The sequence below is a fragment of the Schistocerca cancellata genome, chromosome 2 (genome assembly GCF_023864275.1).
Source record: "Schistocerca cancellata isolate TAMUIC-IGC-003103 chromosome 2, iqSchCanc2.1, whole genome shotgun sequence".
Taxonomy (NCBI): domain Eukaryota; kingdom Metazoa; phylum Arthropoda; class Insecta; order Orthoptera; family Acrididae; genus Schistocerca; species Schistocerca cancellata.
Genome location: NC_064627.1, coordinates 453,661,718 through 453,733,806, shown reverse-complemented (window position 1 = coordinate 453,733,806; position 72,089 = coordinate 453,661,718).

Here is a 72,089-nt window from a genome sequence, read left to right as displayed (position 1 = left end):
CTGCATAGTGATCTGAGGTCCACATACGAGGACGCTCAGAAGGTGAGGTATTTCATAGAATATGAACTAAATGTATGCAAATGTGAATTAATTCTCGCCATCTAGAATAGTTAGCAAACTTTAGATAAAAATTACAAATTCTAAGTCTAATATTAAGGCGTAATAATTATCTATAAATCATTCTAGTTTGTAGAAACAGACATTTCCATCATAAGACCAATTCTGAATTAACACACGAACTATTCTCTGCAAGACGCTGCGTTCTGGAGTTAAAACTAAGAAACTGAAGGTCCACACTTGTGGACGCTCGTTATATAAGCGGAAAAATACGCTTAATTTTGGAGAAAAAAGTAATGAACGAAGGTGGACCGACGGAACGAAGAGGACAATCATTTTCGGAAAGGACAGCCAACGTGTGGTGCCTGTGGCGTAGAGATTAGAGTACTCCATGTTTTAAATGAATGTATTTTATATTCAGACCAGACGGCAGAGGGTACTCTACTGACTGCTATGTCCCCTATTTTAGCGGACAATAAGAGGAATGTGGTATGGTAGGTATGGTATTTATGATTTTTTGAGATGCCAGGTATACTCACTTAACTATAAGGAAGAAGAATCATCTCTTTATAGTTGCAACCTCCTGTTGACCTTTCTCCCGTGATTACGAGTTAAACTTGGATTTTTAAAATTTAGGTTTGGCAAAACACAGTGTATTTCTTATATCTGTTTCGCCGGACATTTTTAGACACCTATATGTCATCCTCTGTGGACCTCGATTTATTTCTGTAAAAGTATTACAGAAAGTTAGTTGCCATTTTTCTATTTTGTGTACGAAAACAATAATATGTTTATATTTATTTTGTTTTAATCGCTTATCTGAAATTACAGTAATTATAAAAGTGAAGTGGTACAGGTCGGCTTGTATTTTCGCATTTTTATTGTTTTACAGTAGGTCATCTGAAAAGTAATCAGAATAATTTTCTTAGACATTTATTAATTTTGGGAAACAATTTTCAGAGAGAGGTGGTGGTCTGTCGTGTGCTTACGTTTTCCATCCAATGGTGTCTTTCTTTCTCTGATTGTAATTACATACACTTTTTTATCTGTCTGTAATGATCTCGATGCCGACGGGACGTTAACCTCAATCTTCCCTCCTTCCTTCTTTCCTCATCTAGTTTTTAGACTATAACTAGGTATTCTGAGCGCCTCCGAGGTTTTACACAACCATAATACACTCCTGGAAATTGAAATAAGAACACCGTGAATTCATTGTCCCAGGAAGGGGAAACTTTATTGACACATTCCTGGGGTCAGATACATCACATGATCACACTGACAGAACCACAGGCACATAGACACAGGCAACAGAGCATGCACAATGTCGGCACTAGTACAGTGTATATCCACCTTTCGCAGCAATGCAGGCTGCTATTCTCCCATGGAGACGATCCTAGAGATGCTGGATGTAGTCCTGTGGAACGGCTTGCCATGCCATTTCCACCTGGCGCCTCAGTTGGACCAGCGTTCGTGCTGGACGTGCAGACCGCGTGAGACGACGCTTCATCCAGTCCCAAACATGCTCAATGGGGGACAGATCCGGAGATCTTGCTGGCCAGGGTAGTTGACTTACACCTTCTAGAGCACGTTGGGTGGCACGGGATACATGCGGCCGTGCATTGTCCTGTTGGAACAGCAAGTTCCCTTGCCGGTCTAGGAATGGTAGAACGATGGGTTCGATGACGGTTTGGATGCACCGTGCACTATTCAGTGTCCCCTCGACGATCACCAGTGGTGTACGGCCAGTGTAGGAGATCGCTCCCCACACCATGATGCCGGGTGTTGGCCCTGTGTGCCTCGGTCGTATGCAGTCCTGATTGTGGCGCTCACCTGCACGGCGCCAAACACGCATACGACCATCATTGGCACCAAGGCAGAAGCGACTCTCATCGCTGAAGACGACACGTCTCCATTCGTCCCTCCATTCACGCCTGTCGCGACACCACTGGAGGCGGGCTGCACGATGTTGGGGCGTGAGCGGAAGACGGCCTAACGGTGTGCGGGACCGTAGCCCAGCTTCATGGAGACGGTTGCGAATGGTCCTCGCCGATACCCCAGGAGCAAACAGTGTCCCTAATTTGCTGGGGAGTGGCGGTGCGGTCCCCTACGGCACTGCGTAGGATCCTACGGTCTTGGCGTGCATCCGTACGTCGCTGCGGTCCGGTCCCAGGTCGACGGGCACGTGCACCTTCCGCCGACCACTGGCGACAACATCGATGTACTGTGGAGACCTCACGCCCCACGTGTTGAGCAATTCGGCGGTACGTCCACCCGGCCTCCCGCATGCCCACTATACGCCCTCGCTCAAAGTCCGTCAACTGCACATACGGTTCACGTCCACGCTGTCGCGGCATGCTACCAGTGTTAAAGACTGCGATGGAGCTCCGTATGCCACGGCAAACTGGCTGACACTGACGACGGCGGTGGACAAATGCTGCGCAGCTAGCGCCATTCGACGGCCAACACCGCGGTTCCTGGTGTGTCCGCTGTGCCGTGCGTGTGATCATTGCTTGTACAGCCCTCTCGCAGTGTCCGGAGCAAGTATGGTGGGTCTGACACACCGGTGTCAATGTGTTCTTTTTTCCATTTCCAGGAGTGTATTAGTACACAGTTAGGTCACCAAAGAAATTGCCGTAGGCTACCAACGTTTAACAGAAATTATACTGAACTATGGCAAATGAAATCACTTTTTGATAGATATAAACAAATTTTTGATGGTTAAAGTAGTACATAAAGATTCCAGACGAAAGCAAGATGTTAGAGGTGTAGAGTGATAATAGCTGCTTTGTCACTGTCCATGCTTCACATCCGTACAGAAGCACGAATTTTATATTTCTTTCAGATACCCACAGTTTGCTCCTCAATGTTATTTCCTTCGATCTCCAGGCAGAAAGGAGAGTTGTAAAAGCGCCTTTGGCTTTGTTGGTGTGGCTGTTAATGTCCTCTGTTCAAAATGGTTCAGATGGCTCTAAGCACTATGGGACTTAACATCTGAGGTCATCAGTCCCGTAGGCTTAGAACTGCTTAAACCTAACCAACCTAAGGACATCACACACATCCATGCTCGAGGCAGGATTCGAACCTGCGACCGTAGCAGCTACGTCGTTCCGGACGGAAGCGCCTAGAACCGCTCGGCCACAGCGGCCAGCTGTCCTCTGTTGCACCACTTGGTACAATCATGCTTCCAAGGTAGCAAAATTTATCTGCCTTTTCGATTACCTGGCTTCCAAGGTTACGCATTGCGGAGTTCTTATCATTTGCCCACATGCCTGGTTTTTTAAGGCAAAAATTTTCAAACCAGCTTTCTTCGCCGCAGATTTCAGATCTTCTAGTTTCTCTTTCATGTCGTTAAGGTTGTTGGACAGAAGGCGAAGGTCATCTGAAAAATCTAGGTCCTTTAGATGACCTAGATTTTGCAGATGACCTTTGCTCCATTTCATTCCTCTCACTTTATTCATTGCTTGCGCCATTACAAGACTCAGTACTATGTTAAACAGTATCGGTGAGAGCTGCAGCTTTGCTTAACCCCTGTTTTCACTGTTTGATGTTGAACCTGGTATGTGTAGTTTTCATACATGCACTTGACAAGAGTAATGTTGACACCTAACGTTCAACGTTTTAAGCATATATTCAGATGAATCATAGAACTCCCGCTGAATAGCAACAAGAACTCAGCGACATTTAATTATTAACTGCACGGAATGTACTCTACTACATTCGTTTGAAGACAACTACATTCCGTGCAGTAAACTATTAAATATCGCCGAGTTCTTGTTGCTATCTAGCGAGAGCTAGATGATCCTTCTGAATATATACTTAAATCGTTGGACGTGAGATGCCAACATTGGGCAGTGAGTGTGGCAGTGCTCCAAGAGAGGTACGTACGTTCGTCACCGTTGCTCTAGTGTGCAGCATGGTACGGATAAGCTGATGTGGAAGGTACAGTTGTGTCAGAAAAAAAACGCAGAGTAAATCGGGACTAGAGCTGCTCACACAGTGCAAGTTCAACATCCAAAGGCCAATTTGTTGCTGGGATCGAAGTATGGGTGTCACTTGCCAGATTTTATCGACTTGCAACCATGTGTAGTGAAAGATGTACTGGAGGGTTGAATTGTGCAGACTTGTGTTTGGTGCTTACAATGAAAATCGGTTAGATGACAGTGATGGTTGTCTGCGAGGGCTGCACCGAGCGGGAGAGCGGGAACTGCCGGAGTGCTGCGACATAAACCGCCAACTTCAGGCGTCTTGCTTTGGAGAGCCGTTTGTTACGACTTAAACGCCTCCAGCGTTTGTTCAGGAAATACTGGCAATGCAGGGTCGGCAGTTGCTAATCATCACAAAGAGCTGCTTTTCCAGCAGAACAACGCCTGTAAAAAAACTGCTCGCATACGAGTAAATCAACGGCTCTTCAAGCGCTTCATCAAATCCGTTAGTAGACCTGCTTTCAGTCAGGCATGAGCCTACCGCTATGGGGATGCTTTGCTTTCGATATTCGTTGACTAATTACGACAAGAAGTTTCAGCAATGTAAATCACCAGTCTGGTTGATGATATACGAAACCCATATGGCAGTACTGAATCTTAGCAAGGAGAAACTTCACGAAATTCTGAAATAGGTGTCCGAGGCAGACTGTTGATAGGTATTTGTTAGCATTTAATGATTAAGTATACAATATGTAACAGTTTGACACTACTTAAGGATGTTTATTTTTATTTTATACTACTACAGTTTTGGAGAAATGATCTCAGTTCTTGAAATCGTAGATTAATACATTTCCGAAACGATAGTCTCAAGCTGAAATACTTTTTCTACGAGGTGGATTTTCAGGTTAATGATTTCTTTCTCCGTAACGTTTTTATTCAACAGTGTTCTGCGGGTTCTCCAGTGATCTCTTCAAACAGGCTTCACACAGTGTAATAAGGAGAATGTGATTTTCAACAGCCTGTCAACGGTGAGGTTTTCGGAGATGGATCATGTACTCGGAATTGGAAGTATGAGAGAAGGAATCGATCGTACCCTTTCAAGAGAGCCATCCCGATATCTAACTCAAACGATTTATGGAAATTACTGATAACCTAAATCTGGATGTCCGTCCTCCCGAAATCCAAACAGTGAGTTACTAAAATGAATTTTTCACACTGCAGTGGTGTGTGCGTCGATATGAAACATGTTGCCAGGTTAAAACAGTGTGCCAAACCCATACTCAGACTCGGGACCTTCACATTTCGTGGGCATGTGCTTAGGTGCCTCAGACGATAGAGCAATTGCTCGCGATACGCAAAGGTCCTGAGTTCAAGTTCGAGTCTCGGTATGGCACACAGTTTTAATTAGGCATGAAGTTTCAACGTGTTACCACCCCACTCAGCTCTTTCCACCCATTGCAGGGAACAGAACAAATTGCAATGCAAACGAATGACAAAAACTAAAATTTTCAGCAATTTCGGCTAATCACATATGTCGTAGAAGATTCGATATGTAGAGACTTTCAATTTTTGAACTGCTCCGGACAATCACTTGACAAACGCATTGAGGGTGAGCAAAATTAACTGTGAACTAACTAAGTATCGGAAATAGTTCGTGTGTAATAAGATTTAACGTAACAACCACAATTTCACTGAAATCAGGAATCTGTAAGAAAGATGACTCAGTACATTATTTCAGATACACCGAGGTGAGAAAAGTCATCGCATATCTCTTAACATCGTACCGGACCTACTTTTTTCCAGAGTAACGCTGCAGCTCGACGTGGAATGGGCTCAACAAGTCGTTGGAAGACGCCGCAGAAATATTGAGCCGTGCTGACGTCCATAATAGCGAAAGTGTTGCCGATGCAGAATTTTGTGCACGAACAGACCTTTGTATTTTGTTTGATAAATGTTCGATAGGGTTGACATCGGGTGGTCTCCGTGGCCAAATCACTCGCTCGAAGTGTCCAGAAAGTTGTTCAAACCAACCGCGGGCAACTTTGACCCGGCGACATGCTGCAGTGATATCCATAACTGAACTCCGTGGATGGCTGCAAATGGTCTCCAAACAGGCGAACGTAAGCATTTTCAGTCAGTGATCGGTTCACCAGGACCAGATGACCCAGTGTAAACACAGCACACACCATTATGGAGCCACTACCAGCTTGCACAGTGCCTTGTCGACAACCTGGTTCCACGGCATCGTGGGGTCTGCTCCCACACTCGAATCCTACCATCAGCTCTTATCAATTGAAATCGGGACTCATCTGACCAGCATGGTTTTCCAGTCGTCTAGCGACCAACAGATATGGTGACGAGCCCATGACCGGCGCTGCAGGCGTTGCGTGCTGTTAGTAAGGATAGTCGCATCGGTCGTCTGGTGCCATAGCCCATTAACGCCAAATTTCGCCGCACTAGCCTCACGGATACGATAGTCGGACGTCTCACAATGATTTCTGCAGTTATTTCGTAGAGTGTTGCTTGTCTATTAGCGCTGACAACTCTATGTAAACACGGCTGCTCTCGGTCGTTAAGTGTAAGCCGTCGACCACAGCGTTGTCTGTGGTGAGACATAACGCCTGAAACTTGGTATTCTCGGCGCGCTGTTGACACTGTGGATCTCGGCGTATTGAATTCACTGAAGATTTCCGAAATTGCATGTCTCATGCGTCTAGCCCCACCTACCATTCAGTGTTTAGTCTGTTGATTCCCGTTGTGCGGCCACAATTATGTCGGAAACCGTTTCCCATCAACCAAATGAGTAGAAATGACAGCTTCACCAATGTCCTACCCCTTTATACCTTGTGCACGCGATACTAGCGCCATCCGTATATCTGCATATCCGTCTCCCATGACTTTAATCACGTCAGTGAAGAGGTCTTCAATGTTATGTGGCAAATGATTGTGCAGAACAAAAATCTCCGCTATGTCTTATGCACATAAATGTTCAGACATACCAGCATTGTAATGAAACTTCCTGGCAGATTAAAACTGTCTGCCGGACCAAGATTCGAAATCAGGACTGTTGCGTTCCGCGGGCAAGTGCTCTGCCGACCTTCTTTTAGCGATTTTTCGTTGTATTTGGTAGTTGTGGACGTCATGTGACATCCGTTGAAGTTCGTTGCTGATTCCTTCACACAGTTTGCCGACTGAGCTACTTAAGCACGACTCACGACCTTAACTCACAGATTAGCTTCCGCAAAAGTTTGGAAGGTAGGAGACAAGGTACTGGCGGAAGTAATGCTGTGAGGAGTGGTCGTGCGTCGTGCTGGAGTAGCTCATTCGGTAGGGCACTTGCCAGCGAAAGGCAAAGGTCCTGTGTTCGGGTCTCGGTTCGGGATACAGTTTTAATCTGCCAGGAAGTTTCTTTACAGCGCACACTCCGCTGCAGAGCGAAAGATTTATTCTGGAAACCAGCGTTTTCCACGAAGTACCTCTCACGCAGCTTCAGTGCACGATCTTCACATCAGCTCTCATATAACAGACCGTGCAGTTTGATTTTAACGTCTACCATTTTGTCACTAGTCTTTACACAACTAAAGAGCGAAGTGCCTGTTGTGTGGCGGATAATGAAGCGATGGACGCTAATTAGCAACATTATACAACGTAACACTTCAGCCAGTGGTACTTTGTCTATAGCTCCTGCTTTAGTGGCGCACAGAATATACACATTCATGTTGGTGTACGTGTAGTGTGATTATTTAGCCCCTGCTCATTATAGGTGACATAAAGCTAAGTAGTACTACGTTAGCAAGCGATGGTTTTCGTTTTCCGAGTACATAATGTTTCTAGAGACAGTCAGGAGAAGGAAGCAGTTTCCACAACTGGAGCACACCCCAGCGCTGCCAGATGTGAGTTAAAGAAAGAGACTACACAGAAGCGCCAAAGAAACTGGTATAGGCATGTGTATTCAAATACAGAGATATGTAAGCAGGCAGAATACGGCGCTGCGGTCGTCAACTATATATAAGACAACAAGTATCTGGCGCAGTAGTTGGACTTGCCCCTGCTGCTACAATAGCACGTTATCAAGATTTAAGCGAATTTGAGCGTGGTGTTATAGACGGCTGGGACTCAGCATCTCATAGGTAGCGATGAAGTGGGGATTACCCATAGACTATTTCACGGGTCTGCCGTGAGTATCAGGAATCCGCTAAAACATGAAATCTCCGACATCACTGCAGCCAGAGAAAGATCCTGCAAGCACCGGTCCAACGACGACTGAAGAGAATCTTTCAACGTGAGAGAAGTGAAACCCTTCCACAAATTGCTGCATATTTCAATGCTGGGCCAACAACAAGTGTCAGCGTGTGAACCATTCAATGAAACATCGATGTGGGCTTTCGGAGAGGATGTCCCACTCGTGTAGCCTTGATGACTGCACGACACGAAGCTGCCGGCCGCGGTGGTCTAGCGGTTCTAGGCGCGCAGTCCGGAACCGCGCGGCTGCTACGGTCGCATGTTCGAATCCTGCCTCGGGCATGGATGTGTGTGATGCCCTTAGGTTAGTTAGGTTTAAGTAGTTCTAAGTTCTAGGGGACTGATGACCACAGTAGTTAAGTCCCATAGCGCTCAGAGACATTTTTTTGACACGAAGCTTTACGCCTCGTCTGGGCCCGTAATCATCGTCATTGGGCTGCTGATGACTGGAAACATGTTGCCTGGTCGGACGATTCTCGTTTCAAATTGTATCGAGCGGTTGGACGTGTACGGGTATGGAGAGAACTTCATGAATCCATGGACCCTGCTTGTCAGCAGGGGACCGTTCAAGGGGGTGGAGGATCTGTAATGGTGTGGAGCGTGTGCAGTTGGAGTGATATGGGACCCCTGATACGTCTAGATACGATTCTGACAGGTGACACATGCGTAAGCATTCTACCTGATCACCTGTATCCATTCATGTCCGCTGTACATACCGACGTACTTGGGCAATTCCAGTAGGACAATGCGACACCCCACACGCCCAGAATTGCTACAGAGTCACTCCAGGAACACTCTTCTGAGTATAAACTCTTCCGATGGTCGCCAAACACCCCAGATATGAATATATCTGGGATGCCTTACAACGCGCTGTTCAGGAGGGATCTCCACCCCACTGTGCTCTTACGGATTTACTGACATCCCTGCAAGGATTCGTGGTGTCAGTTCCTTTCAGCACTTCTTTAGACATTAGTCGAGTCCATGCCACGTCGTGTTGCGGCACTTTTGCGTGCTCGCATGGGCCCTACACGATGTTAGGTTGGTGTACCAGTTTCTTTGGTTCTTCAGTGTATACAGGCGGCGCCGCGAAGTATTCTCCGCTTCACTCAACGTAGAAAGCATTATTCATCCGTCTTCTTCGCACATGGTCAACAATCGACCGGTACAATATTGTGATAAAGAATTTTGCCCGGTGATATGTCGTTAAACTGAATGTGATATAAAAACAACGAAGCACCCAAGTGAATGAAAACAAAAGTCCGTTGAAAATAGGGGAGATATAACTGTCAAAGTCAAGTAAATTAAGCCAGATCGTGTTGCAATATTGGTCTGCCATGACTTCACGTGGCACCTGGGGCGCTGGGACGTGCAGTGTAAAGGTCTTCAGAGGAGAACCGAGCAGCGTAGGCCGTTAGGGAGCTTCAGAAGCAAGCAGGTCGTGACGGGACAGCTCGCGATTGTGCGGCTGTCAGTTCCCGCGGCGCACTTGCTGCAGACAGTGAGTAATGGGCAAGTGGCACGCAGCAGCTAGCCGTCCCAGGGGTACGACCTGTTTCTCCTACATTCTGCCTGCAAACCACGTCCCATAAGTCACAAGCAACTATCCGTTATGTGTAAATTTGCTTTCATTTTTCGCCAGTGTTTCTACCTCCGCAAGAAATGAGATAATTAATAACTACTGATAGAAAACGCAACCAGCTACAAATATTTATTTTTGTGCTATTACCAGATTCGGTTATAATGTATGTCATCAGATGGATAACTTTTATCTTGTTTTCCTACTTATGTGCGAGTATTTCTGCTAGGACACAGACATGTGCCACGCAGACAACTGTGGCCCGTAAACTCTTCACGAAATTCCCCATGTCTGTTGCAGCTTTAGATATGTGCTTTAATAAAGCTGCACCAGAAATACTGAAACTAACAAGGGGACAATACGGACTGAACTCCCCTCTTTGAATTCCTTCATACTTTCAGCATTTGAAACACAGTGTCCCTACATCAATTTCCTATAGCAGTACAGTACAGCTTTGTTTGGAAAAAAAGAGCTTGAAAGAATCATTTTTGATTATTAGCAGATGCTTGACAGTATTAAGTATAAAATACTTCTAGGATATTAATAATATCCTCGGTAGGCATGTGCAATGAGAAGTACTGTAAAGGTGAAGTTGCTGCTTCAAATCTCTCTCGTACCCATTTGTCTTTTATTTAAAGTCCATATTGATTACTAAATGCAAATTTTAATTAACCAATACATGATTATAATTTCTTGATAGAAATAACACCTCTTACTTTTAATTAGTACTCACATGAATATTCGAGTAATAGCATTAAACGTCGGCCGCGGTGGTCTCGCGGTTCTAGGCGCTCAGTCCGGAACCGCGCGACTGCTACGGTCGCAGGTTCGAATCCTGCCTCGGGCATGGATGTGTGTGATGTCCTTAGGTTAGTTAGGTTTAAGTAGTTCTAAGTTCTAGGGGACTGATGACCACAGATGTTAAGTCCCATAAGGCTCAGAGCCATTTGAACCATTTTTGAATTGCATTAAATTAAAATCTGGCCCAAAAATCACAAACATTAAACAGAAAATGAAATACTTTTTGATTTCCACAGATTCAACAGTATTATTGGTGAATATGCTGTGTCGTCCGGACAAGATACAGCCAGGTCAAAAGCACCACAAGTGCAAAGATGCGAGCTGGTGGCAGTGTCATAGACACTCACAACTTTCGCGAGTTCCACCAGCGGCACGAGCGCCGCTCAGGATGAAGATATCGACTTCGCCTCGGCCAATAACGCGGCCGAGTACAATCCACCAATGACCAGAAGACAACGGACAGAAGCGTACTCGGAAGATAGAAGAACAGAACTAGCCCACTTGGTTATAGATCATCGTCCGGGGCTGACTTAGGCAGGGAAAGTCGCTTAGTGAACTCTTAGAAGTGAACAGACAGTTGTTGTAAATTGCATTTGCTATGTACTGTGAAGTCTACCTTCGAGTATTTGCACCTAGTCATTGAGGGCCTTTTTGTGTTATATAACTCACAAAGATAAGTAGACTTTTGTTACTTATATGTTGGAGTGTAGTAGAACCTTCGTTCTCCTATCCTGTTACCTGACCCAGAGGCACTGCTATGGAATAGTGTCAGGGAGAAATTGTCTTAACGGTGCAGTGCACCAGAAGCTGTTTCATGAACTCACAGACTCGGCCTGCAGTAACAACAGTGGCAACTTGGCCTCCACAGCAGTAGCAGTGGCAATTTTTACGTTTGGAGATAAGTGTGGATGTCAGTAGTTAAAGCAGGCACAAATCTGCGTGGCCACTAGACACAAGTAACGAGCAGCCTGGTGGTGACGTCTAGTCACTGAAAAGAAACCTGCTAAGACGATCTCACATTTTCATGGAAGTCAAAGGGGGTAAATGCACTTGTATCTCTTAGCTGTCAAGTAACTGCAACAGCTCTTCGTTTTCCTGTCTGAATCAATAAAAGAAGCTGCATGTTTCAAAATGATTGTGGCGGTTCTTCATGATTTATTGTTATTATTTCATTTCCTAGGCAATACGTTAATCTTACAGATGTTTCTAAACTGTATAAGATAAGTGCATATCTCTAGAAAATGTCTGAACTCTACAAAAAGCTTTGTATAGAAAATATTTACCACCTATTAAAGAGAGTTACTGCAAATGTTTTTCAATACATACACCTTGTAGTGATACTTGTATGGCCGGCCACTGTGGCCGAGCGGTTCTAGGCGCTTCCGTCCGGAACCACGCAGCTGCTACGGTCACAGGTTCGAATTCTGCCTCGGGCATGGATGTGTGTGATGTCCTTAGGTTAGTTAGGTCTAAGTATTTATTAGTCTAGGGGACTGATGACCTCAGATGTTAAGTCCCATAGTGCTCAGAGTCATTTGAACCTGTTTTATTTCATACTTGTATGACGTGTGGCTGGTTGGAGAATTTAATACTTCACGGAGACCCAAAAAATGTTCAGATACCTACTCTTGAAAAGGAATTTGAATTGCGAAAGGCACAGGCAGCTAGAGACGCAAACGACAGGGCAAAATAGTGTTCGAAATACGGCAGTTCGCAAATAGCAATATGTTTTCACCTACAGAAGACACTCAGTACACCTGTGTATTTTTGCAGTAGAGCGTACTATGCGAGACAGCTGTAGATCTACTAGTTCTGTAAACATGATTTAGCCTCCGGAGTTGCAACAATGTACGTTTGATATAAGAGCCAAGCTGGTCGTGGATGCCAGTAAATTGCTTCCTGTTTTTTATGCTATGTAAGTAGATTGACCATGTCAGTTACGCGCATCACAGCTTTCAGTGACAGAGCTGGGGGACAAAATAAAAGTAAATACACTCCTGGAAATTGAAATAAGAACACCGTGAATTCATTGTCCCAGGAAGGGGAAACTTTATTGACACATTCCTGGGGTCAGATACATCACATGATCACACTGACAGAACCACAGGCACATAGACACAGGCAACAGAGCATGCACAATGTCGGCACTAGTACAGTGTATATCCACCTTTCGCAGCAATGCAGGCTGCTATTCTCCCATGGAGACGATCGTAGAGATGCTGCATGTAGTCCTGTGGAACGGCTTGCCATGCCATTTCCACCTGGCGCCTCAGTTGGACCAGCGTTCGTGCTGGACGTGCAGACCGCGTGAGACGACGCTTCATCCAGTCCCAAACATGCTCAATGGGGAACAGATCCGGAGATCTTGCTGGCCAGGGTAGTTGACTTACACCTTCTAGAGCACGTTGGGTGGCACGGGATACATGCGGACGTGCATTGTCCTGTTGGAACAGCAAGTTCCCTTGCCGGTCTAGGAATGGTAGAACGATGGGTTCGATGACGGTTTGGATGTACCGTGCACTATTCAGTGTCCCCTCGACGATCACCAGTGGTGTACGGCCAGTGTAGGAGATCGCTCCCCACACCATGATGCCGGGTGTTGGCCCTGTGTGCCTCGGTCGTATGCAGTCCTGATTGTGGCGCTCACCTGCACGGCGCCAAACACGCATACGACCATCATTGGCACCAAGGCAGAAGCGACTCTCATCGCTGAAGACGACACGTCTCCATTCGTCCCTCCATTCACGCCTGTCGCGACACCACTGGAGGCGGGCTGCACGATGTTGGGGCGTGAGCGGAAGACGGCCTAACGGTGTGCGGGACCGTAGCCCAGCTTCATGGAGACGGTTGCGAATGGTCCTCGCCGATACCCCAGGAGCAACAGTGTCCCTAATTTGCTGGGAAGTGGCGGTGCGGTCCCCTACGGCACTGCGTAGGATCCTACGGTCTTGGCGTGCATCCGTGCGTCGCTGCGGTCCGGTCCCAGGTCGACGGGCACGTGCACCTTCCGCCGACCACTGGCGACAACATCGATGTACTGTGGAGACCTCACGCCCCACGTGTTGAGCAATTCAGCGGTACGTCCACCCGGCCTCCCGCATGCCCACTATACGCCCTCGCTCAAAGTCCGTCAACTGCACATATGGTTCACGTCCACGCTGTCGCGGCATGCTACCAGTGTTAAAGACTGCGATGGAGCTCCGTATGCCACGGCAAACTGGCTGACACTGACGGCGGCGGTGCACAAATGCTGCGCAGCTAGCGCCATTCGACGGCCAACACCGCGGTTCCTGGTGTGTCCGCTGTGCCGTGCGTGTGATCATTGCTTGTACAGCCCTCTCGCAGTGTCCGGAGCAAGTATGGTGGGTCTGACACACCGGTGTCAATGTGTTCTTTTTTCCATTTCCAGGAGTGTACATTGTAAAATTCCCAGAATACCCAGAGCACACACATTGAAACAATAGATCACAAGTTCATGATTTCTGGTCATTTCTATATGGAATGCGAGCAAGATTTTGTAACTGTCGAGGTTTGCAGGAAAAATCCTTGGATTTTTGTAGCTAATGAGTGGGCATTGCTCATTCCAAGGCCAGCAAGAAATTTAGGGTAGTCCAGATGACCGACAATCATTTCATCACGCTAAGTGAACTCTATGATATTCTCAAGGATTCAGTGAAAGGCTTCAGAAAAAATGCAGTGATTGCATTCTCAAAAGAAGTTACCCTCCATCTTGTTTTACAAATAATATCCCAATGTAGAGCTGGAAGACTGAAAAATGTTAATAATAAGGAAGCATATCGTTGTGGCAGAAATGTCAGTTTTTCCTGCTCTAGAAATATATGATGAAAAACGCAAGTCAAAATATCTGAAGTACAGAGACCTACAGACTGTACTTCCCATTGTGCCACAATTACATGATGAATTTTATACTGAGTTCCACACCACTAAGCTGCAAGGACACTGAATCCAGTTAATCAAAATCATGAAGAATTCAGAAAATGAACTTGACAGGATATTAGAAGCAGAGTCTGAGGAGACTCATAGTCATGTTCACTTCAAGTAACAAGTTACTGCCTGCGATTAAAGTGTTCCTGTTAATGTCACTGCCATTCACGATTCTTAATTAGTAATAAAAATTATTAGCTGACAAAATTCAGCATTGATTGTCTGGATGAGGCCGGGAATATGGCTTCAAAAGTGTGCAAATAGTAATTTTTTCTGAAGTTGTTCATGGTATTTTCTTGAGTGTCTCTACTTTGAACTCTTTCACTCAAAACTAACGTTTTGTTACTTACACCCCTTGGCTTCTAAGGGTCTCATCTGTCTTAACATTTCCATTTTATAATAAATATATAATTTAAATAAAAGTGAAAATAACTTCTTAGTAAATTAAAATCATTCTAGCAACTTCACGATTAGACGAGTTTTATGCCAGACGAGTTTTATGCTAATTGTCTTTAAATGTTTTGTAAACGCGTTTGGAAATCCTCTTATCTTCAAAATCGATTTTTTCATTGTTATTAAATTTTAAAATAATCAATTTTTGTTGCTAGAGAATCCGTTATCGAGTTAAAAAGCGATTTGTGATTAAGTGTGTCGAAAAACCATTCACAGCAAAAAAAAAAAAAAATTTAGATCACGGCAAGCATGGCAGGATGTAGTATCAACGAGGACCTAACAGCCATTGTGGAAATTACGAACGTCTTCAAACATGATATCGGACCAGCCTGCTAAAACTTCTGCGCAAAAGCGGTCGGAAAGCGTATCGAGAGAGTAGGGCAGCGGATGACAGAAGCTGCCGAAGAGGCCCTCAGGTTCACAACGGCCACGAAGGAGATGAGAAGGACCTCCTTTTGGATCTGGAAGCATTGCTGTCTCATTCAGGGATCGCTGACTAGAGGAATGTTTAACTACAAAAAATGTAACCTAAAGCTTCAGAGACGTTTCTCTGGTTCAAATGGCTCTGAGCACTATGGGAATTAACTTCTGAGGTCATCAGTCCCTAACTAACCTAAGGACATCACACACATCCATGCCCGAGGCAGGATTCGAACCTGCGACCGTAGCGGTCGCGCGGTTCCAGATCGTAGCGCCTAGAACCGCTCGGCCACTTCGGCCGGCGTTCTTCTGGAATCAGTGTCTTTTTCATATTCGCAGGAAACATAACTTGAGAACAGTACACACAATTTTGGTAGGTATGTTATGCCGGAATTCTAAATTGAATTCTCTATCGGTGTACGTAGCCGTTTTACGAGATCTTCAGAAGTCTATTTTCGGCGCACGTTTTGGTCTCGATTTTGGGGCAAAGAACAAATCATTTGTGATCTGAGGGAAACCCGGACTTCAGCCGCGATCGGGCATTGAAGTAGATCCGATGGCGAGGAGTGGATATTTGGAACAGACAACGGCTCAAACGCGGATTTCCCACTTCACAGGAGCGGTCGCCTTCACCGCTTTCACTGTCTGAGCATGCTTTCCGTCCAGCCAAAACCCTCAACTTGTTTCAAACAACACATCTAGTGTGTTATGTCTATTGCTCGCAGCTTCGCCTGAATCCCGCAAGAGTTCGGACGTGTTATACATCCGTTATTCATCTATTTCGAACACCATTTTCGATTAAGTTGCCGTTTCCATACGTGACAAAAGAGAAACTCAGATCTCAGGTACGGTCGCGTATTGAAATAAATCAGATCTCGATAAATGAGTATTTGTCCTGAATAATGACATCTTCATAGCGGATGCACGCTACATCCGTTCTCTTGTGGGGTCGGGTGAAGCTACGAGCTGTGAGGATAGTGGTCATTGGACGCTACACGTGTAGTGTGCGATAAGTTGAGAATTTGCGTTGGCTGGAGAGCATGCTCGGTTAGCGAAATCCGTTAAGACGGACGCTCGCGTGAAGCGGGAAATCCGGGTTCGAGTGCCAGTCCGGCACAAATTTTCGGTCGTCGCCATTGGATTTATTTCAGTGACTAGTTGTGTCTGACGTCTGGGTTTTACTTATGTCATGTATACAGACGCCCACTGAATAAAAATGGTGTCTGTTCTTTTGGACATTTAAAAAATTACATTTGTTTCAAGACGTCAACGTTTTGTCAGAACTTAATATTCGCAATCATTCAATGTATGCTGATAGAAAGTACATTACAAATTTGTTAAGGTTTCAAAAGGAGGGCTTTGGGAATTCCAGCAGATGAGACTCCTCAGAGTCATGTTCATTTTCTTAATAACAATGACGTCTTCATGATTTTGATTAACTGGATTCAATGTCCTTGCAGGCTGCAAGGGCTCCTTCGCCGGGCCGCTGTGACCGAGCGGTTCTAGGCGCTTCAGTCCGGAACCGTGTGGCTGCTACAGTCGCAGGTTCGAATCCTGCCTCGGGCAGTGTGATGTCCTTAGGTTAGTTAGGTTTAAGTAGTTCTACGTCTGGAGAACTGATGACCTCAGATATTGAGTCCCATAGTGCTTAGAGCCATATGAACCATTTGAAGGGCTCCTTCCACCTGGTGCAGTGGTTACAGGGAGATCCCGATGTCGACACAAAAATAATTTCTTAAAGACAGGTCTGTAAGGAATGATACTGTGTCATCAGATTTAGCGTTACTTTCTATACTACTGGCTATTAAAATTGCTACACCAAGAATAAATGCAGGTGATAAACGGATATTCATTGGACAAATATATTATACTAGAACTGACATTACATTTTCACGCAATTTCGGTGCATACATCCTGAGAAATCAGTACCCAGAACAACCACCTCTGGCCGTAATAACGGCATTGATACGCCTGGGCATTGAGTCAGACTCCAGAAAGGCCCGTACAGGACCTGCAACATGCGCTCATGCATTATCCTGCTGAAACGTAGGGTTTCGCAGTGATCGAATGAAGGATAGCGCCACGGGTCGTAACTCATTTGAAACGTAGCGTCCACTGTTCAAAGTGCCGTCAATGCGAACAAGAGGTGACCGAGACGTGTAACCAATGGCACCCCATACCATCACGCTGGGTGATAAGCCAGTATGGCGATGACGAATACACGCTTCCAATGTGCGTTCACCGCGATGTCGCCAAACACGGATGCGACCATCATGATACTGTAATCAGAACCTGGATTCATAAGAAAAAATGACATTTTGCCATTCGTTGAGTACACCAACGCAGGCGCTCCTGTCTGTGATGCAGCGCCAAGGGTAACCGCAGCCATGGTCTCCGAGCTGATAGTCCATGGTGCTGCAAACGTCGTCGAATTGTTCGTACAGATGGTTGTTGTCTTGCAAATGTCCCCATCTGTTGACTCAGGGATCGAGACGTGGCTGCACGATCCGTTACAGCCATGCGGATAAGATGCCTGTCATCTCGACTGCTGGTGATACGAGGCCGTTGTGATCCAGCACGACGCTCCGTATTACCCTCCTGAACCCTCCGATTCCATATTCTGCTAACAGTCATTGGATCTCGACCAACGCGTAATGTCGCTGTACGATAAAACGCAATCTGGATAGGTACAATCCGACCTTTTAGAAGTCGGAAACGTGATGGTATGAATTTCTCCTCCTTACAGGAGGCATCACAACAACGTTTCACCAGGCAATGCCGGTCAACTGCTGTTTTTGTATGAGAAATCGGTAGGAAACTTTCCTCACGTCAGCACGTTATAGGTGTCGCCATCGGCGTCAATCTTGTGTGAATGCTCTGAAAAGCTAATCATTTGCGTATCACAGTATCTTCTTCCTGTCAGTTAAATTTCGCTTCTTTAGCACGTCATCTTCGTGGTGTAGCAATTTTAATGGCCAGTAGTGTATTTTACTTGAAAACGTCACGAAAATCATCCATTTCTCATGTATTCAAAGAGTGCTACCCTGTCAATCACTGACCTGCAAATCCTGTAAATATGAAAAAAAAAATCGATGAAGCCCTGTCCGCAAGGTCTCATTGTCGGTTTCAGAATTCGTCACAGCCGGCAAAGAGAACGCTGGGCAGAGCGAGGACCATAGCAGCTGGCGGGGAGGCAGCGGAGGCAGATAGCAGGTAAGCGATTCTCAAAGCCTATTTCCTCGGTGCGAGGAGAAAAATAGTCTTGAGGGAAAATGCGGCGCTGGAGGCAGCGCCGGGCTTAATCAGAGCGAACGAGAATGGAATGAAAAAACGACAAGGGGAAAGGAGGCGGCGAGAGAGACAGCCGGCAGCCGCCGTGGTAATTAGAGTCCGGGGCGGGCGGGACGCCGCACAGGGAGCCGGCCGTGGTCTGCAGCAGCAGCCCGCTGCGCTCCGCACAGGCGCCAATGCTGGTCAACCGAACGGTCTAAAAGTCCTCCAGACTCTAATGTCAGTGTGCAGATCCCGAAAATGCCACGCACTAAAAAACAACTCCTACATCCCACTGCGAGGCAAGACATAATTACGTACTTCGTCCAGAAAATTTTTGTGATACAGAAACGCCCTTCATTAGGAAGCATGTGGCCCAGATACCTCCGTAACTACAACAATAAATTCCCTGTTTCAGCACGCTCATCACCCAAAGATCTACAACAGCGCGCACAATTCGTCTACCTCATGGCTGTGTTTTCTGACGGTGAGAATCATGTGAGTATGAACGGGACACGATTCTTGGTGTTGAAAGCTCAAGGGAATGTTACTACGATTAAATGTCACCAATACTATTGTTGGTGAAGTTGTTATGCAGCTCAAAGCTAAGAGAAGCTCTAATCCCACATACACACATCAACAAAAGTTTTGCATCACTCCTTGATTTCGAAATGCCAGGCACAGAAAACAAACACTGGCTCTGTGGCACGCGTATATATTCGTTTCCATAGTTTCCAGATCACCAAATGTAGAAAACAAACGTTGTGTAACGACAAACTCGTCCGTTTCATATGGGAGGAGGGGCAGAGGGAGTTCACAATACTACTAAGTAACCTCAATATGTGATGGAACATCTCCTTGCTCGTATGCAAGTTTCAGACCGTCGTGCCATACTATCGATGAGCTCGTCAAGCCACCAACCATAGCCCACATTCTCCTATTCTTCACTGGTGATTCTGTGTACTCGTTGTTGATGTCCGTTAGAAGCTCCTTTGAATCGGTTCCACGCATGTTCGATTGATTTCATGTCTGGGGAACAGACAGGTCACTACAGTTTGGTGATACTAGCGTGCTCAAGGAGCATGTTCACGAGAATAGCAAGGGCTGGCCGCGAATTTTCATCCAACAAGATGGAATTCTCACCAAGATGTTGCCGATACAGATCCACTATTGGTTGCCAAATTTCGTCCCTCCGATTGACCTCAACAACTAGAAAATGTGTACAGTGGCCCCACGTCATGCCAACCCAGAGCTTCACTCCACCACCTCCTTGTTGCACATATGGGACACGGTGTTGGAGGCGTTCGATATTGCTGGTTGTCACTAAGCAGGTTGTGTGCAATTATCAGGGTACAAAGAGATCCGAGTTTCGTCCGTAAACAACATCTGACGCCAATCCTGGAGCTTCCATTCTGCACCATTACTTTACCATCTGTGACGGAGACCACGGCGTGTGATGTATGACGCCTTGCTCACCATTGCCGCCGTAATCGAGATTCGCATCATGTAATCGTCTCCAGATAGTTTGATGCGATGCATGACCTGTAGCTTCATTGAACGCCATATTATGGAGCTCTCAGCCTACAGTTCATTTGAATTCAAATGTTCAAATGTGTGTGAAATCTTATGGGACTTAACTGCTAAGGTCATCAGTCCCTAAGCATACACACTACTTAACCTAAATTATCCTAAGGACAAACCCATGCCCGCAGGAGGACTCGCACCTCCGCCAGGACCAGCCTCACAGTCCATGACTGTAGCGCCCTAGACCGCTCAGCTAATCCCGCGTGCCTCATTTGAATCAAAAGTCTTAGATAGCGATCATCCTGAGCACTTACCGAACGTGAACAGCTTGTGCATTGTAAGTCCTTAACACCAGCTGTCAACTGGAACGGATATCGTGTCCACACCCCATCAATGACTTTTCTGCACACATCGAGCAACTCTTGTAGTTGAGAACTCCTCTGCACTTAACATGATGGTGCAAACTCGATCTCTGGTCGCGATTGTCTCCAGTATCCTGGTCCGACAATTTGGACAGCCCGCCAGAAGACATGGACGTAGACGACAGGTGCTAGGTGGCGCCCCTATAACCTGCGATCACAACTATGGCCGCTGCAGACCTGTGCGTTGGACAGGCCTACCACACCAGTTTTGGCACTCACGGGGCCATATGAAGCCAGCAGCTCAGGTTTCAGAAGTCCATTCTGTGGGCTGGAGTCCCACACCATCCAAATAGGAAGATTCTGCCGCCTGGGCTACTGTCCGGTCGAAATCGAAGTTTAGGAAGACCCCTCCCACCCCCTTCGCCGTCGGCTGCTGCTGCTTTCTGCTGCTGCCGTCCGTCCGCCTCCCAGTGCTCGCCGCCGCCACCACCACTACCGCCCATTGCTCGCTGACACCACTGCCGCGCCGCCGCCGCCCCCGCCCCCTGTATTTGTTCTCTTTCCCCACTTTGCCGACACCTGTCACCAGTAGAAAGCACAGTCCACCATGGACACCCCCGAGTACCACTATCATATACAACACCCTTCCTCTGCACCTACCGTTACCTCCTGGAGTGCCTTCTCTGGGCTTCCTCCATCTACTCCACCTCCCCTCCTCACAGTCTCCAAAACCTTCTCTCTCCTCTCCACCCCTGTATCACCACCTGTACGCTGCTCTTGTGACTGCTCATGCTCACGCTTATTCTCCTCCTCCTCCTCCTCCTCCCCCTACTCCTCCTACTGCTCCTGCCCTGCTCCCCCTCCCTCCACTATCACCCATCAGGAAGACTTTCCCCCACCCCCACTTGCCCTGCTACGACTGCTCCTGCTTCCCCTACCAGAAGCACTGCCTTCCACACCACAGTCGCCAACACAGTGCACCCACCCTCCATTCAAAGTGCCTCTGCCTCCCACCATCTCCAAATCCAACCAGTCTCTCACCCCTCCTACTAAGCCACACACATTGAAATCTCTGCAAGCACCCAAGTGGCGACCTCGCCTGCACCTCTTCCTCCAAAAAATCCACTGCATGCCCCTTCTCCTTATGATAGCCCCATACACAACAGCCCTCCTCACACATCACCAGCCCCCACCTTGTACAGGGCTATTACAAATGATTGAAGCGATTTCATAAATTCACTGTATCTCCATTCATTGACATATGGTCACGACACACTACAGATACGTAGAAAAACTCATAAAGTTCTGTTCGGCTGATGCCGCACTTCAGGTTTCTGTAGCCAGAGCGCTCGAGAGCGCAGTGAGACAAAATGGCGACAGGAGCCGAGAAAGCGTATGTCGTGCTTGAAATGCAACACATCAGTCAGTCATAACAGTACAACGACACTTCAGGACGAAGTTCAACAAAGATCCACCAACTGCTAAGTCCATTCGGCGATGGTATGCGCAGTTTAAAGCTTCTGTATGCCGCTGTAAGGGGAAATCAACGGGTCGGCCTGCAGTGAGCGAAGAAACGGTTGAACGCGTGCGGGCAAGTTTCACGCGTACCCCGCGGAAGTCGACGAATAAAGCAAGCAGGGAGCTAAACGTACCACAGCCGACGGTTTGGAAAATCTTACGGAAAAGGCTAAAGCAGAAGCCTTACCGTTTACAATTGCTACAAGCCCTGACACCAGATGACAAAGTCAAACGCTTTGAATTTTCGGCGCGGTTGCAGCAGCTCATGGAAGGGGATGCGTTCAGTGCGAAACTTGTTTTCAGTGATGAAGCAACATTTTTTTCTTAATGGTGAAGTGAACAGACACAATGTGCGAATCTGGGCGGTAGAGAATCCTCACGCATTCGTGCAGCAAATTCGCAATTCACCAAAAGTTAACGTGTTTTGTGCAATCTCACGGTTTAAAGTTTACGGCCCCTTTTTCTTCTGCGAAAAAAAACGTTACAGGACACGTGTATCTGGACATGCTGGAAAATTGGCTCATGCTACAACTGGAGACCGACAGCGCCGACTTCATCTTTCAACAGGATGGTGCTCCACCGCACTTCCATCATGATGTTCGGCATTTCTTAAACAGGAGATTGGAAAACCGATGGATCGGTCGTGGTGGAGATCATGATCAGCAATTCATGTCATGGCCTCCACGCTCTCCCGACTTAACCCCATGCGATTTCTTCCTGTGGGGTAATGTGAAAGATTCAGTGTTTAAACCTCCTCTACCAAGAAACGTGCCAGAACTGCGAGCTCGCATCAACGATGCTTTCGAACTCATTGATGGGAACATGCTGCGCCGAGTGTGGGAGGAACTTGATTATCGGCTTGATGTCTGCCGAATCACTAAAGGGGCACATATCGAACATTTGTGAATGCCTAAAAAAACTTTTTGAGTTTTTGTACGTGTGTGCAAATCATTGTGAAAATATCTCAAATAATAAAGTTATTGTAGAGCTGTGAAATCGCTTCAATCATTTGTAATAACCCTGTATACCTTCATCCTTTCCAACCATGATCCTAGGATCATTGATGGCTGCACTCTCACCCTCGAAATCCATAAGTATATCTCAAGTGCTCCCACTGCTCAGCTTATCCCCCACAGAGACTCTGTCCTCATCAAATCCCCCTCTCCCTCTTTCCACACTGTTCTCCTCCAGAAACTTTCCAGCATCACCTTTGTCCCACATGTGTCCATCACACCCTTCCTTACCTTCTCCTCTCCCCGTCAGCCCCAAGCCCCTCTTCATCTGCCAGCCCTCACCACTGTGATCACAAAAATCAACCCTGTGGTCATGGAGGTAGAGGTATTGGCGGAACTTAATGCCCACTCTGCCCTGGAAATCTGCTCGGCCCAATGTATCAACAACTCTGGCCCTGCTTTCCTGATGCATGTGTTCACTGAGCCCACCTCCTCCATAGGGAGGACTCCCTCACTCAGGGAGTCCTGATTTCCTACCATCACCACCCTGTTGACCCCTCCCATTCCCCTCCTCAATCCTACTGCTGCCAATGCTGTCTCCTCTACAATGACCACCACACCCAAATTGCAATGCCCCTCACCTGCCCCCACTGTGAAGTCTCCCACTTCCACAAACAGCGTCCTAACCTTGCCTCTCCTCCTTCCTGCAACATCTTCTACAAACTCCATGCCACTTACTCCTCCAAATGCAAAGAAAAGTCTCCTCCCACCAACCCTGAGCTCACTATGCCCGTTCACTCCATCAGTCACCATGGTGTCTGCACCTCTCCCTTTCACTGCACTGACAAGCCTCTACCTGCCCATGAGGTGGGGTTGCTGTTAGTCACCTAAAGCATATCCTGGTCTGGCTAGAGCCCCTGCTCAGTGATCCAACAGAATGTCTTCTCCTTAGTGTCTTTTTTCCCTCCATTACCTATCCACTATCTATAGCCATCCTGCTGCTCCTAGCCCCTATGACTTCATCTCCCATGTTGACCACACCTTCTCCAGGTATATGATTGCTGCCAACTTCAACATCTACAGCTATTACCCTGCCACCCTTTGGCAGTGGCATCAGTTCCTTGTCACCCTCCACAGTGACCTTGTTCCCCTCCCACAGCAAACCTGTCCCAGATGTAACACCAAACTCCACCCTGGATATAGTCCTTGCTTCTCCCAACCTCCGTGGTCATATTGCCGTGAGTGTCCACAACCCCATTGGTTGTGACCATCTCCCAGTCCTTCTTCCCATATCTTCAGCCCATCAGTTCCCTCCTACCCCCACCCTGCTGCCCCTCCGAAGTTCATCCATGACTACTGCTGCACCAACTGGGATGTCTACTGGGAATCCATTGCCACATGGTTCGAAAATCACTGCCTTAGCTTCCACCATCCTGCTGACATTACCCATACCTCTTTCTTCCTCCAGAAGACCATCACTGATGCTGTGCATGTCCATATTCCTACCAAACTGCTCATCCACCCTCCCTGGCCTACTCTTCCTCCAAAGGTCATCTTCATGAATCCCACAGGCTTTACTACTCCTTCCTCTGCACCTGTGACCGGGATACACTCGTCTATCACTGGCAATTACAATGACACATGCGAAACTTCCTCACAGCAAAGAAACAACAGGATGGGTGCCAGACATGTACATGCCTCAGCTCCACCCTCCCTGTCAACTCCTTCCACTGCCTTATTGGTAGCCACCCCAGCCTGCATTACCCTCTTCTCCATGACCACTGCTCCTTCCCTGACAACTTCAGTAAGGCTAACCAATTTGCTTCCCACCTCTCTGAAATCTTGTCCATTCCTGACAATCCTCATTTTGATTACTTCATCTTCCTCACAGTCCTTGAATACACTGATACCTCTGTCTTACCTCTAGCCTTCAGTTTTCAGTACATGGATCAGTTACCCCTCTTAGACACTAACACTCCCATTACCACACACAACATCATACTCGTCCTCTGATCAATACGCAACACTGCCCCTGTGCATGACAGTGTCACCTGCCACCACCTCAAGGAATCCCCCCTCCTTCCTGGCTGCACTTGCTACCCTGTAAAATGTCATCCTCTCCACCAGCTTTTACCCTGACCTGTGGAAGACTTCCCATATCCTGCTGTCCCATAAACCCAATAAACCCCCCCTCTGACACCTCTTCCTATCATCCCATCTGCCTCACCTCAGTGTTCATTAAGGTCCTCTCCTGCCATATTCCCCATCACCTTAACCAGTATCACCTCCTTCCCCTTACCCAGTGTGGCTTCCAGCCCTCCTTTCCAGCTGACTATCAGCCCCTTAACCTTACCAATCTTCTTTACCATCCCTCTGGTATCTTTGTTTCCCTCGACCTCCAGAACACCTATGAACATGTCTGGCATCCCAGGCTCCTCTTTAAACTCCAGACCTATGCTCTTCCCATCAATTTCGTCCATCTTGTTGCTTCCTTCCTATCCCATCATCCCTCAAATGTCACTATCCACAATATCAACTACCATATTTTCTATCACACAACCAGTGTGCCCCAAGGCTTCGTCCTTTCCCCTCTCCTCTATCTCCTGTATACTGCAGATATGCCCAAACCTCCCCCACCTGTCCACCTCCCCCAAGTTCCTGATGTCACCACCTTCCTGGCCCTTTATCCTACCCTTCAATTGTCCCAACATACTATTCAAACCAACCTCAACCAGTACACTGCCTGGTGCAATCAGTGGCTCCTTCTCATCAACCCATCCAAGACACAGGCAATCATCATAGATTGTGCCACCCATTCCTCGCTCCTTCTGGCTCCACGATTTCTAGCTCATCATTTATGGTCATCCTATCCATCTCACTCCCATCCTGAAATACCTTTGCCTCACCCTTGACCGTCACCTCATGTGGACTCCCTATCTCCTTATGATCCAACATAGAGATCGCAATAGACTCCACCTCCTGAAACTCCTGTCTGGCCAGATATGGGGACCACATCCTTCCACCATCTTTCACACCTATAATTCCTTGATCCACCCCATCTTTTGTTATGCCAGCCTTGTCTGGGTTTCTGACCCTCCTAGACTCTATAAAGCCCTCCAAATCCTTGAACACCATGCACTCTGCCTCGACTTCCATATCCACCTCCCATCCCCCACAAGGTTGTTCTATGACCTCATCCCCTTCCAACATCTTCTCCATTTCCTCGAAGACGACCACACCCTATACATCATCTACAGATTTAATCTCTCCCTACTCCTGGTGTATTTTATCCTCTCTACCTGCAGCCCATTGCTGTGCCTTCACTGGTGTGTTCTGCCCTCTCTCCATCTCCACACCCTCCACATCCTTTCCCAACACAACTTCCAGCACCTACCCATCCCGAATGATGAGCTTTGCCCTGATATCTACCCCTCCTACCAACTCTAACACTGCCTTTCCCCACCCCCCACTCCTCAAGGCTCCCTCTCCCCTCCTCTTACCTCCCCCTGAGCGGTTTTCTTCCATCCTCCATCCCCCCTCCCTTTCCAGCGAACCCTTTCCATGCCTCTGCACTCCCTCCTGACATCCCTTCCCTCTCCATATCCCACCCCGCCCATCTTGTGCCCCTTGGTGCATCCCCTGTCCTCCCCTTTTCTTTTAATCCCACCCCCTCCAGTCCCCTCCCCAACTGCACTTTCCTCTCCTCTTTTTCCTTTCTCTTAGGCCTCGTCTACCTCGGCAGGTCCCTCCCAACAGCTTTTATTCTTCATTGTGTGTTCTGTCTTTTACAGTTGTTTTAAAGTGTCTTCATTCTGAAGTATTTTAATACTGTGGCCAACTTTTATTTCATGTGTGTGACTTCGGCGTATTTTATGTGCTCCACGAAGCGCCAACTGTGTTTTTTACCTTTATGTTGACTTTTTGTTACTGTCACAGATGAACGTCTCGATGTCATTGTATATCTTAACCACCATTCTCCACATCTATTATGTTCTGATGTCCCCATTTCTATCGCCTTTTATATGTATCATTGCCTCCTTTTTAACTGTAATGTCACTCGGCTGAAGGGGGTGGATTGTGCAACTGCCAGCCCTTTCCTGCCCCATATGTGGCAGGGGGATGAAATCACAATAAGGAAAAAAAAACCTAAGAAGTCGGTTGTTTTCCGTCTGCGCTCTTGTGTTGTTCACCGTACGCATCGTTGTGGGTTTCTGATCCCGCCACGTCGAGGATCTCGATCTGGTTACTCTTCGGATTTGTACACTGCTGTATACGTTCATGGCTGCTGTTGTTGTCCATAGCTGTCTTTCTCTGGGTTTGGCGACTCACTGTGGACGCCCTCGGCCATTCGGCCTGCCTCTCCCGGTCATGTCGGATTCCGGTTACTAGAACTGGTGACGCGGTAAAAGGTTAACGGTGTATTATGGACGTGAAACTTGTACAGCTCGTGGAACAACAACAGCAAAAGCTGCTCCTGCAACAGAAATTGCCACAGCAATTCCACCAGTACTTCCAGCAGGAAACGGACCTTTTGCGTCAGGAAACTCAGCTACTGTCAGACCGATTACAGGTACAAGGTTCACAACCTGTGTCGACTGTTGTCACCTCCCAGACGGACTCCTGACCATACACATTTTCGCCGAGGAGGATTGGGACACGTATGTGCAGCGGCTGAAACAGCACTTCGCTGCTTCTCGGGTTTCTGATGACACTATCCAACAGTCGCTCTTCCTTTCTTGGGCTTCTCCACAGACATTTTTCTTAATTAAGGAGTTGGCTCCCATTTAAAACACGGTTACACTCACTTTCGGCGAAGTGTGTTCGTTGCTGTCGACCTATTATTTACAACGGTTCCACATGGTCGCATCGCACCTCGACTTCCTTTAGTGCCATAAGAAAGAGGGCCAGTCTTATTGATCGCGGATGACGGATTTGCAAGGTCTGAGTAGTTTTGCGATTTTACCTGTGCCAGCCTGTCTTGCAACACATCACACCCCGATTCCCTGATCCGTTACTTTGTGGTCCAATTTGCTCATGATCCAGAAGTTCGCATTGCAGCCCTCAAGCTCGCCAATCCTTCCTTGGACGACATACTGAAAATCGCGCACTCTTTCGAGATCGTGCAGGCAGCATTTTACGTCTTATGGCCTGCCTCCAGATCACTACGGATCACTACGGTTCAACCACAGCTGCGAAGACAGAATTCTCGCCAGCCTTCCTCTCGGATGCGGCGCCGTGATTCGTCACATTCGGACATGACAATGACCTCTGAGCAGCCAGTCCAGCTGCGTCAGTGCAACCATCTGGGTCTGACTTCTTATCCTGACTTTTTTGTGAGGCACCAATGGGCAGGCGCACTGTACCCGTTGTGGCAAGGATAGACATCTCTGAACTGTCTGCCGTCGGCTGTCAGGTCAGTCCAACTCCACTTCTTCCTTATATCACAGGACAGTGCATATGCTTCTAGCCATCATTGCCCAGGACAATGCTTGGCCCCCAAGTTGTTTATTGATATCATGATTGCTCGTCACGACGATCGTTTCCAAGTCGACATGGGAGTGATGGTTTCCCTGGTCAATCTCCCTACATACGCTCGTCTGGGATACCCAGCGTTGGCTCCGCCCTCTCGGAAGTTGGTCGCAAATGGTGACAGCTCTATTCCTCTCAGAGGTCAGTTCACCACTGCAGTATGGTTACATGGCATATAATGCTGTATGTTGTCAACAGTCATTCAACTGGCAACAATTTCAGCCCGGATGCTTTCTCACTCTTTGGATTCTCCATCACAGGCGAAATTCAGGTCGTCTCGGACACGGTCCCCTTCCAGGAACTTGGTGACCTTTATGCCTCTTTCACGTCTCTGAGCTGGCTTGGAGTGTGCCACCGATTCTGAGGCACAGACATATTTATGTCCAGATGTGGTGGCCCATTTCTGTCATGCAAGTCCTCTTCCAGTCTCCTTACAGACGGCTGTTAAGCTAAAACTCGATCGCCTTTCGCTGGGGTCATCGAGCCGGTCAAAACTAGTATCTGTGCCACACTCCTGGTCGTAGTCCCGAAGCCAAATGGTTCCCTCCGATTTTGTGGAAATTTTAAGTCGACAATCAATTCCCAAGCTCTGGTGGCAACCTATCCTCTGCCACGTCAAGAAGACCTCTTCTCAAAGCTTGTTAGAGGTGAACACTTTTCTAATATACACCTTAGTGATGCTTGCTTGCTTGCCACTTTTCACTAGATCAGGAATTGCAATGCATTGTTGTCATCAATATGCCTTTTCGCTTATATAAATACAATCGTTTGCCTTTTGGGATGTCTTGTGCTTGCGGGTTTCCAAAAACATTAAATGTTGTGATGTGATGTGGTGACCCTTAACTACGCACCCTCTGACTCAGAGTTGAAATATTAAAAGTTTTGGCTGGTTTCGTTGTCTAGGGGCTGGGATACGTAGTTGTCGCATTAAAAGCTAAATACTGCTCAGTCCACAGCTTACAAAATGAATATACACATGAATCGAATGGTCGAAGGTTACTATCACTCGGCAATTGCGAATTAATATAGAAATTTCTAAATGAAAGGTTGCAATTAAATAAAATCCGCAGGTACTATTTTAACCAATTTAAATGATGACTTGATAGCAGAAGTACTTTTGAGAATGCAGTATATTTCCGCAAAACTCTTATTGGTGTCGATGGTCCAGCAGTTAAATAAAATACATGTTGAATCGGGAAACAATAGATTCCTAGTGCACGTAGTTAGTTATGAACGACGCCATAGCTCACGAGATGTTCACTTCTAAATGCACAGCCACGGAAATCTCACAAGTGCACTCTGAAGTGTTTCTATCTGTCGCGACCACGCGCAAACCACTCCACACTCTCTAAGTCTCTCCGCGACTGCGCGTCCGTCGCGCTGTCGTGTCCAGCCTCCCCGTGTCCTGTGCGACTGTCCCTCACGTCGCACTGTCCCGAACTACCTCGTGCCCTCCCTAGAAACGATGCTCCTCCCCAACCTCCATTCGTCTCTCTTAGTAACAAGTGCTGTGATTGGTTAGAGCACTCCCTCCATGTCTCCAAGTTAATGTACGCTCACAAACCTATTGAAACACATAAGAAATACTGGAATTACATTTAAATAACTTGAAATTAAATAAAGATTCCTGTGGCTAGACCGTAAACACACATTATTAAATACATAAACAAATTAAATAAACATATATTAAAGGAATAGCAACAAAAGGTAGCCCAGTGGCATAATGTCCCTGTGCTTTCTAAAACACAGTAAATATTTAACCATAATTTCTTCATGAGTAGTATATATCGGATATAAACAAAGACATAGATGAATAAATATATTTATGAGCATGCTGCTACCGTTTTTTCGTGTAACTATGGGGTAATTATGGCCTGCCGCGATCGACAGTAATCGGCCACTTTGATCTCCAATAACTCATGTACTATTCAAATGACATGCCTGTAATTCATAGCAATTTACGTTTACACTAGTAGCTTTCTAAAGTCACATAGATCGGCGAAATCGGATGAACCGTTTAGATTTTGGAAATTCGTAGCTGGGTATTACTTGTGTAATTTACAGTTGGATACTAAACTTTAAACTAATAAAGATATTGAAAACCTGCTTACACCATCAGAATCATCGTGCAAATAATGGTAATGTTCATGTTTCTTTTTGAGGTATCGTCATTCATCTGGCTACTATTAATTTCTACATGAACTGTGAAATGTCTGCTATTATGGTTTCACAAAGTCCACTATCTTTGACACTCCCGGCATAGGCATCTCCTTCATCGACACAAAGCACCGTCCTCGTCAAAGCATCAACATGGAATTGCCAGCCACGCGATCGGGCTGGACCCCTCTTGCTTTGGTCAATGTCCGGCACCACGTGGTCGTCCTGCCGAACGGCCCGCGCCTGCCAAGCAGCCCATGCGACCATGCCAACTCTGAACTTAGAATATTTTTAGGGCACCACAATTCGCCCGTTACCTCACATGCTCCAGCGACCTACCAGAGATACCTGGAACAATTAACCATGTTCATCCCAGCTTGTGCCAATTACCTGGTGAATTAATTGTTATGAATACTGTCGGCCAAGAAAACCTGTGTAACCTACGTATATCTTCACTATGTTGCATGATGCTGGGCTCAATTGCTGTCTGCATAAACGCCAATTTTTCCGGGAACAAGTAGACTGCCTGGGCCACTTGCTCACCAAAGACAGGATTCAGCCCACCATAATGTTTCTGCTAGTGACTCACTCCTGCATCTGCAAAACCTCCAGGAGTTGCAGTATATTTTGGGGAAAGTGAATTACCATTCTAAGTTTCTTTCACAGCCAGCTTACATTATGCATCCCCTCAACCATAAGCGGAAGAAAGGTGTTCCGTTTCAGTGGGCAGCTGCCTGTGAGCAGGCCTTTACACAGCTGAAGTGCATGTTACATTCTGCACCCAGCCTTACCCCCTTTTCCCCATTACACCCACTTGTTTTCGTTGTGGACACTTCTCCCTGTGGCACTGGTACAGTGCTGGCCCACTGCGATGACGATGGTATGGAGCAACCCATCGCATATGTATCCAAAATACTGACGCCTGCTCAATGCAAATACTCACAGATCCAGTAAGGGCCATTGATGATCATCTTTCCGTGAATAAATTCCATCTGTACCTATTTGGGTCCTAGTTTATCCTCGTTAGAGATCATAAACCGCTCATAGCACTCTTTGGAGCATACTTTTGGCTTCCACAGTGGATGCATCTATCACTACAACAGCACCCACGATGTTCCTGAGCACCTACAGGTCCACCCCTATGGATGTCCACAGCCCAGCTGAACTCCTTCATGGCTGACAGCCAGGTATGCTCCTCCATCTCTTGGCACACCAACCCAAGGAACCCCAGACCTGACACGATGGATGATAACCATCCTGGCTCAGCAGTTTAGGTATGTTCGTGTGGAGCTAAACCCTCATGGATACCAGCTGCAGTGGTGGCCATCATGGGCGGCACCTTACGATGGTTTATATCCCAAGAGGTTTGGAGAGTTGGCAGATGAACCAGTTCTGTCCCCACCTCCAGCCTATCCCTCCAGCAATGGATCACTCTGAGTTTGGATCTCGCCCTCACAAATCCCTCCACCTCACGAGTACTATTTGTGCTCCACGACACTGTCAGCAGCTTCTAGGCATGGGTATGGAGGTCGAGACATTCCCACTGCCTCCATCTGCTCCTGGTCATCCACCACACTGCAGTTCCCCAGTGCAGTGCCTGAAGTCTCATGTTCCTTCCCCAAACCAGGTGGCTTCCACTAACGGACACCACCTGTTCACCTCGCAAAAGATCGGCTAGGGCGCTTCAGGCCCTATGTCCCCATTTGGCGGAAGGGGGATCTAGTATTCCGGTCCGACAATTTGGACAGCCCGCCAGAAGACACTGACGTAGAAGACAGCCCCTAGGCGGCGCCCTTATGACTTGCGAGCGCTGCTGTCACCGCCACAGCCCTGTGCGCGAGCCACTCCTGCCGCGCCAGCCTATCGGCTCTCGCGTGGGTCCTATGCAGCTGGCAGTGCAGGGCTCAGAACTCAGTCATGTTCCGTCTGCGCTCTTGTGTTGTTCATCGTAAGTATCGCTGTCGGTTACTTATCTCGCTACGTGTAGACTCTTCGGGCTTGTATACTGGCGTATCCGTTCGTGAATGCTGCTGTTTTCGTTGTTGTCCATAGCTGTCTTTCTGTGGGTCTTGGCGACTCACCGTCGACGCCCTCGGCCAGTCGGCCTGCGTCTCCCGATCGTGTAGGATTCCGGTTACTGGATTGTCCTTCTTGGAATGGTGGGAATTGACTCTGCTGTTCCACAAACTGTTTTGATGTGTCCCTACTGCTGCTCTACTTTCGACTGAAATGCTGCAATCCATTTGAGTTTGGCAATAACCGTAGAATCGCTCACGAAAACTGTGTGTATTTTTACGTAGAATGCCGGGAATGGCGTTCCGATCGGTACAGAAACAGTCATAGTAGCAACACACTTACACGACATGTCGCGATGGTGCGACACTTTTATTGATATGTGAATTACTATGCTAACTACGTGAAAGTATCTGATAGACTTCACCGGGGCTCCACTCCATAGTGAAGATACCAGTCAAAACAGTGCCGAGAACTTCCGTTGCGATTAAAGCGATCAGTGTGAGTTGATGGTCTAGGTTTGGGATTCCGTGGTTGACCTGCTTCCTGGCAGACACTGAGCGCCGTGAACACGCTACATCATTCACTGTGCTGCGAACGACAGTAACAACGTGCGGGGCAGTAGACGACGGGTTAATATAATGACAAGACACGGTACATGGTCTGAACCTGCAAATGCTTAGCTCATGGTATTAGGTTTAATGTTTTCCGATATCGTGAAATTCGTCGGGGGAAGAGTGATGGTCTGGAACCGATTTTTGTGGTTTGGGCTAGGATCGATTTTTGCCAAGCTGAACACTGATGTTTATGACAACATTTGAGACAACATATCGAGCTCGTCAGATGCGACGCCAGAGTCTGGATCCAAATCTTAAATGTATCTGCATGATAATACTATCAGTAAAGGCAGCCTGATGCTTCGTAGTTCGAAGGTAGTCGACTAGGTTTTCTGTACTGGCCCACTCAATGCCACTGAACCTGATCGGACAACTTTATGAGAAACAAGAGCGCCGCCTGCGCACCTGATCTGGAGCATTTACATGAGATATGTAAACAAAAAGATTGTCGGTGAATGCTATTCGTGAAATTACTGCAGTAATTTGTACCGCTATTTCTGTGTCCGAATACATGTTTCACCATTTCGTAATCTGTTTTATTTATTTCTGTCCCTTCCTACAACCTGATATATATTGAAAAAGAATATAAAAAATTATAAATATTACCTAACAAAAGAAGAAACTGAAATTCACTTTGTACTTCTCCGTATCTGCAGAATTGCATATGGAATACGCAAATATGGAATGCATAAAGATTTTGCAAGCTGAGGATTCACACGCGATGGCTCCTGAATTTCCTCATGACTAATTTCAAAGCAAACGTACCGATTGCTAGTCACGATATTCACTACTTAATGGCTATTACTGTGCTACCCTGTTACACAGAGTGTTCTTTTTCCTAGATTTTTAACACAAAACACTAGGTGCTTGAGGTCCCAGGTACCTATTTCCTCAAAGTTATAGAGCATAGCAGTCTATTATAATTCTATAATTGTATTATATCTTGATTAATATTCCCATTACCCTGAACTGAAGAGTATGACAATTTTGCAATTTGCAGATCATTATTGACAACAAATAGGAGATGAGTACCTTCTCTAGCTTATTTCAATACAATTCTAATGGTGAAACGCTTTACCTAGAACTTCTACGACCTCTTCTAACACAGATGTGGATAGTGACGTGGGCCAGGCAAAAGCCCAGTGGGCAGGACATTTATAAATGGACATTTGCGCGGGAATTGGTGCAAATCAGTTTTAAATGCCCAAAATGTAGTCTTTTTTTTAAAGTACTCTTTAAAGTTTTTACTGCTAGAAGGTGCAATTTACCAATTAATGTAAGGGAATGGGACGATACTCCCGGTTTCAAACGATAGTAAATGTTTACCCTTGCCCTTATTACTAAGAACGAAAGGAAAAGAGAGAAAGAGATAAGTATGTTTTTATTTCCTTTTTCTTTGCTATTATTCCAACTTTCTGTACCAAGGAAGGTGCATGTTGCTGACAGGTGCTTATCACTTATAATGTCCTTCTTATTTTTACCAGTTCTACTCCTCACTTTCGGTCTCTCTCTCTCTCTCTCTCTCTCTCTCTCTCTCTCTCTCTCTCTCTCACACACACACACACACACACCGAGCTGAACAGCTGTGTACTGATAAGCCAATATAAAAACCATTGTCCTCAGGTCATCCTTTGTAGTGTAACACACTTTATAATCCGTGTCAAATCTCTGACAGTTACAGAAGAGTGGATATTGATAAAAAAATTATTAATGAAGGTATTAAGCAATTGGCATGTGTTTCTTGATGAATGTATTCTTATATGTAAAACTGTTTCCAGTGGAAAAAAAAGTTACTGTCAGATGTAGTTAGATCTGAGATAGACTAGGGCCTTCTATTCTGCCCCTTTCTTCATATACATTCGTACGGCTGTACTGCTGTGAAGATAAAACGAGAACACTAACATAAAAAGATTTAACAAGAAAGTATCGATGCACAAGACGCTGGAATAGTTAGATTACGATACTAGTCGATTCCTAGATGATCGGCAATTCTTGGAATTATGGAATCAGATTCAGTACGTGATACATTCCTACCAAAAATACTTATGGATGACTTGTTTTTACTCTAATTCCATTTGTTCTATATAAATTTAGTGCTGTTGCTATTTTTGCAAATAGGTAGTAGCTGAAATTTTTAATAAGTGGCTGGTGATTTCAGATAATTCATGCAATTCTGTGGGTTATTTAGTCAACTGAAATTTGCAACATTGGTCTGACCAACTGACAGTTATTCATGTCTAAATGGTTCAGTGAGCAGCAACATAGCCTCGTGTTTGTGTTATTTACAGTTTTATAAACATTAGTCTACTGAACAGTTGCAAGAAGGTTAACAAAAAAGAACCTGTTTGAACTTTACCAATTTAAAACGGAAATGTGTATATTGCAAATATTGTTTCAAGGAATACAAACAGACACATTCCAACAAAATGGAAAAGCATATCAAAGGTGTTTCAAGTGCCCTCACAATTTGAAAAAAAGTGCTTGAGTTACGTACAGTGATTGAGAACAAGTTTTTAATTTTTTTGCAATAGTATGATAGAAGTAAAAATGGGTTAGCTACTTAATATAACCTGTACTTTCATTCAAAAAATACTTTTTACTTCATTGTCGTTTTCTTTCATTACGTACTACCCAAAGAATTGACCTCATTAAGAAATAAAAAGTTACGTTTACGGTCCAATTTATTTTCCTTAATATCTCTCCCCTAATCTCAAGCCGTTTTTTTTTTTCAACTTGGTTACCAACCGATGAAGAGGCAGTGTTGCTAAACACCTTCTCCAATACAAAAATTAGCTTAAATTTTTTTTATAAGTGCAGCTTATGAATTAATCTTTAAAATGCACAAATTCCTGGGCATTTATGAATTCTGGTCATTTGCCCAGACGTATTCATAAGCCAGGTATTTTACGCCATTAGATGTGCATAATTATTCCGCAGGATTGCAGAGCACCAACGTGTAAATGTATCTGCAAGGCGTGTACAGCTATGTCTACGTTACTTAGAGGATCTCATTTTCTTCCATAAACTTTCATGTCTAAGTGTGGTAATGTCCTCCTGTTTATATTTCTCAGTGCAAATATCTTTTTCAGGTTACAAAATTCTGCTACAGTTTGCGAACACACGACTAAAATGTACTTGACGAACGCCTATAGTGCAGCCAACGGAACTCATAACTATTACGAGGACCTATCTGTGCAACTGGTGTGTGATTAATTACTGCCTCTACAGCCGGATTTCCCATTGCAGCATTGCTATCTTCTGAAGAATATTTGGACCACTGACCGACATATCTTCGTCACGTTCTCCCAACAAAGTGTTGTTGATGTCCTGAAAGCTAGCACGTCTAAGAACACAGCATGTGACGAAGACGGTTAGAATACGCCTTCTAAATATTTTACAGAAAAACAGAATTCACCCTCGCATCTTGGTGCTCAGAAATATACCCTCTGTTGTAATAATATTATTTGAAATGTTTTTCATGATATTCGGTTGTTACAATTGTAATGGCCTAGGAGCTAGCGCTTTAATTATTTTATACTCATTTCTTATATTATGTTGTGTCTTGAAGTTATGCTTAAATCAGAATTTCGAACATGACCTAATGTAATCGAAATAGCAACGAAACATTATCTTTAAAAATTTAATTCGATAAGTTCAAACGAATCTTCTGTTCAACAGAACAACTACTTATACCGCAACGCTCAAGTTAAAGGATCTTTGGAAAACAACTATATTAAGATACAGCGTCATCTGTCACGAACAAATAAATTTCAATGTGGTTACTTTCAAAACGAACTTCATAACGGTAGTTCCTTTGAGTAAAAGGTTTTAAATTAGCTGCAGTGGTCCGAGAAACTGAACTTGTCACCTGCAAGGCACTCACAGTTCCGAAGAACTTAACACTCAGTTAACGGTCGTTTCTGAAGCACAATGAAACTGGTAATTTCACTGCTTACCTCGTTAATGATTCAGCTGAATACTTGTCTAATCAGAATTGAAGTGTCGGTACTTATGACTGAGACAGGGATTAGAGCAGCTTACCTGGAGAAATTACAGGTGTAAATCTGTTATGTTAAACTATACCACCAGTCGCAGTAGAACATATTTGTTTTCTGCCTTAACCATTTCGTTATCAACATTTTCGTTCGTTCCACTTTTCTGCTTTAGTAAACGCGAACATAATGAAACAAGCATTATTACGTCAGTACCAGATATATACCATCATGAAAAAACTTAAATAAACTTCAAGATAATACTAAAGTTTGTAACACCATAAGTCTAATTCTGTACTGATTTATTTGCCTTTTGTTTTGTTTAATGTTATAACGCTGAGTTTCTGTAAATGTTGTTGGATTGTATCGAGTTTTTATTCTTTTCTTGATAACTAATACTGTTTAAAGTTACATGTTCATGCTTGTTAAGGGCTTGTTTCTTTAGTGTATTGAAAGTATGATTAGTTTGCTCTACTACAGTGGTCAAGATTAGGGATTGGATTGTTTGGGGTAGAGACCAAACAGCGAGGTCATCAGTCTCATCGGAAGGAGGAAGAAGGAAATCGGCCGTGCCCTTTCAAAGGAACCATCCCGGCATTTGCATGGAGTGATTTAAGGAAAACACGGAAAACCTAAATCAGGATGGCCGGACGCGGGATTGAACCGTCGTCGTCCCGAATGCGAGTCCAGTTTGCTAACCACTGCGCCACCTCGTTCGGTCAAGATTGAGGGCCCCCATCCTTTGAAAGTAGTTAAAATGCATGAAGTTACTTAATTATAGAAAGTTTCAAAAATGGCTCTGAGCACTATGGGACTCAGCTGCTGTGGTCATCAGTCCCCTAGAACTTAGAACTAATTAAACCTAAGTAACCTAAGGACATCACACACATCCATGCCCGAGGCAGGATTCGAACCTGCGACCGTAGCAGCAGCGCGGCTCCGGACTGGAGCGCCTAGAACAGCACGACCACCGCGGCCGGCTAGAAAGTTTCAATTACTCTTGCTATTCAAGTGAAATTCCGTACAATATTGGGTTCACCTTGCGTATTAAAAGTGCATATTAATGGTATAACAGGATCAACAGGTTGTCTATTGTGCTCATGCTAGATAACGATTAATAGAAAGATTACTATCTACGCAAATAGTAACTTCTTTATTCAAAAGACAGTGAGAAGTAATTTGTTAGTGAACTCCATTTTATTTTCATTCTGAGTAGAAAGATGTTTAGTAGTGAGAGACTTAATGTATGCACAGTAATTAATTTTGCTGTGAACCATATCCATATTTCAAGTCAGATAGGAGTTTCTTTGAAAAGTAATATTAAAGCTATGTCCAGTTTACGATTCTACAGTGAATATTAATAGTAACGTTATTGAGACCATTCAGTTTGACTAAGCACTCAAGGTAATAGTGTGTTTTGTTATCTGTTATATTTATGCAAATCGTTTGTTCTGTTCTGTTAGCTCCAACCTTAACGTGAACACACTGTATACAGATGCCAGAGTTCATTGCACTCTCGTGTGACAAAGTATAGTCTGTGTTTACCCATTGAAGTTACTTATTTTCAGTTTCTTGAACAAGAATGTTACTCATTCTTATGCCTAATTAGGCTGGCGCCCGTTGTTATTATCATTTGGACACTGTTGATAGGTAAATTATTGTTTGTTACTGTTTAAATATTTAGGTAATTCTGACTTTCACTTCTGATAAGCCACCTCCGTTAGGTACATCACGGTCAACACAACAAAATTCCTTTCAGAGGGTAACACTGCTCTGTTGCTTTATACCATAATTGCTTTAACAAGATAGTTCCATTTTACGATCTACAATCAACTTTAAGGATATGGTGTAGCAGTAGCACACGGACGGTAGTGTTATAAGTTCCTTGGCAAATCTTTCAGGAAGCAGCAAAAATGGACCTTTCTTTTGCCTAACAAACTTAAGAAAATACTGCTGTAGTGTTGTCCATCGTAGTTTAATTTTAATTTCACGCGAACTAGGAATGCCAGCATACACTTCCGGCAGCATTACAACTACATCGTTTAAAGTATTTCTGGAACATGAATTAATTGGTTAGAATATTGCAAATAAAGTTTTTATTAGACATACAGAGCGAGATGGCGAAGTGGTTAACACGCTGGACTCGCATTCGGGAGAGCGATGCTTCATATCTGCATCTGGCTACCCAGATTTAGGTTTACCGTTACTTAGCTAAACCGTTTCAGGCAAACTGTGGGATGGTTCATTTGAAAGGGCACTGCTGATTTCCTCCTTCATCCTTGATACAATCCGTGCTTATGCTCCGTCACTAATGACCTCGATGTCGACGGGACGTTAAAGCGTATTCCCCTTCCCTCTTTCCTTAGAACTAAGACCCTCAATCACCATGCATGAAAAGAAGAAAGGTGATGCGAAAAAATCCAGTTCTCATGGATTGAAAATGGACTTAAACGAGCATATGTACTGTGTTTCCTGGCAACGAAAAATTAAAAGAAGTACATTCTGCCTTAACCAAAGTAACGACAAATTAACTTCCCTGGTGCTAGACAGATTCCAGCCAGCAAATTGCAACATCCTTAAATCGTCCAAAGTAAGCAGCCCATCATATGGGAGGCTTGAAATTTACTACATAAAGTAAATTCAAGAACGCATTTTCTACTCATTTAAATACTATCGTTCGAAGTACGAGGCATTTTTACAAAAGATTTATTTGTCCCGCCCACGTCTGCTGATTGTGGTTTTCTCTATCCGTCCAGAGGTATATGCAGAAGTGAAATAGCTTTTCCTGATTACTTCTCTAATAGCCTGAGGAGGGGGGGGGGGGAGAGGGTGCCATTCAGAATCCTTTTCCGAGAGAAATCATGATTGCATGACCATTCTGTTCCGCCCTCCTCCTCCATATATGAACAGAGACAGGCAAATATACGACTCCGAGGGAGTTCCCCTCTGTCAACGACGTGGCTTGCTTGCTCTCTCTTCCGGCTGTGGCTTTATAATTCATCCCGTCATTCCCTTCTGCTGGGATGATGCCCACTCTTCCAGCAGCGCTCGTTTGTCTTTCGACAAACATACTTCTGATGAAAGCCTACGTAATTTTTTGGTACTAGAATGACGTAACGTAACTTGCAGTATGTATCAAAAATCATTTTAACCAGCGCAAGAGAAACTTTAATCCATATTGTATAGAGTGACAGTGACTTGTCACAGCTGTTGGTAAAATTGTATTTATAAACGGTTGCCAGTTTAGTGCATGTATTGTTCATCTTCTAACGATTCAGTAACTGCGAGGGTAGTTCTCTTGTTGACTGAAGAACGTGTTCGATTAACCTATCGATACGAAAGCTTCTGTGAATGATAGTAATATAACTGGGGACAGCATTAACATGAATAACAACCAAGAATTAAGTGAAGAAAGTATCCACCACATTCACTGTTAGTGGTGTTCCAAACAAGTAAAATCTGAACGTAGCTTTAAAGGTAATCAAAGATGAAGTGAACGAGTAAACAAGAAAAAAATCACACGTGGACCACGCAATTACGACCTATCACAATGCTAAGTAAGACAGAAAGACTACAAGTTATCAACAGCAGTGCTTACGTGTAAAAGAAAGAGAAATTAATATTGAAACAGTTCTGAATTTTATACTTTACATGTGTAACTCTCTTGTTTAAATCACATTAACTTTGAATGGGTACGAACCTACTTGTATTTATTTTTATTAAGATGTAAAAAAATTAATACGTTCACACGCAGTCAAAGATTATGCATGCTATGTTCAACAACCAATAGTCCGGATCGTTAGTCCATGTAGAAGCCGATGTACGTTAATTTTGCTTTAAAGGATCGTGCTGCAAGATACTTCATACGAAGAATACGTTTTTCTGTTGTTTCCGTTACATTATATTTGACTACTGCTGTAGTTACGTTCAGCCGAACTGGTTCTTGGGACGCTGCTCTCTCTAAAAAGGTGAAGGATGGTACGTGGCTCCTTCCTTCGTAACACTCCCTAGGTGATTTACATGTCGTATTAATTTCTAACTAATACCAATGGGATCCAGCTCGCACTGAAGTGAGCTAAGGATGTAGGGAAACAACCAGATTACCAAGTAAGTTTAGACTTAACTTCGTAGAGTTATTACGATCTCACGTAGCATCTTTTCGTTTAAATACATTAATCGAGTGCGTCTTGTAACCAAACTCTGCGGCCATAGACTTAAGCATCCGTGATCATAAATAGTCAGTAGGAAACATTCAGAACCATGCTGCCGAATGAAGTTCTGAAAGACAGGAAAGTGATTGCTATCGTTCCAGTAGAACCAATATTCCAGTACGCAGAATGCCTCATCCACATAAAGAAATTCTTAAACTTCAAACACACTTTTCAGTGCTGAAAACTGTTTCTTCGCTTTTTATATGTGGTAGCTGACGGTGGTGTAGGGGTAGCGTCTTTGACTGGTAATGAAAACGACCTCGAACCCGGCTTTGAAACCTGCTACAGCTTAAATTTTGATTAACAATCAGCACTGCAGCCGAAGACTTCTGGCAGAAGATGTCTCCCAAATGCCTTGTCGAAGAGGGCGGAGGAGCGCACAGACGTTCAGGGCTCTCTCTTGTTCTTGGAGTGGAAAACTGCCCCTAAAGGCGGAAGTGTCAGCAATGATCAACGGCATGAGAATGCAGAAGGCAATGGAAACCACCGCATTAAAGACTCACAATGTGTATCCACAGGACATGTGGTTTCTAGTTGAAAAAGTGTCATGATGATCTCTCTATGAGAAAAGATTCCTGAATATTACCCCATTCGGATCTCCCGGAAGGGACCTCCAAAGGGGAGGAGATCACGAAAAAAAAAAGGTTGAGTAACTAACGGAAGGATAACGTCCTACGAGTCGGGGCGTGCAATGTCAGATGCTTTAACGTTGTAGCTAGAAAATCTGAAAAGGGATATGGAAAGGCTCAGACTAGATATAGTGGGAGGTCAGTGTAAAATGGAAAGAAGACAAGGTTTCCTCGACAGGTGAGTATAGGTAATATCAACAACAGCTTAAAGTGGTATAACGGGAATAGGACTCCTTACGAATAGGGGGTAGAGCAGAGAATGTGTTGTTGCTGTAAACAGTCCAGTTATATGATTGTTCTCATCAGAATCGACAGCAAACCAACGTCGACAACGGTATATCAGGTATACATGACGATGTCGCAAACTGAAGATGAAGAGATATAGAAAGTATATGAAAATATTGAGAAGATAACACAGTACGTAAAGGGAGATGAAAATCAAATAGTGATGGGGGACAGGAACGCAGTTGTAGCGGAAGGAGTAGGAGAAAAGGTCACAGAAGAATATTGATTTTGCACAAGGGATGAAAAAGGAGAAACACCTAATTGAGTTCTGTAATAAATTTCAGCTAGTAATACTGAACACTCTGTTCATGAATCACAAGAGGAAGAGGCACAGTTGGAAAACGCCGGCTGATAAGGGAACATTTCAGTTAGATTACACCATGGTCAGAGATTACGAAATCTGATATTGGATTGTTAGGCGTACCTAGGAGCAGATATAGACTCAGATCACAATGTAGTAGCTACGAAGAGTAGGCTTAAATTTAAGAGATTAGTAAGAAAGAATCAGTATGCTAGGAAGTGGGATACGGAAGCTGTAAAGAATGACGAGATATGCTTGAAGCTCTCTAAGGGTATAGATACAGCAATAAGGAATAGCTCAGTAGGCAGTGGAGTTGAAGAGGAATGGAGATCATTAAAAAGGGCAATCACAGAAGGAGGAAAGAGAAACGTAGGTACAAGGTACAAAAACGGTAACTGCGGAGAAACCATGGGTAACAGAAGAAATACTTCAGTTAATCGATGAAAGATGGAAGTGCAAAAATGTTAAGGGAAATTCAGGAATACAGAAATGAGGAATGAAACAAACAGAAAGTGCAGGGAAGCTAAGACGAAACGGTTACAGGAAAAATGTAAAGAGATTGAAAAAGAAATGATTGTCGGAAGAATTGATTCAGCATATAGGAAACTCAAAACAACCTTTGGTAAAATTAAAAGAAAGGGTGGTAACATTAAGAGTGCAACGGAAATTCCACTGTTAAATGCAGAGGAGAAAGCGGGTAGGTGGATAGAGCATACTGAAAGCCTCTGTGAGGGGGAAGACTTATCTGGTGTGATAGAAGAAAACAGTAGTCGATTTAGAACAGATAGGGGATCCAGTATTAGAATCAGAATTTAAGAGAGCTTTGGAGGACTTAAGAACAAATAAGGCAGAAGGAATAGACAACATTCCATCAGAATATCTAAAGTCATTGGGGGATGTGGCAAAAAAACGACTATTCACGTTGATGTGTAGAATGTATAAGTCTCGCGACATACCATCTGATTTCCGGAAAAATATCCTCCGCACAATTCCGAAGACTGCAAGAAGTGACAAGTGCGAGAATTATCTCACAATCAGCTTAACAGCTCATGCATCCAAGTTGCTGACAAGAATAATGCACAGTAGAATGGTAAAGAAAATTGGGGATGTGTTAGATGACGATCAGTTTGGCTTTAGGAAAGCCAAAGGAAATAGAAAGGCAACGCTGACATTGCGGTTTATGATGGAAGGAAGACTAAAGAAAAAGAAGGACAGATTCACAGGATTTGACGACTTAGAAAAAGCCGAAGTGGCCGAGCGTTTCTAGGCGCTACAGTCTGTAACCGCGCGACCGCTACGGTCGCAGGTTCGAATCCTGCCTCGGGCATGGATGTGTGTGATGTTCTTAGGTTGGTTAGGCTTAAGTAGTTCTAAGTTATAGGGGACTGATGACCTCAGAAGTTAAGTCCCGTAGTGCTCAGAGACATTTTTTTACATGATATGCTGAATGGAGTGATCAGTCTAATGAGTACAGAATATGGACTGAGAATAAATAAATCTAAGAAAGACGAAAGTAGTGAGAAGTAGCAGAAATAAGAACAGCGAGAAACTCGCCATCAGGATTGATGGTCACGAAGTAGATGACGAGGAGCTCTGCTACCTAGACAGCAAAATAAGCAATGACGGACGGAACAAGGAGGACATCAAAAGCAGGATAGCACTGGCAAAAAGGAAATTGCTGGCCAAGAGAAGTCTACTAGTATCAAACATAGGCCTCAATTTTGGGAAGAAATTTCTGAGTGTGTTTGGAGCACAGCATTGTATGGTAGTGAAACATGGACTGTGGGAAAACCGGAACAGAATAGAATGAAAGAATTTCAGATGTGTTGCTACAGGAGAATGTTGGAAATTAGGTGGACTGATAGGATAAAGAATGAGGAGGTTCTGTACAGAATCGGAGAGGAAATGGATATGTGGAGAGCACTGATAAGGGAAAGAGATAGGATAATAGGACACCTGTTAAGACACCAGGTAACAATTTCCATGGTACTAGAGGGAGCTGCAGAGGGAAAAACTGTAGAGGAAGTCAGAGATTGGAATACGTCCAAAAATAGTTAAGTACGTAGAACGCAGGTGCTACTATGAGATGAAGAGGCTTGCATAGGAGAGGAATTCGTGGCGGGTCGCATCAAACCATTCAGAAGACCGATGACTCAAAAAAAAAAAAAATAAAAAGAAATCTAGTATACATAATAACACTTATTTCGAAAAATAACAGTCGTAGTTCTCAAGCACCACTTTTGTTAATGACAGTTGGATTTTTTGTTCCTTACGGCGTACACTGCTGCTTGTGAAAAATTAAAACAACTGAACGAAGGAAGCATATTATGATATTATAACATCTTCAGTAAAGGGTAAGTTGCGTAAATAATTAACGTAACTACATGTGTTCTAAACGATAACCTTTTCATTAATTGTGGTCTGGGAGGCTGTACTACCCTCAATCCCATGTCTGACTACACAAGCACTCGTACTGCTGCTGTTTTCACTATGCCGTCTGGTATCATTCCCCGTAGTCCATCGCAGTGCTGTTCAACTACTTCCGCGGTATCTCAAAATGCAGGTTTTAACAGTTCTGTGTGATTTTATTTATTACTTATCACCACTAAAATATGTGGTTGGTGAATTTTTTAAATTTATTTTCTCAGTTGTGCTACATGAAGTCTAGCAGGACATGCTGACAGTGCATGGTCCGCAACTAGATTACGACGACAACGAGTCTGGTATGAAAATTTCATTATTGTCTAATACCAAATGTATTTTTTTCGTACTTAAAATTATATAGATTTATTATTTTTCATTTTTAAATCTGGAGACGATCTTTTGTTAACCGTAAGACTGGTCGTGTAATAATGTAAACATCTTTGTGTCAGGGTTTTTTTTTTAACATATGCAGCACCCAGTGGTGTCTCCATGCGATCTCGTACCTCATAAATATTGCATAACTTCCTGCCATTAAGATGGTCGAAAAGCTAAGCTAGTACAATCTGTGAGACGGCTCCCTCCACTACAAACATTACTGGACATGTTAACTTCCTTAACTGTCTCTCTAAGAGGATACCAACTCCCACATAATTCCCAGCCATGGGCTCCGGGATCAACAAAAGTGTCAGACGGTCGTGGAAAACTTTCTTAGACACTAAGACAAAGAGGAAGCACTCAGCAGAGAAATGCAGCTAGTAAATGAGTGATCTGAACCAATGTACATGTCTGTTTCCGTGGCAAAAGCTAGTCAATTAGTAACCTCTATGTTGCGTGTTACGCTATGGTGCTAACAGCTAGCAGGTAGAGGCCTTATTCGAAGGAACTTATTTTTATACACAAATTTTGTTGTTTAGGTGGAAAGCAAAATGTTAATTTGCCTGATACGCCTTTGGCTCCTGTACTTGTGAACTGTTACCCGAGACTTTTCTATGCGAGGGCCATGGGGCGCTTGAAAGAACCCTCTGTAAGCCTAATAGAAGCCGCGTTATTTGGTTTTCGTTCGATTGGTCGGACTTTCGAGTTTGTCTGAGTGGAATCAAATACCTATAGCTTTCGCATTATGGAAATGGGTGGTGCAGGAATTCTGTCTGTTTATTGCAATATTCCGAGTTTTTGCACTGAACTTTAAGAAAGACAGTGTAATTACATTGCCTTGCAAGCGCTCATTGGTTGCACGGTGACATGGACAGCGAACGCTGATGTTCCTTCATACAATCTTGTGAGATAAGAAGCATAGATTCCATCACACCGTACATGTATAGGATTTTCTCCAATGGATCTTTTACTGGTGATGGTCATCCGCATCCCATAGCTTGATCTCTTGGCCTGGTGTGTGGATAGGTATTTCAAAGAACAAACACGAAGCTGTTCGACTCGATAGAACAACGTGTAGACCACCATCTTACAGGCGCAAATAGAGTGTTTACTAAATGCCGACTTTCGTCAATTTATCTGTATGATGTAACTCTATAACATAAGTAGGCTCCGCATCACTGAGAATTATACTAAACTAGTTTGTTGGTTACGAGTGTGTATTACTGTAACTGTTTTGCAAGAAAGTGGAATGCATTACCTTACATATTGTAACCAGCAGTTCGTAAGAGGTTCCGATATATAAAGGGACACGGGGTGCTATTCAGAATGATACCTTCTGTGTCCTCACTACAAATCCTGAAGGTTTTCAAAAAAATTTTAACGGACTGTTCGTGTTACAGCCACACTGAATAGCGTTTCACTTCATGGCACAGGAAGAGAACATACCGTCATTCAAATGCGCTCGCACGTCGTTGCTTGTCAGTGCGGATGAAAAGAGGAGAAGAATGCTGCCTCATTTATAAACATAGTCACTCGTCCTCTGGTCTGGCCGTTGCGACATTCTTTTGCTGTATCCATTCAGCAACTTGTTTTTTACATGATGCACAACGCATTGGGCTTTTCTCCAGGTTTGTTGGTCCACAGCTGTTTTAATACCGTCACATCTTACAATGTCTTTTACGCTCTGCTAACAAGCAATATCCACTACTTTTTCTTTCGTTGAAAGCTATACAAAAGAAAACGTTCGGTACAAAAATAGCTTGCGTGAGAACTAGGATTTTTACGAACTGAAATGTGACGAACATCACATATTATATTACACACAGCTGCTCGCGACCAAAGAAATCGAAGCAACAAAAGACTTCATCGCACAGGCCATCCAAAGCGACAACATATTAAAGAAATGGTTGTGAAATTATGATGTGAGAGCCGGCCGGTGTGGCCGTGCGGTTCTAAGCACTTCAGTCTGGAACCACGTGACCGCTACGGTCGTAGGTTCGAATCCTGCCTCAGGCATGGATGTGTGTGATGTCCTTAGATTAGTTAGGTTTAAGTAGTTCTAAGTTCTAGGGGACTGATGACCACAGATGTTACGTCCCATAGAGCTCAGAGCCATTTGAACCATTTTTTGATGATGTGAGAGAAGGAGTTGCGTAATATGGGAGCTTCTTAGTAATCCTTCTTACCGAAAACTCCGTTGACCCTTACAGCCCTAATTCACTCATTCTTTGAGTCTGAGGCTAATTGCTTTCCTCTGTTCAGAGATTACGTCCTGTGGATGTTCGTCTCAGTTTGTCCTGTTGAGCAATATTAAAAGAGACTTCGTCCAACACATGCTCGGGTTTAATTAATAGCGTTTTTCAGTCTTCGTAAATCCCACAAAGCTTGGTTATCGTGGTACGGGTTTTGTACTTAGAAAGTCATAGATTCTTTTAGTTAAAAATGATGGCTCGACAAATTTGAGAAGACAGAGAAATTTTGTAATTTTTTTCGTGTAGTTTATGTGTTTTTTTCTTTATTTGGCTACTGACTTTTTAATTTTTATTTTCTCAACCTTTTCCAAGAACTTCAGAAATTTTTACAGATCTTTCTGTCTTAATTTTTCCAGAAATCTGCTCTTGCTAGCTTTTAAACGGTTTCATGAAAATTAAATCTGCTACTGTGAGAGTGGAATTTTAATTGTAAAACGCTCATAGTCTGTGGAAGCACAAATTTTATTTTCATATTCGTCCTCAATGAATCGAGTGCGTGGCGCAGTGATTATTTCTACCAAAGCCGGGTAAGCTACTTAAAAAGGAAAAAAAAAAAGTTCTTCATTGCCGAATTGCTTCTTTCACCAAATTGCTCCCCAGACTAAACCATCTAGATCGAAGGGGAACGTTTATTTTCTTTATATTTTCTTTGTTCTAACTGAGTTCTGCTTTTCTATGGGGGAGGGGAGGGCACTGTTTTGCACTGACTCATTCAGTCCAATTAATTATCATTATCTTTTTGTGTCTCTCTGTCATTAACTCCTATGTCACAGCCACAGTGCCTTCCGTTCTGTCCTACTACTACAGTCCCCTCTCACTGTCACTATCTCCCTCTTGCTCTCTCTTACTGCTGATATCTCATTCCTTCCTTCTTACTGCTGCTGTCTCTTCTCACTGTCACTATTTTTCTCTTCTTCGTTGTTATTGTCATATATTCTGTCTCTCATTATCATCTGCTCTCATCCACTTCCCCTTTCCCTTCGTCTTTCTTCCTCCCCCCTCCACTGAGCGAGGTGGCGCAGTGGTTAGCACACTGGACCCGCGTTCGGGAAGACGACGGTTGAAACCCGTCTCCGGCCATCCTGATTTAGGTTTCCCGTGATTTCCGTAAATCGTTTCAGGCAAATGCCGGGATGGTCTCTTTGAAAGGGCACGGCCGATTCCCTTCCCAATCCTCCCCTAATCCGAGCTTGTGCTCCTTCTCTAATGGCCTCGTTGTAGACGGGACGTTAAACGCTAATCTCCTCCTCCCCCCCTCCCCCCTCCGCCTCGGGCTCCGTTTCCATCGTTCTTTTCCTAGCCCTGTTCTGTCATTGTCAACAATGTTTCACAGCCACCGTGTCCCCCTCTTTCTCTCACACTGTCATTGTCTCCTTCGGTCTTCCTATAGGTCAAACTACTGTCTACTATAGGAACAGAGCATACTCACTTTTTGTGCTCCGATAGAAGTGTTTTTACGCTGTTTGTCTTCTTTTCCCGGCTACAACACTGCATGTGACTCACATCGAAAGACATGTATATGTGCAACTGAAATAATGCAAAATTAATTTTACGCCTCAGATCGGATCTTACGTGCAGCAAAATTTTACATGTACTTCAGTACTACAACGTAGAATTCCCAGGTAACGAAGAAACTTTACAGCATATTTCTCCGTGTTACGTCATTCTATAAACTATTTTTTCACCTCACACCGGATGTTAAGTGCATATTTTACGTGTACAAAAAGGCTGGCTTTCAACTTCTGCATCTCGGAAACGGTCGAAGATATGAAGAAAATGTTCAAGTTGGGTATTAATAACCGCTTCAGCTGTATTTGGTCCTTTATTACTGCATCACAGATACAGATGGCCGAGTACGCGGCCGAGTCCCCTGTACGCGGTATCATGTAGATCGGAGAAGTGATGTTCACCTGAAGATGTGGCTTTTAGCGCCACGAAAACGGAAGTGATAGAGCAATAAAAGGACCAAATACAGCTGAGGCGCTTATTAATACCCATGATGAATACTCGTAACTGTGGTAGCCCCATCTACAAGGTAGTCTGCAAACTGTTCAAGGTTGTTCTGTACCTGTTCTTAGGAGTACATCGTAAAAATTACAACCATGTGCTGTGCATAGCCCCCTCGGCATCCCCGGCTGAGTTTTGGTTCCCAAAAATGTTTTTGGGGTGTTTCTCGGTAACTGGCAAATATTTTTTAAAACCAGCAGACTGCTCTTCTAGACAAATGTCTAGAAAAAATACCTTTAAAATTTGAGCAATTTCCTACCGTTATTTATTATTCCGAGTTCTCTTCATACTATGTAGAAGAAGGGTAACTTTGAACCTCTGTCTCTTGAAGACGGATAAAGACTTCAAGAAAATTTTCAGGTTCACAATGGTTCAAATGGCTCCGAGCACTATGCGACTTAACTTCTGAGGTCATCAGTCGCCTAGAACTTAGCGCCTAGAACCGCTCAGCCGCAGCCGCACATAACTTTTTTTTTTTTTTTTTTAAGGAACCACCCATGAATTAATGGTGCCTCCGTTAGTCACATCAAGCCCATCGTAGGCTACATCAAATGCAAAGAGAATAAACGATTAGCTACCTAAGCAAGATGAAGTGTATAATTTTCATACTTTGACCCTGTACTGACATTAACATGATACTTCTGTTACTTATGCAAATTTTCCTCACCCAAAACACTTGATCCCACCTTTTTACCACCTAAAGGACACGAGTTATGACCACCGGACAATCCCGTTTTTATGCTTGGCGTCTTATAACGTATAATACATGTTCTCGCGTGCATACATACACACACTTCTTCACGTACAAGCATACATTTTTAAAATACACTACTGGCCATTAAAATTGCTACACCAAGAAGAAATGCACATGATAAACAGGTATTCATTAGACAAATATATTATACTAGAACTGACATGTCATTACATTTTCACGCAATTTGGGTGCATAGATGCTGAGAAATCAGTACCCATAATGATAGTCCGCAGCTCGTGGTCGTGCGGTAGCGTTCTCGCTTCCCACGCCCGGGTTCCCGGGTTCGATTCCCGGCGGGGTCAGGGTTTTCTCTGCCTCGTGATGACTGGGTGTTGTGTGCTATCCTTAGGTTAGTTAGGTTTAAGTAGTTCTAAGTTCTAGGGGACTGATGACCATAGATGTTAAGTCCCATAGTGCTCAGAGCCATTTGAGCCATCTGAAGTATCCATAATAACCACCTCTGACCGTAATAACGGCCTTTATACGCCTGGGCATTGAGTCAACAGAGCTTGGATGGCGTGTACAGGTACAGATGTCGACGCAGCTTCAACACGATACCACAGTTCATCAAGAGCAGTGACTGGCGTATTGTGACGAGCTAGTTGCTCGGCCACCATTGACCAGACGTTCCCAGTTGGTGAGAGATCTGGAGAATGTGCTGGCCAGAGCAGCAGTCAAACATGTTCTGTATCCAGGAAGGCTCGTACAGGACCTGCAACATGCGGTCATGCATTATCCTGCTGAAATGTAGCGTTTTACAGTGATCGTAAGAAGGGTAGAGCCACGAGTCGTAGCACATCTTAAAATGTAACGTCCACTGCGAATAATGCGTCAATGCGAACAAGAGGTGACCGAGACGTGTAACCAATGGCACCCCATACCATCGCCCTGGGCGATACGCCAGTATGGCCATGACGAATACACGCTTCCAATGTGCGTTCACCGCGATGTCGCCAAACACGGATGCGACCATCATGATGCTGTAATCAGAACCTGGATACATCCGAAAAAATGAGGTTTTGCCATTCGTGCACCCAGGTACGTCGTCTTACTGTTCGTGCAGATGGTTGTTGTCTTACAAACGTCCCCATCTGTTGACTCAGGAATCGAGACGTGGCTGCAAGATCCGTTACAGCCATGCGGATAAGATGCCTATCATCTCGACTGCTAGTGATACGAGGTTGTTGGGATCTAGCACGGCGGTCCGTATTACCCTCCTGAACTCACTGATTCCATTTTCTGCTAACAGTCATTGGATCTCGACCAACGCGAACAGAAATGTCGCGATACGATAAACCGCAATCGCGATAGGCGACAATCCGACCTTTATCAAAGTCGGAAACATGATGGTACGCATTTATCCTCCTTACACGAGGCATCACAACAACGTTTCAGTAGGCAACGCCGGTCAACTGCTGTTTGTGTATGAGAAATCGGTTGGAAACTTCCCTCATGTCAGCACGTTGTAGGAGTAGCCACCGGCGCCAACCTTGTGTGAATGCTCTGAGAAGCTAATCATTTGCATATCACAGCATCTCCTTCCTGTCGGTTAAATTTCGCGTCCGTAGCACGTCATTTTCGTGGTGTAGCAATTTTAATGGCCAGTATTGTATTCATAGATTCATGACTGGCATGTTTTCAGTCTTGTACCTATCGTTGCGTGTCGGCCGTTGCATAAGTTGCCAACGCAGGTATACTCATATGTACTCACGCATCACACCTTGCTCATAAATCCCTCGAGCGTTTATAGCAGTCATTCCCAACAGAAATATTCAAGAAACATAGAAGACACCGCTGTAAACGGTAGAAGAAAACCCAATTTCAGTAGCCACGAACAAGTGAGACAACGTATCGAGAGAAAACAAGTCTTCTCATTACGGGAGTGCTGACGACAGACAGGTACGTGGCACTGTGGAGCCGTAACTTTGCCGGCGGGTAGCAGCTGGTCGGGGCCGCCGCCCGCCGCCCCCGGAACCGATCTTATTTCCGACAACTTTGCCGCGTAATCAGCTCAAGTTCTCCGCCTGTGGACTTACCGTCGAACGACGGCGAAATCTCCCTGCAATTTCCGGCCGTTACCCGTCTGCTTCTTTTCATCCCTCGGGGCTCTCTCTTCTGCTTAATACCTCTCTCAGTTCCTCGCATTTTTATTCCCCGCGGCCTCGCAGCCCCTTCCGAAAGTCTTTCGGCCACTTCGAGAAATTCCATACCCTTGCAGATGCCATAACGTAAAGCAGATCTGGAAATTTTCAAATACTCTTACCATTCCTACTGTTCGAGTTATAAAAACATTTAAGATAAGTTTGGGTTAGGAACGCGACACTGTTACACAACGATACATCCGACAAAAACATACCGTATTTTTTTACTGTTATTCTGTATGCCTGATCTCTCTGGTTGTCAGAACTTCAGCAGGAAGTGTGTTAGGTCTCTTACGGTAGGCTTAACTGATTTAGTGAGAATGACTGTGATGAGTACGTTTTGGTGAACTGGTGTGTTTCATCTACATGTACATCTTCATACGTTCTCGGAAATCCACCGGACAGTACGCGGCGGAGGGTACGCAGTACCACTAATGTCCTTTCAGATTCTATACGCAAGTAGAGCTAGGGAAAAACATCTGTATGCCTCCGGAAGAGCCCTAAATTCTCGTATCTTATCTTCGTAATCCGAGCTCTGAGCTCTGAGCACTATGGGACTTAACATCTGAGGTCATCAGTCTTCGTAATCCGAATACGAGATGTTTGTTGGCGGCAGTAGAAACGTTCTGCAGTTAGCTTCAAATGCCTGTTTTCTGAATTTTCTCAATACTGCTCCTCGAAAGGTTCTTGAGGAGTGTCCGCAGCTCGTGGTCGTGCGGTAGCGTTCTCGCTTCCCACGCCCGGGTTCCCCGGTTCGCTTCCCGGCGGGGTCAGGAATTTTCTCTGCCTCGTGATGACTGGGTGTTGTGTTACGTCCTTAGGTTAGTTAGGTTTAAGTAGTTTAAGTTCTAGGGGACTGATGACGATAGATGTTAAGTACCATAGTGCTCAGAGCCATTTGAACCATTTTTGAGGAGTACCTTCGTAATACTAGTGTGTTGTTCGAACCAACCGATAACAAATATAGCAGCCCACCTCTGAATTGCTTCGATGCCTTCCTTTAATGTGACCTGGTGGGGACCCCAAACACTCGAGCAGTACTCAAGAATGAGTCGCAATAGCGTCCATGCGGTCCCCTTTGCAAATGAACCACAATTTCTCAACATCCTTCCAATAAACCGAAGTCTACCATTCTCCTTCCCTACTACAGGCCATACATGCTCATTCCATTTCATATCCTTTTGTAACGTTACGCCTAGGAATTTAATCGACGTGACTGTTTGGTTCAAAATGGTTCAAATGGCTCTGAGCACTATGCTACTTAACTTCTGAGGTCATCAGTCGCCTAGAACTTAGAACTAATTAAACCTAACTAACCTAAGGACATCACACGCATCCATGCCCGAGGCAGGATTCGAACCTGCAACCGTAGCGGTCGCTCGGCTCCAGACTGCAGCGCCTAGAACCACACGGCCACTCCGGCCGGCCGTGACTGTTTCAAGCAGCATACTACCAATTCTGTATTCGAATATCATGGGTTTGTTTTTCCCACGCATCGGCATTAGCTTACATTTTTCTACATTTAGAGCTAGCCAGTTAGAAAATTTGTCTAAGTCATCTTGTATCTTCCTACAGTCACTTAACAACGACAGCTTCTCATTCACCACAGCATCATCAGCAAACAGCCACAGACTGCTGTTCACCCTGTCCGCCATATCATTTATGTACAAAGAAAATAACAGGGATCCAGAAGACCCATCAAAAAGAAAGTACCACGGGCGCGTGAAAATTTGACACTAAACGATCCACACTCACCAAATATTTAACGTAAAGCTCTCTGGTGTTCTATAGTCTTACTAAATCAGGAATTAGTTATATGCATTTTACACTTTTCAGACGTAAGAAATCGTGTATGGTTTGCAGTTGAAAGAAAACTTTGTTAGATGATATCTTTGCCTGTGGTGTAGACGTCACTGGCTATGGCACTGTACCATACATTTAATCTTTATCGTTGGTAATGAAACTAAGTATTTCGATCTGCTTAAGGTACTCAAACGAAACTGTTACGCTTAGAACAAGGCGCCCCGTGTGGATGCTTCGCACCACAGAACGACACAGATTATTTTACACCAGATTTTCATTCTTAACTGTCTGAAATATATAACGAAAGATATAGGATTATCTAGTTAAGCCTTGGCACGTATCAAATAAAAACCGGGGTATCGTAAAAAAATAAAAGGAAGAAGAGGAAATCAGATAACATAACCCCCTCAAATCACAATTTCTACTGCAATCAAATCGGTAAGTAGAAATAATTCAAAAGCCAAGATCGCTTAAATACTGTTTACTGGATAATCCGGTTTCAACACACTAAAGGTGCCATCATCGGATCTGAATGTAGGTTAATATTTGTAAACCATTAGGATATAACGATACATGAGGCAGACCAGCTGATATAAAATCATTGTCACAAAAAATTAAAAAAAAACTGCTCTCGTGGTCATTCTTTTCCATGAGAGCAGTTGTTTTTTATTTTTTGTGACAATGATTTTATATCAGCTGGTCTGCCTCATGTATCGCTATATCAAAATGGTTTACAAATATTAACCTACATTCAGATCCTATGATAGGACCTTTAGTGTGTTCAAACAGGTTATCGAGTAAACAGTAATAAGCGGTCTTGACTTTTGAATTATTTCTACAACAGTGTGATCGCCTCACTACGCACTATGTGTTCACTGCAAAATCCGTAAGTGCTGACTACATTAAAAATCTATTTCATGGCTCAAGTTCTTAATAACATGCCAGATATGCTGCTGTATCTAAGTCACAAAGAAATAAGGAACTTTTTTGGTAAAATGAGAGGTGGGTTTTATTTCAATTTCCTTGCACACATAAAGATTGATCGCAAGTCAAGTTGAGTTGAAATGGAATAACGATTATGTTATCACATGCCGAATGTAGAGCCCCAAAGCTAGGGTTAAGCATTTCCGTTGACCGTTTGAAGAGTGTGTACTGTCGAGCTGGAATCATCAATGAAATGTTGCAGTTGAAAAGATGCACGTATGCCGAAGGAATACTTTTCTCAATACGATTCAGTCATTCGGCCCTTAGTGGCAACGGTTTCATATATGAAAAAGACCACAGGTTCCTCCAATCTTCACATGTGTTAGTGATACGTTTCTGATGCTCTCAACACTGCCGAGACGTTAAACCTCCAGTCACCCCTCTATTTCCGTCTTACGATGTGGTAACTGCGCTGTTCGGGTTTGCATACTGTTGTGACACGCAACTGTGGTTTGTCACAGATGTTAACAGATGCAGCCAGCTACTTCACTCTTCCTTCAGTAACTGAATCAGCGCTTGCAGTTGCCCCCCACCAGCATCCCCCCTCACCCGCCGTGCGGTCGCATAGAGAGCGGTGCGTCAGCCAAAACTCCAGGCGCCGTTCGCGCCGGATACAGCCGGCCACTGCTGGATGCCGCTAGTGTCAGAGCGTGCCACTAGCAAACTGCCTGCGTCTCTGGAATTTTCTGTAATGGATACTTTCAAAATAATTCGGCAGTTATTTTTACATTGTGACATATTGCCAAAAGAATGAATTCTCGCCTAAAGCGTGCTCAGTAATGTGTGATAAAATTTTCGTCTCATGTGACTCGCTGACTTTAGGATTCGGCGTTCGATTCGCACTACAAGAAAAGTAGGACTTGTGGCCACGCAACAAAGTAATTCTTTTTTACGGTAGCAATAGGTAATGTTGGTTCGTTATCAACCGTCAAAGCCTGTCTATTGTCTATTCCTTATGCACATAGAGATAAATTTAAAAAGTGAGTCGATCTTCTATAATACATAAATAAAAATTATTTCATTTGTTAATAAATTAATTAATTTCTTTGTTTTAGATTTATCGTTACAATTAAAGTTCAGTTAGAGTTTGAGTTTAAGATTCCTGGATATTATTATATACATATTACTTAAATCAAACTGGTACGGTTGTTTAACGACGTTATCTGAATTCATCTAACGACAAATTATATTTGCTGGAATTTGCCACGCAACTCTCTGCAGAATCGTGAGGCTTGCTCGGCGAAAACGCTGCAAGTGAATTTTGTAGCTGGTAGCTAAACAGGAATATTATTCGATCTCTATAGACCGTATAGACTCTACAGTATACAGGGTGGACCATTGGTCGTGACCGGGCCAGATATCTCACGAAATAAGCGTCAAACGAAAAAACTACAAAGAACGAAACTCGTCTAGCTTGAAGGGGGAAACCAGATGGCGCTATGGTTGGTCTGCCAAATGACGCTGCCAAAGGTCAAAAGGATATCAACTGCGTTTTTTTTAATAGAAACCCCCATTTTATATTACATATTCGTGTAGTACGTGAAGAAATATGAACGTTTTAGTTGGACCACTTTTTTCGATTTGTGACAGATGCCGCTGTAATAGTCACAAACATATGGCTCACAATTTTAGCAAACATATGGCTCACAATTTTAGACGAACAGTTGGTAACAGATAGGCTTTTTAAATTAAAATACAGAAAGTAGGTACGTTTGAACATTTTATTTCGGTTGTTCCAATGTGATACATGTAAATTTGTGAACTTCTCATTTCTGAGAACGCATGCTGTTACAGCGTGATTACCTGTAAATACCACATTAATACAATAAATGCTCAAAATTATGTCCGTCAACCTCAATGCATTTGGCAATACGTGTAACGACATTCCTCTCAACAGTGAGTAGTTCGTCTTCCGTAATGTTCGCACATTCATTGACAATGCCCTGACGCCGTGCGGTTCTAGGCGCTAAAGTCTGGATCCGAGCGACCGCTACGGTCGCAGGTTCGAATCCTGCCTCGGGCATGGATGTGTGTGATGTCCATAGGTTAGTTAGGTTTAATTAGTTCTAAGTTCTAGACGACTGATGACCTCAGAAGTTAAGCCGCATAGTGCACAGAGCCATTTGAACCATTTGAACAATGCGCTGACGCATGTTGTCAGGCGTTGTCGGTGGATCACGATAGCAAATATCCTTCAACTTTCCACACAGAAAGAAATCCGGGGACGTCATATCCAGGCCATGGTATGGTGCTTCGACGAGTAATCCACCTGTCATGAAATACGCTATTCAATACCGCTTCAACCGCACGTCAGCTATGTGCCGGACATCGATCATGTTGGAAGTACATCGCCATTCTGTCATGCAGTGAAACATCTTTTAGTAACATCGGTAGAACATTACATAGGAAATCAGCATGCATTGCACCATTTACATTGCCATCAATAAAATGGTGGCCAATTATCCTTTCTCCGCCAAGGTCGCTGATGTTCCACTTGTCGCAGCCATAGTGGATTTTCCATTGCCCAATAGTGCATATTATGCCGGTTTACGTTACAGCTGTTGGTGAATGACGCTTCGTCGCTAAATAGAACGAGTGCAAAAAAAGTCATCGTCCCGTAATTTCTCTTGTGCCCAAATGGTTCAAATGGCTCTGAGCACTATGGGACTCAACTGCTGAGGTCATTAGTCCCCTAGAACTTAGAACTAGTTAAACCTAACTAACCTAAGGACATCACAAACATCCATGCCCGAGGCAGGATTCGAACCTGCGGTTCCAGACTGCAGCGCCTTTAACCGCACGGCCACTTCGGCCGGCTCTTGTGCCCATTGGCAGAGATGTACACGACATTCAAAGTCGTCGCCATGCAATTCCTGGTGCATAGAAATATGGTACGGGTGCAATCGATCTTATTGTAGTATTCTCAACACCGACATTTTTGAGATTCCCGATTCTCGCCCATTAGTGTGCTACTGATGTGCGGATTACCTTCGACAGCAGGTAAAACACCTACCTCGGCATCATGATTTGTTGCAGGTCGTGATTGACGTTTCACATGTGGCTGAACACTTCCTGTTTCCTTAAACAACGTAACTATCCAGCGAACGGTCCGGACACTTGGATGATGTCGTCCAGGATACCGAGCAGCATACATAGCACACGCCCGTTGGGCATTTTGATCACAACAGACAGACATCAACACGATATCGACCTTTTCCGCAATTGTTAAACGTTCCATTTTAACACGGGTAATGTATCACGAAGCAAATACCGTTCGCACTGGCGGAATGTTACGTGATACCATGTACTTATACGTTTGTGACTATTACAGCGCCATCTATCACAAAGCGAAAAAAGTAGTCCAACTAAAACATTCATATTTCTTTACGTACTACTCGAATATGCAATAAAAAATAGGGGTTCCTATTTTAAAAAACGCAGTTAATATCCGTTTGACCTATGGCAGCACCATCTAGCGGGCCAACCATAGCGCCATCTGGTTTTCCCCTTCAAGCTAGACGAGTTTCGTTCTTATAGTTTTTTCGCTTGATGCTTATTTCGTGAGGTATTTGGCCCGGTCACTATCAATGGACCACCCTGTATGTGTGCCATTACAGAATGTTTGAGGAAAAGTAGATGATAGCTGTCTAATTACGTAGCAGTTAACACATCAGAGAAGTTGATATTGTTTGACGGAAGAAATGATGACCGTGGGTGCAGGTTCTCACTACACACTCATTAAGCATTGATCTGGACGAGATATGGGTAGAAATAGGCTGTCGTAAAGATGAATCTGTAGTTTTGCCAACAAAACGGTGACGTACCTTTCAAATATTAATCCACGTACAGTATATGCTTGAAACAGAAGTACGCTTTGATTTATAAGAAGGAATTAGTCTGTGAATATACGCGTCGTTTTTTGATGACAGTCTGTCTGTCAATCGAAATATCAATGATGGCAGCTGCCAACAATGCTTTATCACAGAAAAGGTCCTAGTCGAGGTACATGTACCTACTGTTTTAAGAGCTCTCAGACAAAAGTGAGCTCACATTGTATTAAAACACATAGTAATGTTCCGTTCACGTAGTAGCGTTGCCGGTGCACAGTGACCGGTATTCGTCCGAAGCTCTGGGCGAGTTCATTCTTTGTTCAGAAGAGCGACCAGCGCTGTTTGCCAACTTTCGGCCGGCTGAGTTGACAGAATCGAGGCGCACGCTCTGCAATATTTCTCAAAGGACTCCACAGAACCAGTATGTAAAAAAAAATTCATTTTTGCGGTACTTATAGCTTTGTACACTGATCAGCCAGAACATTACGAGCACCGTTCAGGTGGTAGCAGCGTCACCTGAAGAGGAATGGACACTGGTCAGATACACGCACGGTGCGTTTAGTAACAGTAAGCGTGCTCTCAGTGTGTAGAATGGGAAACGTGGCCAATATACAGGGTGTTTCAAAAATGACCGGTATATTTGAAACGGCAATAAAAACTAAACGAGCAGCGATAGAAATACACCGTTTGTTGCAATATGCTTGGGACAACAATACATTTTCAGGCGGACAAACTTTCGAAATTACAGTAGTTACAATTTTCAACAACAGATGGCGCTGCAAGTGATGTGAAAGATATAGAAGACAACGCAGTCTGTGGGTGCGCCATTCTGTACGTCGTCTTTCTGCTGTAAGCGTGTGCTGTTCACAACGTGCAAGTGTGCTGTAGACAACATGGTTTATTCCTTAGAACAGAGGATTTTTCTGGTGTTGGAATTCCACCGCCTAGAACACAGTGTTGTTTCAACAAGATGAAGTTTTCAGCGGAGGTTTAATGTAACCAAAGGACCGAAAAGCGATACAATAAAGGATCTGTTTGAAAAATTTCAACGGACTGGGAACGTGACGGATGAACGTGCTGGAAAGGTAGGGCGACCGCGTACGGCAACCACAGAGGGCAACGTGCAGCTAGTGCAGCAGGTGATCCAACAGCGGCCTCGGGTTTCCGTTCGCCGTGTTGCAGCTGCGGTCCAAATGACGCCAACGTCCACGTATCGTCTCACGCGCCAGAGTTTACACCTCTATCCATACAAAATTCAAACGCGGCAACCCCTCAGCGCCGCTACCATTGCTGCACGAGAGACATTCGCTAACGATATAGTGCACAGGATTGATGACAGCGATATGCGTGTGGGAAGCATTTGGTTTACTGACGAAGCTTATTTTTACCTGGACGGCTTCGTCAATAAACAGAACTGGCGTATATGGGGAACCGAAAAACCCCATGTTGCAGTCCCATCGTCCCTGCATCCTCAAAAAGTACTGGTCTGGGCCGCCATTTCTTCCAAAGGAATCATTGGCCCATTTTTCAGATCCGAAACGATTACTGCATCACGCTATCTGGACATTCTTCGTGAATTTGTGGCGGTACAAACTGCCTTAGACGACACTGCGAACACCTCGTGGTTTATGCAAGATGGTGCCCGGCCACATCGCACGGCCGACCTCTTTAATTTCCTGAATGAATATTTCGATGATCGTGTGATTGCTTTGGGCTATCCGAAAAATACAGGAGGCGGCGTGGATTGGCCTCCCTATTCGCCAGACGTGAACCCCTGTGACTTCTTTCTGTGGGGACACTTGAAAGACCAGGTGTACCGCCAGAATCCAGAAACAGTTGAACAGCTGAAGCAGTACATCTCATCTGCATGTGAAGCCATTCCGCCAGACACGTTGTCAAAGGTTTCGGGTAATTTCATTCAGAGACTACGCCATATTATTGCTACGCATGGTGGATATGTGGAAAATGTACTATGGAGTTTCCCAGACCGCAGCGCCATCTGTTGTTGACAATTGTAACTACTGTAATTTCGAAAGTTTGTCTGCCTGAAAATGTACTGTTGTCCCAAGCATATTGCAACAAACGGTGTATTTCTATCGCTGCTCGTTTAGTTTGTATTGCCGTTTCAAATATACCGGTCATTTTTGAAACACCCTTTATCTGAGTTTCGCCCATGGCATATTGGGATGGCCTCGAGGCTCGAAAGGAGCATTTAGAAAACTGCACGACATGCCCGTTGTTCGAGGAGTGATGTGCTGAGTACAACACGTGGCGAAACGTAGATGAAACCACGTCCAGACTTCGGGAGGGTGGGCGACCAGCTCCCGTTACAGATTTCGGATGTCGTAGGCTGGGCATCTGGTAAAACAAGACAGGCGGCGAACTGTGGCGGAACTAACATCAGGGGATAATGCTGGGCAGAGTAAAAGTGTGTCTGAACACACAGTGCACCGAACACTCCTAACGGTGGGCTTCTGCAGCCGACGACCCATGCATGTGCCAATGTTGACGCCACGGCATCAGCAGCTACGACTGAAATGGGCACATGGTCATTGGCACTCAACAGAGGAAAGTACACTGGACCTGACGGGATACCAATTCGACTCTACACAGAGTACGCGAAAGAACTTGCCCTCCCACCCCTCCCCCAACCCTCTAACAGCCGTGAACGGCAAGTCTCTAGGGGAACGGAAGGTTCCAAATGATTGGGAAAGAGCACAGGCAGTTCCAGTTTTCAAGAAGGGTCGTCGAGCAGATGCGCAAAACTGTAGGTCTGTATCTCTGACATCAATCTGTTGTAGAATTTTAGAACATGATTTTTGCTCGCGTATCATGTCATTTCTGGAAACCGAGAATCTGATCTGTAGGAATCAGCACGGATTCCGGAAACAGCGATCGTGTGAGACCCAACTCGCTTTATTTCTTCATAAGACCCAGAAAAAATCAGATACAGTCTCCCAGGTAGATGGCATTTTCCTTGACTTCCGGAAGGCGTCGATACAGTTCCGCACTGTCGCCTTATAAACAAAGTAAGAGCCTACGGAATATCAGACCAGCTGTGTGGCTGGATTGAAGAGTTTTTAGCAAACAGAACACAGCATGTTGTTATCAACGGAGAGACGTCTACAGGAAGTTCCATGCGGCTTTTCGCGGATCATGCTGTAGTATACAGAGAAGTTGCACCATTAGAAAATTGCAGCGAAATGCAGGAAGATATGCAGCGGATAGGCACTTGGTGCAGGGAGTAGCAACTGACCCTTAACATAGACAAATGTAATGTACTGCGAATACATAGAAAGAAGGATCCTTTATTGTATGATTATATGATAGCGGAACAAACACTGGTAGCAGTTACTTCTGTAAAATATCTGGGAGTATGCGTGCGGAACGATTTGAAGTGGAATGATCATATAAGGTTCTTGGTAAGGCGGGTGCCAGTTTGAGATTCATTGGGAGATCCTTAGAAACTTTAGCAAATCAACAAAGGAGATGGCTTAGAAAACACTCGTTCGACCTATACCTGATTATTGCTCATCAGTGTGGGACCCAAAGAAGAGCGGCGCGTTTCGTCACAGGGTTATTTGGTAGGAGTGATAGCGTTACGGAGATGTTTAGCAGACTTAAGTGGCAGACTGCAAGAGAGGCGCTCTGGATCGCGGTGTAGCTTGCTGTCAAGGTTTCGAGAGGGTGCGTATCTGGATGAGGTATCGAATGTATTGCTTCCCCCTACTTATACCTTCCGAGGAGATCACGAATGTAAAATTAGAGAGATTCGAGCGCGCACGGAGGCTTTCCGGCAGTCGTTCTTCCCGCGAACCATACGCGACTGGAACAGGAAAGGGAGGTAATGACAGTGGCACGTAAAGTGCCCTCTGCAACACACCGTTGGGTGGCTGGCGGAGTCTAAATGTAGATGTAGATATAGATGAACGTTGGCACAGTGGCAAAGCGTTATGCCAATGGGAGGGCGTGAACCCGTCACCTCCCAGGGGAACCGCTCCTTGACACCTTTACTGCGGGACGGAGACCAGCTGGCGGGGGCTCCATTATGCTCTTGGGAACGTTCTCGTGGGCATCCATGGTTGCAGTGGAGGTCGCGCAAGGCACCGTGACAGCCATAGAGTACCGTACACTGGTTGCAGACCACGTGCAATCCTTCATGACGATCATGTTTCTCGACGGCACTGCCATTTTTCAGCAAGAGAAGGTACGTTGTCACAATGCCAGGAGTGTGGTGGGGTGGTTCGAGGAACACGCTGACGAGTTCAAATTGATGTGCTGATCACTCAACCCGCCAGATCTGAACCTAATCGGACACATCTGGCATGTGATTGACCTTTTCGTCAGAGCTCATCGCCCTCCTCCCCCGAATTTACGGGTATTAGGTGACTTGTGTGTGCATATGTGATGCCAGCTCATTCTAGCAACCTACCAAGGCGTCATTGCTCCTGTGCCACGACGCGTCGACGCCGTTATCCGTGCGAGAGGTGGACACACTGGCTATTAGGTAGGTTGTTGAAAAGTCCTGGCTGATCAGTGTATGTTAACTTTATGATGAAGTGCTCATTATTTCGTTGATTATCATAGTTAATGTAGTATTTGCAATTAAGTAAGTTGTTGTTGTTGTGGTCTTCAGTCATGAGACTGGTTTGATGCAGCTCTCCATGCTACTCTATCCTGTGCAAGCTTCTTCATCTCCCAGTACCTACTGCAACCTACATCCTTCTGAATCTTCTTAGTGTATTCATCTCTTGGTCTCCCCCTACGATTTTTACCCTCCACGCTGCCCTCCAATACCAAATTGGTGATCCCTTGATGCCTCAGAACATGCCCTACCAACCGATCCCGTCTTCTTGTCAAGTTGTGCCACAAACTTCTCTTCTCCCCAATCCTATTCAGTACTTCCTCATTAGTTATGTGATCTACCCATCTAATCTTCAGCATTCTTCTGTAGCACCACATTTCGAAAGCTTCTATTCTCTTCTTGTCCAAACTATTTATCGTCCATGTTTCACTTCCATACATGGCTACACTCCATACAAATACTTTCAGAAATGACTTCCTAACACTTAAATCTATACTCGATGTTAACAAATTCCTCTTCTTCAGAAACGCTTTCCTAGCCATTACCAGTCTACATTTTATATCCTCTCTACTTCGACCATCATCAGTTATTTTGCTCCCCAAATAGCAAAACTCCTTTACTACTTTAAGTGTCTCATTTCCTAATCTAATTCCCTCAGCATCCCCCGACTTAATTCGACTACATTCCATGATACTCGTTTTGCTTTTGTTGATGTTCATCTTATATCCTCCTTTCAAGACATTATCAATTTCGTTCAACTGCTCTTCCAAGTCCTTTGCTGTCTCTGACAGAATTAATATTTCATCGGCGAACTACAAAGTTCTTATTTCTTTTCCATGGATCTTAATACCTACTCCGCATTTTTCTTTTGTTTCCTTTACTGCTTGCTCAATATACAGATTGAACAACATCGGGGAGAGGCTACAACCCTGTCTTACTCCCTTCCCAACCACTACTTCTCTTTCATGTCCCTCGACTCTTATAACTGCCGTCTGGTTTCTGTACAAATTGTAAATAACCTTTCGCTCCCTGTATTTTACCCCTGCCACCTTCAGAATTTGAAACAGAGTATTCCAGTCAACATTGTCAAAAGCTTTCTCTAAGTCTACAAATGCTAGAAACGTAGGTTTGCCTTTCCTTAATCTTTCTTCTAAGATAAGTCGTAAGGTCAGTATTGCCTCACGTGTTCCAGTGTTTCTACGGAATCCAAACTGATCTTCCCCGAGGTTGGCTTCTACTAGTTTTTCCATTCGTCTGTAAAGAATTCCTGTTAGTATTTTGCAGCTGTGACTTATTAAACTGACAGTTCGGTAATTTTCACATCTGTCAACACCTGCTTTCTTTGGTATTGGAATTATTATATTCTTCCTGAAGTCTGAGGGTATTTCGCCTATTTCATACATCTTGCTCACCAGATGGTAGAGTTTTGTCAGGACTGGCTCTCCCAAGTAAGACACTGCGAAATTGTAAAAAGTTTGCAATGAAAAATGGAGGTCACTACGATTTTGCTTTTGGTGCACATTACATAATACGTTGTTACGTACGAAATTTAGCTCACATATTATGTTTTTCTTTAGACTTGGGTAGAAATCTCTGTCACGAATATCGAGAAAACTGATCTTATGTGACTTACCCATTTATGATCGCGATAAAGCCAGAATGAAATATCCAAAACTTCCTTCTTTCTTATAAACGTTTTGGGTATTGAAACAATATTCTGGAAAATGGTAGCACGCAAAGGGGAGAGTATTTTGCCATATGGTTACATACGAACCTCCATTATCAATTGCGTTATTCCAGTGACTCCAGTCTTTTTCGATGAAAGACTGTATTTTCTAAGGGCCATCGATAGCTGGTAAAACTAGAAATAGTGTGCGTTTTGGAATAACAAAAGTGTAGACATTACATGTTACCAAGGAAATGTTGTTTCATAAGCTGTTGACCTTATCTGTCACCAGTTCCTCACTAAATAACCCACTGCTTCAGAATTCTCTCGCAACTGCGACTGCACAACGTATCAGTGAAGTGACGATGTGTAAACACTGCTGTGTTTTGGCAAAACAAGAAAATTTTAACATGGCAATAGGATAAATGTAGGTTTTACTCTAAATTCGCCACTCGTGACGGTTCTTTGAATGTTAGAGATGACTGACAAGTCTGGCGAAGATAAATCGATGTTATCGATGTATTTTCAGCCTACTTCCTTTCAGATGTTAACTAAAGGAGAAGTGGCGGTGGTTCTTTTTGGATGGTCACCATGCAGGTGTGGGCGTGGAGATGCTCCACTTAATATTTACAGAAACTTTGACCGTAGGCTCCAGTCTAAAACGGCATTTCCCCAACACCGCTTGCCCTCAACCCCCCACCACTATCGCTCTCAACATGCTTGCCCAGCGACTGCACATCTACCGCCCGCGTTATTCTGCGCTCACTCAAACTTTTGCGAGCCAAGGACCATCTAGCTCTCTCCCCACTGAATCGATAATGTTCATTTGTACATTGAGTGATATTTTTCATGAAAAGTGAAAATATTATTGCCGCTGTTCGTTCAAGATAGCTAAATAAGGTTTTGATTTACAAAATATTACAATTCATAATCTATAGAGACCAGATTACATGCAAAAAACTTAAAATATGCGTGCAAATATGAATGAAAAATCCTTAAAAATGCATGAAAAGTTTGGAAATATGCAAGACCAAAAAAAAAAGTAGTTACTGCGTGCATTACATCTCAAAGTCGAACCTGCGCGTATCAATTATGACGAAGAGCGCCGGCCACGCGAAAAATCGGTACATTTAGAACGTTGATATCATTTTCTGAATACCTTCCGGTAGATGTTAGGAAGGGAGCCTTTCTGGGATTCTTTTCTAAAAATTTGCAAAATGGGGACGCATACCGTGTTCCAAGAATCGTTCCTTCTTTGCTGTTGTTGTCGATAACAAGCGGATGCGATGCGAGTGAGTCGCGGCGAAACAATCGATATGTACAGAACCAACTTCGACATATTTCGCACGCAGAGGGGCACGCTCAGAAACTCCGTAGTATTTTATATAAAAAACAACATACAATCATGATTTTTTAACAGCATTAACTTTTAATTAATACTATTGGACCAAAGCATCATTTACCATTTATTTTACATTTTCTTGTTATAGTAAACATAAACAATCAAGTACTGTTCCAAATGTTCGGTAGTAAGATTATGTCTTCGATCACACAAAGCATTCTTACAGGCAGAAAAGGCCCGTTCTATATCACCGGAGGTAACTGGGCAGTATTTGAATTTGAGTACTATGTTGGCACATATTATTTCTGATAAAAGTTCACCCATCCCATTAATAAAACTACCAATTTGTCACTTGGGTTCAAAGCCTGGGTTATTGTTTAAAATGTTTTTAAGTTTTCTTGGGAATACCTCTGGCACTGAGGAGATCGCTAGAATAATTTTATTCCTTACTGAATAGATTCATTCAACGCCAAACCTACAGTTTCAAGCTTTGTAGTACTTCTACATCTACATTTATACTCCGCAAGCCACCCAACGGTGTGTGGCGGACGGCACTTTACGTGCCACTGTCATTACCTCCCTTTCCTGTTGCAGTCGCGTATGGTTCGCGGGAAGAACGACTGCCGGAAAGACTCCGTGCGCGCTCGAATCTCTCTAATTTTACATTCGTGATCTCCTCTGGAGGTATAAGTAGGGGGAAGCAATATATTCTACCACTTGCTCGTATATGGGAAAAATGTGTGCTAATCACAGCAATGTCTTTTTTAATACCGAAATCATTAAAAGCTTCCTTTCACTGGCAAACTGACAAAGCCACAGCAGTCGTTTGCTACCCCTCTAATGGCATCGAAGCGTTCATTAAAAAACAGCTTCGACCCATGTACCCCAACAAGTTACCACTGGTCCGGGAGGGAAGGGCACATTTGGTAGTTTTTCTTTGTAAGTCTTAATGCGAGCAGGAGCCTTTAGAAACACTTTCTTTGTGGATTAAATCAGTTCATTTACATTCACAAACATGGAACATACTTCTTCAACAAGGCGATGTACTCCATGAGCAAAGCACGTCACATGAAGCAAAATGGGATAAAATAGTGGAAGGGCTCTTCCTGCTTTGACCATATACGGAGCGGCATCTGAAATAAAAACCAACACCCTTTCATCTGCAGAAGTTTTTGTAAATATTTTTCTAATAACCTCATTCACAAATCTGACGATCGTAGAATAATTTACTTTCTCAAGTTCTTTGCAGGCCGCTAAATAGGAAGAAGAAAGCCGTTCTTTTAAGGCACCAACAATTAATTTGCAATGTAATGGCCACAGGTGTCGTAGTTTCGTCAACTGAAATCTAGATAATGCTGTCTTTGAGTTCATTGTGTATTTTTTACAGAACATTTACGTAAATTGTCGATATGTAATTTTTACGCAATGTTGATTCATCTGGTGTGTTTTGATTTAAGCAATATTTGCGCAGGAAGCTTTTGAGGATAGTATTTGTAAGTTTGTGAAGAGTAATATTGTTTGCAGTGAATCCTTCACATAGATCCATGTTAAACCGACCTTTTTGGTTACCTTCTGACAAATCCTTGCTACTGCAACTTGCTGTTGTCAGAAGATGTTGTAGTCCGTTCTTCTGCATTCCTGCGATATGAAGACTTGTCTTGACATGATGCCCTGTTTTCAACTTTTTTTGCACGAAACGATTTTCTCGTGAACTCGACAATATAAAACTATTCCGTCATAAGTAAATGTTCCAGGATGGTCAGCTATCCACGAAACGACGTTTGTTTTTATGGGTGGCATGGCGCACAACACTTTACTCACTACGCGTCCTAAGCACGTTCAACTGTGTACAAATAAATAGAGAGCTAAACTGAAACAATGGACATGCGACTAAAAGCTTGGGTAGTTTAATTTAATTGAGGAGCCCGGTGGAAAAGGGGCACATGCGACCAGAGTATGTTGTGTCAGGAAATGGTAACTAAGAAAACATGATTTCGTATAGTAATGTGAACTCCTGCTGTGATACCAACAGTTGTTACAGTAACTAGATGGTGTCTTGCAAATACTATTAAATATTAGGCCACTTTATTACTATTCACCCATTTAGGATCAGGCAGACGTAACTATATTTTTGCTACTTTTCAGTCGTTAGTACCATAAGGTACACGGAATCAAGACCCACGTTACGATCAAACAAGCGTAACTCTATCTTATGTCGTTTCCGTTTTAGTACTCAACGTATCTACATTTTATGAAAAATAGAAAGTATCAGTCAGACGGAAGAGCTGATCCGTTTGTAGACCACAGGACACAGTGTTGATTTGTGAAACGGAACAGCTCTTACGTTTCTCTGATCCTAACAGAACTGTTAAAATTTGCTTTTCCCGCCACTTCTTTTTAGACGCATTGTCGCCATCGCTCTGTGACAACAATGAAATGCGCCTTCTTGGCAAGGTAGATAAATATTGTTTCAGTTTTGATTGGGTTTACAAGTAGGAGTGCTATGGAGTCCAGAGGAAGAAGGATGGTGAAAATGTGCCTAGAGAAGGAACAGAATTTAAGGGAATCTTGCAAGTATTACAACGTGTTTCTTACTGTATACATTTCGGTAGTAAGTACTATAATAACAATAATTAATAATATTGCTATTACTGCTGTTATCATTATCATTATTATTATTATTATTATTGACTTTTTTTCCTCAGACTTAAGTCTGGTTAAAAATGGAACGTGACGCGGACCTCGGTCAAGCGTGACTTCCTTGTAACTGTATGGTATATGTTATATTGCATTTAGGAACTTTCGGGTAATTGAACAAGTATCAATAATTACAGATTTTTGTAATTGTATATATATGTTTGGATGTAGCTGTATTGCATTGATGTACTGGTGAATATTGTGAGGTATGACTCCTGTAGTTGATAGTATAATTGGGATAATGTCGACTTTATCCTGATGCCACATGTCCTTGACTTCCTCAGCCAGTTGGATGTATTTTTCAATTTTTTCCCCTGTTTTCTTCTGTATATTTGTTGTGTTGGGTATGGATATTTCAATTAGTTGTGTTAATTTCTTCTTTTTATTGGTGAGTATGATGTCAGGTTTGTTATGTGGTGTTGTTTTATCTGTTATAATCGTTCTGTTCCAGTATAATTTGTATTCATCATTCTCCAGTACATTTTGTGGTGTGTACTTGTATGTGGGAACGTGTTGTTTTATTAGTTTATGTTTTATGGCAAGTTGTTGATGTATTATTTTTGCTACATTGTCATGTCTTCTGGGGTATTCTGTATTTGCTAGTATTGTACATCCGCTTGTGATGTGATCTACTGTTTCTATTTGTTGTTTGCAAAGTCTGCATTTATCTGTTGTGGTGTTGGGATCTTTAATAATATGCTTGCTGTAATATCTGGTGTTTATTGTTTGATCCTGTATTGCGATCATGAATCCTTCCGTCTCACTGTATATATTGCCTTTCCTTAGCCATGTGTTGGATGCGTCTTGATCGATGTGTGGCTGTGTCAGATGATACGGGTGCTTGCCGTGTAGTGTTTTCTTTTTCCAATTTACTTTCTTTGTATCTGTTGATATTATGTGATCTAAAGGGTTGTAGAAGTGGTTATGAAATTGCAATGGTGTAGCTGATGTATTTATATGAGTGATTGCTTTGTGTATTTTGCTAGTTTCTGCTCGTTCTAGAAAGAATTTTCTTAAATTGTCTACCTGTCCATAATGTAGGTTTTTTATATCTATAAATCCCCTTCCACCTTCCTTTCTGCTTAATGTGAATCTTTCTGTTGCTGAATGTATGTCATGTATTCTATATTTGTGGCATTGTGATCGTGTAAGTGTATTGAGTGCTTCTAGGTCTGTGTCACTCCATTTCACTACTCCAAATGAGTAGGTCAATACTGGTATAGCATAAGTATTTATAGCTTTTGTCTTGTTTCTTGCTGTCAATTCTGTTTTCAGTATTTTTGTTAGTCTTTGTCTATATTTTTCTTTTAGTTCTTCTTTAATATTTGTATTATCTATTCCTATTTTTTGTCTGTATCCTAGGTATTTATAGGCATCTGTTTTTTCCATCGCTTCTATGCAGTCGCTGTGGTTATCCAATATGTAATCTTCTTGTTTAGTGTGTTTGCCCTTGACTATGCTATTTTTCTTACATTTGTCTGTTCCAAAAGCCATATTTATATCATTGCTGAATACTTCTGTTATCTTTAGTAATTGGTTGAGTTGTTGATTTGTTGCTGCCAGTAGTTTTAGATCATCCATGTATAGCAAATGTGTGATTTTGTGTGGATATGTTCCAGTAATATTGTATCCATAATTTGTATTATTTAGCATGTTGGATAGTGGGTTCAGAGCAAGACAGAACCAGAAAGGACTTAATGAGTCTCCTTGATATATTCCACGCTTAATCTGTATTGGCTGTGATGTGATGTTATCTGAATTTGTTTGGATATTAAGTGTGGTTTTCCAGTTTTTCATTACTGTGTTTAGAAACTGTATCAATTTAGGATCTACTTTGTATATTTCCAATATCTGTAGTAACCATGAGTGGGGTACACTATCAAAGGCTTTTTGGTAATCAATGTATGCGTAGTGTGTATTATTATTATTATTATTATTATTATTATTATTATTATTATTATTATTGCTGTTGTTGTTGTTCTTTATATTAATAGCCGAGGAAACACTTATGTAGCCGGCTGTTGTGACCGAGCGGTTCTAGACGCTCCAGTCCTGAACTGCGCTGCTGCTATGGTCACAGGTTCGTATCCTACCTTGGGCATGGATGTGTGTGATGTCCTTAGCTTAGTTAGTTTTAAGTACTTCTAAGTTCTAGGGGACTGATGAAGTCCCATAGTTCTCAGAGTCATTTGAACCATTTTTGAAGCATCTAAGTGGAGATGCTCAGGACATTCATTGGTTTAGATACAGATGATGATCCTTGCTATGAACAAGAAACACTACAGATTCTGGTGAGTAGTGAAACAGTACTAGACACTATAGCAGTTCCAGTTAATTTTCTTTTCCGTTCCTATGAATACCTGTAATGTTATTTTTACAGACAGCAGTGTTAAACATGGAACATTCCTTGTAAAGAATGTCACAAAAACTGCTGATGATGCGACTAGTGCA